The 72,089-nt window shown below is 35.7% G+C and overlaps 1 protein-coding gene, 1 long non-coding RNA gene, 13 other non-coding genes and 2 pseudogenes across 15 annotated transcripts in view; 1 reads left to right on the forward strand and 16 right to left on the reverse strand.

Moving 5' to 3' along the window:
- Positions 1-2,699: 2,699 nt before the first annotated feature.
- Positions 2,700-2,793, reverse strand: LOC131645496 (small nucleolar RNA Z101). Its single transcript, XR_009297113.1, has one exon. It is a non-coding gene; the product is annotated as a small nucleolar RNA Z101 (small nucleolar RNA).
- A 2,209-nt stretch (positions 2,794-5,002) lies between these two features.
- On the reverse strand, positions 5,003-5,096 carry LOC131645497 (small nucleolar RNA Z101). Its single transcript, XR_009297114.1, has one exon. It is a non-coding gene; the product is annotated as a small nucleolar RNA Z101 (small nucleolar RNA).
- Positions 5,097-5,181: 85 nt separating this feature from the next.
- LOC131645542 (small nucleolar RNA snoR14) lies at positions 5,182-5,266 on the reverse strand. Its single transcript, XR_009297150.1, has one exon. It is a non-coding gene; the product is annotated as a small nucleolar RNA snoR14 (small nucleolar RNA).
- Positions 5,267-13,228: 7,962 nt separating this feature from the next.
- LOC131645507 (small nucleolar RNA Z101) lies at positions 13,229-13,322 on the reverse strand. Its single transcript, XR_009297124.1, has one exon. It is a non-coding gene; the product is annotated as a small nucleolar RNA Z101 (small nucleolar RNA).
- A 110-nt stretch (positions 13,323-13,432) lies between these two features.
- Positions 13,433-13,517, reverse strand: LOC131645562 (small nucleolar RNA snoR14). Its single transcript, XR_009297164.1, has one exon. It is a non-coding gene; the product is annotated as a small nucleolar RNA snoR14 (small nucleolar RNA).
- An 8,530-nt stretch (positions 13,518-22,047) lies between these two features.
- Positions 22,048-22,141, reverse strand: LOC131645510 (small nucleolar RNA Z101). The gene has a single exon (XR_009297127.1). It is a non-coding gene; the product is annotated as a small nucleolar RNA Z101 (small nucleolar RNA).
- A 113-nt stretch (positions 22,142-22,254) lies between these two features.
- Positions 22,255-22,342, reverse strand: LOC131645561 (small nucleolar RNA snoR14). The gene has a single exon (XR_009297163.1). It is a non-coding gene; the product is annotated as a small nucleolar RNA snoR14 (small nucleolar RNA).
- Positions 22,343-25,566: 3,224 nt separating this feature from the next.
- LOC131645520 (small nucleolar RNA Z101) lies at positions 25,567-25,645 on the reverse strand (annotated as a pseudogene).
- A 1,770-nt stretch (positions 25,646-27,415) lies between these two features.
- Positions 27,416-27,509, reverse strand: LOC131645495 (small nucleolar RNA Z101). Its single transcript, XR_009297112.1, has one exon. It is a non-coding gene; the product is annotated as a small nucleolar RNA Z101 (small nucleolar RNA).
- An 85-nt stretch (positions 27,510-27,594) lies between these two features.
- Positions 27,595-27,679, reverse strand: LOC131645546 (small nucleolar RNA snoR14). The gene has a single exon (XR_009297154.1). It is a non-coding gene; the product is annotated as a small nucleolar RNA snoR14 (small nucleolar RNA).
- A 372-nt stretch (positions 27,680-28,051) lies between these two features.
- On the forward strand, positions 28,052-29,054 carry LOC131638751 (uncharacterized). Its single transcript, XR_009294757.1, has 3 exons — positions 28,052-28,386; positions 28,522-28,720; positions 28,862-29,054. It is a non-coding gene; the product is annotated as an uncharacterized LOC131638751 (long non-coding RNA).
- Positions 29,055-34,951: 5,897 nt separating this feature from the next.
- Positions 34,952-35,036, reverse strand: LOC131645539 (small nucleolar RNA snoR14). Its single transcript, XR_009297147.1, has one exon. It is a non-coding gene; the product is annotated as a small nucleolar RNA snoR14 (small nucleolar RNA).
- A 9,326-nt stretch (positions 35,037-44,362) lies between these two features.
- LOC131645505 (small nucleolar RNA Z101) lies at positions 44,363-44,456 on the reverse strand. The gene has a single exon (XR_009297122.1). It is a non-coding gene; the product is annotated as a small nucleolar RNA Z101 (small nucleolar RNA).
- A 3,966-nt stretch (positions 44,457-48,422) lies between these two features.
- Positions 48,423-48,513, reverse strand: LOC131645527 (small nucleolar RNA Z101). Its single transcript, XR_009297139.1, has one exon. It is a non-coding gene; the product is annotated as a small nucleolar RNA Z101 (small nucleolar RNA).
- A 1,756-nt stretch (positions 48,514-50,269) lies between these two features.
- Positions 50,270-50,363, reverse strand: LOC131645506 (small nucleolar RNA Z101). Its single transcript, XR_009297123.1, has one exon. It is a non-coding gene; the product is annotated as a small nucleolar RNA Z101 (small nucleolar RNA).
- Positions 50,364-50,447: 84 nt separating this feature from the next.
- LOC131645554 (small nucleolar RNA snoR14) lies at positions 50,448-50,524 on the reverse strand (annotated as a pseudogene).
- Positions 50,525-71,249: 20,725 nt separating this feature from the next.
- The window catches only part of LOC131607042 (uncharacterized), a 934-nt gene continuing 94 nt past the window's right edge, over positions 71,250-72,089 (reverse strand). Inside the window, exon 1 of the mRNA XM_058879097.1 lies at positions 71,250-72,089. This exon is cut by the window's right edge and continues 94 nt beyond it. Within this exon, the coding sequence (XP_058735080.1) occupies positions 71,552-72,089 (538 nt within the window). The 3' untranslated portion in view covers positions 71,250-71,551.

A 72,089-nucleotide genomic window follows, 5' to 3' on the forward strand; every position in this document is an offset into this window, starting at 1 on the left:
GCTTACTTATTCAAACTTTTTTATTAAAAATGTTTTCAAACTTTGATTTAGAAAATATATTTTTTTTAAGTCAACGATTTTCAAACCTCCATAATTTACCCCCTATTTTGTTTGGAGTTGATGTTCAACAGATTATCCCTTAGGCACAATCGATTATTACCTTTCGTAACGCCTTATCATCAACAATTATGGTTAATAGTAAATTAAGCAACGACTTTATTGAAAACCTTCCATTTTTAATTCGATAATCAATTATGAGATGTGCATAACGGATTAGGAGACTTAAAAAGCCCATGGATTGTTTCCGTATTTGAAACACCTTTTGTCTTATAAGTAGAGGGTTCTCTTTTTATGTCTAACAACCACGAGAACATATTTTCGATACCTCTCTGATCTCTCTCTCTCTCTCTCTCTCTCTCTCCCTTTCTCTCTCTCTCTCTCTCTAATGTTCTCACATTTTTCTTATTACTTTTGAAAGATAAATATTTATATCTATGAGGTGTTCCAGTTTGGTGTAAGGGCATTATTGTAAATTCTCTCTAGAAGAAAATTTTGAGATAATCCAGATTAAAGTGATCTTGTTTAGTTATTGAGGGAAACCAAGTAAAACCTATGTTTGATTGGAGATGTATTTGTAGCTAAAACTCTCAATTGGATCGTGAGCTTAGCTTGAGGTAAAAAGCTATTAGTTGGTTATGGAGGTCTTTGTAGTTAAAACTGTTGGACAAATGATTCAAAGCACAAGAGTGTAGAGGTGAGTTGCGGTATTTAAAATTCGTGATTAATTTTAAACCTTTTTCAATTAAGATTGTATTAGTAATTTTAATGTGAGTAATTTGCAGCAGAAATAAAATACTATAAATAAATTACAAAAAATAAAAGGATATGGTTAGAAAGATTGTATCAAAGATTTATACAAGTTTGGCCGAACATTGGCCTAGTCCTGTCCGCAAGAATTCTTCTTGAGAGTTTGACTATAAACTTTGAGCTTTTGACGGTTATACCCACGAACCATAATGCAGTTTGATATTGAGATTTTATTAGGCTTATCCCCAACCAATAACAATGTTTATCCCTAGATAAGCTAACGAACAGTTTAGAGAATTTATAGTTGATCTCAATAATTAAAATAAAACTTTTTTTCGAGCAAAGCTCAATAAACTAAGAACAGAGATTTTATGATAGGTTTTTTTCAAGAATAAAACTCAATCTCTTAAAGGTATCGCATCCTTAAGAATAAAAATGACCAGCACGACCTCTTACAAAAAATCGTCTTCACAAGTAAAGTTTCACTTAATAGCACTAAGGCAATCAGAAGTGAATAATTTTTTTTCTAAAGAGAGGGAGAGAGATAAATTCCAAACAAATATGAAAATGTAAGAAAGTGGCATGGTTTGAAGTGAGGGTGTGCCTCTCTTATATATTAGTTGGAAAAACCAAGAATAGAATAATCCATGGGCCGAATTTATTATATAATCAATTGGCTAAAAAAACTCTAACTGATTAGACAACTCTGATATAATCAATTAGAGGGCCTAAATAGGAAGATTTAGATATAGATCCATTGCAAGCCATTAACGTGATGATCTTATTGATTTTTTAATCGATTATCAGTCTTCTAATAAATTGGATAATGCTCTAATCAATTGGCTAGTTAGAAAAGTTTTGCCAATTGATTGACACGTGTTTTCAATAAATTAGATAGTTAAAAATAGTTTGAAAAAAGGTTTGGATAACTTTTTAGTCACTTGGTTCTGGCTTAGAAAATCTTTTTCATGATGGAAACATTTTGAAAGAAGTTTTAAGTGTGTGTTTGTGTGTGTGTGTGTGAGAGAGAGAGAGGGGGGGGGGGGAGGGAGAGAGATGGTTGATTCACTACATTACTTTTAAGCTACTACCTTACTTTTACAATACTTGATTCACTAAGACAGACTGGCATGCATAATTTGACGAGCTTTCACACCTTTCTCCAAGGGAGCTTCAAGACTTTTGCTAGATGGTTCTTGATTATATAGGCACTTGATCTTAAGTCCATAAGATGCGTTGGTTATATTATCATCATCAGGGTTGAGAGTTATTTCTATGTGTTGTCTTCATCAAAACCTCTGTTGCAGATCTTCATCACCTACAAGCACATAGATCCAAAAAAAACTTCATGTTTGTTGGGAATCTAGCCATTGAAAGATTCTAATCCTTGTATATGGTGGTTCATAGGAAAAGCCTATCTAAAGCTCTCATCATAGTGGAAACTCTCAAGAAGCAATTATTGGGGAGAGAAATAGGTCACTTCATTAAATCGAACCTCTATAATTCTTTGGTGTTTTTCTCTCATCCCTCAACTCTTTACTTTATAGGTATTTATTTGTGATGGATTTCTACTTTCCTATTTCTATTGCTTTTACTCTATTTGTTATATAAAAGAGTTTTAAACTTTGATTTTGCAAAAAAATATTTGTTTTGAAAATAGTATTTCAAACCTACACAATTTACACCCTTGTGTTAGGAGTCACTTGACCAACAGGTGGTATTAGAGCCATGATTATGTTCAGTGGAGGAACGGAAGTGAGATCCTAGTATCGATTAAGGCTAGTGTTATGGTTTACTCACACTCATGGGGGATCATTTTACATTAGACGAATCCAAGAAAAACAAAATCAAACTAAAATTTGATAACCTGGCAAAAATAAATATCATAGACTTTAGGGCATCAGTTCTCCAAGGTGATATTAACATCAACAAAATTCAGATGCAAATTACCCACTTACAATATTTTAGATTCATCATATGCCCAAATCTAATAATTGATAAAGTTACATTACAAAATTGAGAAACTTGAGAATTAAAAAAATAAGCAAGAGAGGGAAATATAAAAACGATCAGAATCTGTCGGGATTCTTTTCCCTCTATATTATAGTTCAACCAACTACCATAAACTCAATTTCAAAAAAAAAAATTGACTCAGACAAAAACAAATCTTGTAAGCATGTAAATGTTTTTTTTTTTAAAAGGTAAAAATTGATCCTAAATTCTTTTAGGATTGCACCATCATTGACGAGCCAAAGAATGACTTACCCCGGCACTATTTTTTTTCTTAGTTGAGATTGAAAAATAGAAATTACTGTATTGAAAACTAAATTTTCTCAATAATTTATTTTTCTGCATTCCAATCCTCCACCCCATAATAAATTTTTAAAGAGAGTTTCAGATTAGAAATAATAAATTGACAGAACTTTGAAAAAAGAAAGGAAATAAATAGATAAGGTGTATAGGAGAGATTTTAGAAGGACAATTCCACCACTAATAAATAAACGCTAGGGGTGGAAATAGGCTGGGCCGAGCTAGGCTTTGCCAAGCCTAGGCCTGTCAAAAAAATTGAAGCCTAAGCCCGACCTGTGGCCTGTCGTAGGCTTATTTTTAGGCCTGAGCCTGGCCTTTTCGAAGGTCTGGTTAGCCTGTTAGCCTACATAAAAGCCTATTTATTTTGACATACTAACTAAAATATTGTTTGAATAGACTAACTAACTAAAATACCAAGAGACTAAAAATTTATTTGCATTGACTTATTTTAACTTACCTATTAGCATAAGTTTTGGGAGACTATCTGTTTAAGATAACTTATGAAAACAATGTTTATTAGGTATTTTCATCTTATTTTCACAAGTTCTTTAAGATAACCAAGTTTTATTTATGTATTTTAATTCAAAGTACAAAACATAACATACTGATAATAAAAAAATTATTCATATTTATTTAAATAGGCCGGCCTGATAGGCTTAAAAGGCTTTTTCTTGGGCCTGAGGCCTAGCCTTTTTAACTAAATAGGCTTATAAAAAAGCCTAGGCCTTTTCTATTTATAAAAAATGTGTGGCCTGGCCTGAGCCTTTATAGGCCAGCCTGTAGGCCCCTGTTATCGGCCTGACCTATTTCCACCCCTAATAAACGCCAACAATTCCACTTGGACAATCTTCTTGGCACTGCATCAATCACCGGATATTTTATCAATATTGTGGAATATTGACTCCTTATTTTGTCAACAAGTATCATTTTTGTATATGCGAGACATGAACATCTCCTACAAAATTGATTACCATCAAAGAACTTCATCTGGACTCCTTTTGACATCAACAAGTTAAAGCCATTAACTCCTATAAAAAATAGGAAAGGCGATAGAAAATTGCCTTGCCTTAGACCTCTAAAACACTCTAAAATCCAGCCTCCACATTTAAGTTCAATCCCATTTTTTCAATCACAAAATCTAATTATTTTCAGCCCGCTAAACCATATGCTTTCTCGAGATAACTTTTTTAACCGCCACATTCACTCTAAGACTTTCTACATACTGTCAATTAAAGATATCGGTCTAAAATCATCAGGCTTCACCAAATTCTTAAAGATATCGATCCAAAAAGTGTTTGTTTAAATAAATGTGTGCAACCAAGAGTATTACACCTTGGGACACGGCACCGCCGCATCTTGATTGTTTCTCAAGAATTAGAATTGGACATTGATCTAAAAGTCCTTTATCCAAACACCATTGCAAAAAATCTGACCATTTGACTAACCATCTCTCTGAAAATATGAATCTGTCTAATTTCGACGTGATCCTTCTACCAATTAACAGTAAATCTATCAGTTCTACTTCTAATATCGCCCCTTGTTATTATTCCAACTCCTTTGCATTCCCATTGTTGAAATCTTCCACCAGCAATTAATCCAAACCAAGATCACACTTGATTAGTCTTATAAATCTCATTTTACTTAGCCAGCCATTAATTTTTTTTAACAAATTATCATATCAACTTGGAATAACCAAAAGATTTTGAAATATGTTCTACTGAATCAATCCTTGAACTAGTTCCAACTTTATCAGCGGGTCCAAGTAATGAGCGAATGATTAGAAACAGATCACAATATCTTAGTACGACCAATGAATTTAACAACAAGGGACAATAATAATATATATCTATCGCAACCAAGGGATCCCATTAAAAATCGATAGAATTTAGGGCATCAGTTCTACAAGGTGATATTAACATCAACGATATTCAGATGCAAATTACCCATTTACAAAATTTCAGATTCATCATCTGCCCAATTCTCATAACAATTCAAAAACCATAAAATAATTGATTCAACAAATCGAGAAAATCAAGAAATAAAGAAAGAGAGGGAGATATGAAAGCGATCAGAACCTGTCGGGATTCATGAATAACATCAAAGAATATCAGCGGATTGACAGACATATGAATTTCTATCATCACTTCGCTTTTTTTTTTCCTCTACGTTATAATAATTCAACTAGCTTCTATAAAATCAATTTCAACAATTTATAAACTGAAACAAAACCAAATCAAGTATGCATGTAAATAATTTTCATTAACAAAAGGTAAAAGTTGAAAGTAAATTCTTATAGGATTGCCCCATCATTGACGAGCCAAAGAATGAATCACTCCGGCACAGTTTTTTCATCATCATAGTTCTGATTAAAAAAAAACAGAAAATAAGTGCATAAATTAACGAAGGATAACTCGGCGAACAGAATTGCTCTTTTGATGAAATAGACGAACTCGGCGATAATTTATAGATACGAATTAGGGTTTTATCAATTTTCTACTCCGGATATAACCATTTGGACCGGGTATATTTCGTTGGCCCAACAGCTCATCTATCTATAACTATCAATCACGACCCCGCTTATATATTTTCAAAATGTCAATAATAACGTTTTATATTTTGCACTTCAAAAAATTTAGTTTCTTAAAATATTCCTTCTTAAAAGTTAGTTAAAAATAAAAAAAATTTAGAGTTGAGTTGTAAGTAGGGATGAAAAAAATACACATATTAGGGATATCCAAAAATACTAATTTTAAAAATACTAAGATATATATTGTAACAAATATATTACTTATAAACGTTTCTTTAATCTTAATAAAAAATATAATTTGAAATTTGGATATCTAAAAATTAATCTAAATTAAACTGCATGAAATTGGATCCATCATTCAAAATCGTACCGAACCGCGAGTAAATGTATTTTTAAATAGGATGCATTTTTACCTCAAAATCGATCCAAACCGTACCTACAACAAATGCCCCTAAATACCGCCTTTCCTCCGTCGAACCAGTGATTCCCTTCCGACTCCTCCATTGTGCGTTCCACCATAACCCACCATCACAATATCTTTCATTTGTTTTGGTTAAAATGAAATGTATGGATATTATGTTTAGATGTTATTATGTTTTTCTGAAAAGGAAGCAATTTAATGTGATGAAGTTTTGTTGTTAAATTGAGAGCAAATTGTATGGATGTTATGTAGTAATAACTTTTTATGTCTTTAAAAGAAGGTGAATTTTTTTTAAGAATAACTTTAAAAATATATATATGTTGGACTTCCACGGGAAGATCCTTTTAGCCCTCGTGGCAATTTCTATATAACAGACTTTCACAGGAATATTCTTGTCACCCTCGTGGCAATATCAATATGTTGGACTTCCACAAGAAGATCATTGCTGCCCTTCGTGGAGATATCTATAAGTTGAACTTCCACAAGAAAATCATTTATGCCCCTCACACCAATATATGTATGATGAACTTCCACAGGAAGATTCTTGTCGTCCCTCGTGGCAATATTTGTATGTTGGACTTCATGGCAAAGATCTTTTCCGCCCTCGAGTCAATCACATAGTTGGACTTCATGGCAAAGATCTTTTCCGCCCTCGAGTCAATCACATAGTTGGACTTCATGGCAAAGATCTTTTCTGCCCCTCGAGTCAATCACATAGTTGGACTTCATGGCAAAGATCTTTTCTGCCCCTCGAGTCAATCACATAGTTTGACTTCATGACAAAGATCTTTGTCACCGCTCGAGGTAATCACATAGCTTGATTTCCACGGGAAGATCCTTGCCGCCCCTCGAGGAAATTACAATATCGGACCTTCATAGGAGGATCCATGCCGCCTTCCTGGGCTATGCCAAGTTGGCCAACCTATATATTACTTCGCTTGAGGCAGTTAGAATTCTCAAGTTATTTAAACTTTCCGCTTGATGGACTCTGAATTTCCTTAGGCAGGACCAATAAATATAAATTTCACCCAAGATGCGCGATTGGAGTCTTGTCTAAGAGACTTGGTCTTAAGTCTTGTCTAAGGGCTCAACGGAAGTCCCACCCAAGATGGTCAACGTCTCTCCTGAAGGACTTATAGTTTCATCAGCCAAGCTATATATTACTTCGCCTGAGGGACTTAGAATTCTCAGAATATTTAAAATCCATGCCCGAGGGACTTAGAGTTTTCTCGGGTGGGACCAAGAAATATAAATCTCGCCCATGAGGCTCGACTAGAGTCTTGCCTAACAAACTTGGTCGTAAGTCTTGTTTGAGGATCCGATGGTAGTCCTGCCCAAGAGGTTCAATGCCTCACCTGAAGGACTTATAGTATCATCGGTCAGGCTGCACATTATTTCGCATGAATGAATTATAATTCCCAAGCCATTTAAACTCTCCGCCTAAGTGACTCAGAGTTTCCTCGGGAGGGACCAAAAAATATAAATCCTGCCCAAGAGGCGCGACTGGAGACTTGCCTAAGAGATTTTGTCTTAAGTCTTACCTGAGGTGTCGATGTTAGCTCTGCCTTGGAAGGTCAAATTCCTCACCTAAGGGACTTAGAATCTCTTCCATCAGGCTCGATATGTAATCTAGCTTGAGGTACTTAGATTCTCTTCAGTTAGGCTCAATATATAATTTCGCTTGAGGGACTGGGAGTCCGTTCGAACATGATTAACTCCCTGCTTAACGGATTTGAAGTTTCTTCGGGCAGGATCACACGTAGAGTCTCGCCTAAGAGACTCGGTATAATGCATCACCTAAGAGACTTGACAAAATATCTCGCCTAAGGGACTCGACAATAAAGTTTCGCCTAAGGGCCCGATTATTAAGTCTCACTTGAGGGACTTGCTGCAAGCCAACATCAAGAAAAAGCCATATGATACATATTCGTACAAAGAAATATTAAGAATATGACCTCTCGTACAAACCACTTCGTCCTTTACGAAGCCCTCATGCTTGAGGGATTGTGTAGTGTTCTATTTTTATCGGGCCTTGAGGAGGGGTAGCTTATGAGGAAGGCCGTTAAAGGGGGCAAGAGACGAGGCGCATAGAGACGTCTAGTGAAGCCATCGCCACCCAAAATGGGCTATGAGGCAGCCTATAATGGGCCAAATGTCGCCTAGATGTACCAATATAACCCACCTGATTAGGTGCCTGTAGTTCTAATCACGTAGTAAACGTGGATGATGACATGGGTCCACAGTGATTAACTAATAAGAGTCAGTTCTAAAGGGGAACCACTTCCTCCATGATTCTAGGAAGACTTAGTCTTCCCTTGACCACTTCCTTGGTCATGAAGGTAGGGCATAACCACCCACTAACTTTGCAACTCAGACCCAAGAGAGTCTATATAAATATCTCTCCCCAATGGGAGAAAGGGGAGAACTCTCAAGTCATTCACATTTACTACTACTCATAGAACACTTCGCTCTTAGTAGCCTTAACATCGTCAATCCAACCGCCCTCCTGCAACCTAGCAGCGCCATCCTTCCTTATGATCTCTCACCTCTCGTGAGCGAATCCCTTAAACAGATCCAAAAACCACCGTACAAGACTATTCGATCGCCGTCGTAAGCTAGCCTTCACCATCCAAACACGTAATATACTACCAGGACCTATGAGTCAACATACACCTATACTTTTTTGGACAGGACAAGTCATTTGGTCAACGACTTGTAGCTTTATTTATAAAGCCCGAACAAACCAACAGTCTATAAAAACCGACCCAATCGACATATAGGTCCAATCCAACCTAGGCGCGTCAATCGTTGACATACAAGTGAGCCCTCATCTATAAGTGTCGCACAGAAGCTCAAATATCCTTCCATTATGACTGTTGATATGTATTCAACCTTTACCTATACTTTATGTCGGACAAATCGACAGTTGTAACCGCATTGTCTATGTAAGTGTTAATTTGAGTCACACCTAAGTACAATTTAACTCATACTTGCAAAGTTTCATCTATATATCATACTGATTCGAACGTCAAAGTGACAATTTTTTTTGCAAGTGCCTTCTCCAGTCAATGAATAACTATCATCTCTTAGAAGTTGATTTGGTCGTCGTGAGCCTTTCACCATTTCGCAGTTCCTTGTATAAAATTGAAACCGATACTGTAAACATTTAAGTTGATGGATTAAGTGATTTTGAATTTCTATACCATTAGGAAGTTTCATTATTTTTCATGAAAGAGAAAGTTTAAAGAAAAGCAAAAGAAAATGAGTGAGAGTGTGTTTGATGGCTCAAAAGCACCGGAACCTGACCCATAATTTAGGATAAAGCTATGGCCTATGAGAAACCGAAGAAATCATGCAATTTAGTACCCAACAAATATAAAGAATATAAATTCCCCACTTCAAACCAAATTAAACAACTAAAATGGAAGTTGGATAGCTTTCTTCAATATCATTTACCAAATTCAAAATCAAATTTGAACGTGACAGTAGTAAACTTACAGAAAGAGGCAGCATCATATATAGAAGAATGATTTTCAAGCTGCAGCTTAAAATTCCAATCGATGCATAACTCAATTGGAATATTGGACTGCTGTGATGAAACCATAGCAGAACAATAATTAAAGAGAGAGAAAAATGAATCTTTTCTAAATGGCCTATAGCCGCCAAGCTAAAGAACAGCTTCCCAACCGATCAAGTTGTTGGGCTCATGATGGGAGGAACAAAGCAGAAGTTACTGAAAGAAGTTGGTGAGAACAAGTTCGTTTTCAGCAAATCAGGTGTCATTACCTCCTCCTCCTCCTGATCAGAGTTTTATCCATAATATTCAACTTGAAAGTACCGGTACCAGTTGTTAGAAGGAATAATGTCAATATTAGCAGTGGTTTTGGTACTATGGTCTGCGCTTTGGAGAATATTGTGATGCTCAGGCTGTGGAGGCATGAATCTTTGAAGTTTACGGGATCCACTGTGTATACTTACTCTTTTGTAGTGGTTTTGGTACTATGGTCTGCGCTTTGGAGAATATTGTGATGCTCAGGCTGTGGAGGCATGAATCTTTGAAGTTTACGGGATCCACTGTGTATACTTACTCTTTTGTTGTGATATATATTGATAGATATTTTGCAGGTGTAGGAGCAATAAACATGAAGGAAATTCCAATGTGAGAATAGAATTTTTTTAATCTATTGTCGGATAGATATTAAAAAAATGCCTCCAAATTTGTCTATGTTCTAAAGGTCAGAAACTATCTATTTATATAAAGTCAAATATGTCTATTTTTGTCACAAATTTGTATGGAGATTTAAATGTGATGATGAATTGAGTGATGAATGGAAGATTGACGAAACAAATATTAATATCAACCTTTCCGCTTCCCACTTGTTGTATGATCTGTCTTATTAAGCGAGAAATAATAGTTGAGTATGAATATATCCACGAATAGCGGTGCAACAGAGTTAGACTAGATATGATATGGTGAGAGATATTTAAAAATAGGTTGAATAATAGTTATGTAATTAAATTGAAGGAAACCGCAAACATACCCAAAACTGATGAACCGGAAAAGTTAATATCTACTTGACTTAAATACATTTTTGATATTTTTAAAGTACACCTTAGCCAATTATTCAACTGCACCCTTTGTTACTTAAGTGCACCAAGCTTTATATAGTACTGTTTTCTATTCAGCTGCAGAATTTGGAATCTGTTTTTCTTGAATCAGCTTTCTCTTTCTCATTTCACTGACATGTACTTTGCATGGAAATGCATTGTTAAAAACACAAATTATATGGTGTAAATTTGAAGCATGTTGCATGATGAATAATTTATGTTCCAAGATTTGTGCTTCCTCTGCAAGGTTGAAGTTTTTGAATCCAAATAAGCCTAATAGGAAACGCATTGTTATAATCACTACACGCCCTTATCAACACCGACATTGTTCCTAATCGAAAAATCTGAACAACCTTGCTTAACACACGAACCATGTTATATAACCTTGCTTAACACATTAAAAGCTTGCATAGCCATAACCATTTTCCGGAGTTACATGAATGGTAGAATACAATTCTCCATCAATGCCATTCATTGAATATCCACAAGGATCAAAAGCAATATCACAAATGAATGCTTCATTGTTGATTTCATTTATTTCTGTTAGCTCCGTCATTTCTTTTCCAGCTGAGTGGCCATTACCGTTCAGAAATAACGAGCATTTGTTAGTATGAAATAGACAATTATGCTTTGTAATACATGGAGTCACATTATCTTTCCATTATCTTGTAAAAAAACATAATATTTCCTGCATAAATCTTTCTCTTTTGAAGCTATGAGAAAATCATTATCTTCATCTCGAATGTGTTTAAATTCAAAATTCTGCGTAACCATTCTTTTCCTCTTTTGCTATCTAAATTCTAAATAGGCCTGAGAAATAATTAAAATCTTCATCCTTTATCTCCTAAACCCCGTAACTTTTCTTCTATTTAAGAGGCACATGTGAAAGAACTTTGAATTTGCATCATCCATCTCTAAACTATTTTGAGCGTGATTTTAGCAACGAAACATCTAGCACTTGACCTGTTTTGATTTGATCAACTCTATCAATTAACTCTATAGCAGCCTATTTCCAACAGCAATTATCATAGACTTTTGTCAACTTAGATTAGATGAATAAAAAAACAGAAAACAAAACACATAAACAAATATCATAGACTTTGATAACTATTTAATGTTTTTTCGAAATCCACTTTAAACATCGAGGCTTCTCTTTTCCTCCTATTTGCATCACCTACAAACTCATTTTTCGAAGAGTATTCCATGTACCATCTATTAGCCTTCGGCAAATTGCGAATCAGAGATAACTTTTATATCCGCCACCTTCAATCTATTTGCATATAACATTACTAAGACTTTCTAGATGCTGCCAATTAAAGATATTGGTCTAGCTTCACTAGATTCTTTATCTTTGAAATCAATACCAAAAAAACATTATTACCTCCACGCACTATTATGCCATTCGAATGAAATTCAGCAATGAATATACGAAAGTCTGCTTTAATTACATCCTAAAACTCATTAATAAAACTGAAATTTATGCTATCGGAATCAAGGCACTTTGAACTCTCGGAATCCCAACAACATTTCTTATTTCCTCCTCTCTGAGTTCTGGTATGAGAACATCATTTTCTTCATCTCTAATGCGTTTAAGTAGAAAATTCTGCATAATTGGTCTTTCCTCTTATTGTCTCTAGATAGACCTAAGAACTAATTGAAAACTTCATCCTTTATCTTCTAAACCGCTTTCTGTTTTGTTCCATATACTTCTATACAACTAATCTCGTTAACTTTTCTTCTATTTAACCAGTGAAAGAACTTCGAATTTGCTTCCCCAGCCAATTTGGGCGTGATTTGCCACAATATGCTACAATTCAGCTTCGACAGTTCAATTAATTGTGTTGATGTCTCTCTTTTGACTTTGATCACCTCTTCAAAGAATGATGTGTTTTCGCCTTTTTTCCCCCAAATAGTTTATTAAATCTCCTGCCAATACAGCTCCCTGTGGATCCATCTAATTTTGACCATGTGAATCTTCTGCGCCAATTAAGACTAAATCTATTAAGTTCTGCTTTAGATAAAAACTTCTTAAATTAGTTCTGCTTTAGATAAAAACTTCTTAAAGTAACATCTAGCTCCTTCTTGTTTCTCCAACTCCTTTACATTCCTATTCTGAACTTATCACATTGGAATCTCCCAAAAAAGAACCATCTAGCTCCTGTTTTTATTTACTACATAGAATAACCATGATCATCCCTGATTAGTCTTATAAATGTCATTTTACTTTGGCAAGCAATTTATCGTAGCCCCATAGAATAACCAAAGAAATTTTAAAAGACCAACCAACGTGTATCAGTCCTAGACCGAGATCCAACTTTGTCAGTGAGTCCAAGTAATAAGTGAATGATTAAAATTAGAACACAATATATCTTGCACAACCAATGGATTCAATGCCAATCAAGGGACAATAATAATAAATTAATTCTGTCGCAAATCAAGTGATCCAAGTAGCAATGACCAATTCAATCTAGTACGATGATAAGTTTAATGATACGGGCAATTTAGACTAGATGGATCCAAAAAAACAGAAAACAAAACACATCAACAAATAGACTTTTCGGCATCAGTTCCCCAAGGTGTTATTAACATCAATGAAATTCAGATGCAAATTACCCATTAAAACAATTCCAGATTCATCATCTGCCCAATTCTGCAAAATTCTAATAACAATTCAAAAACCATAAATAATTCATAAAGTTACATCACAAAATTAAGAAACTCAAGAAATGAAAAACATCAAGCAAGAGGGAAATATGAAAACGATCAGAACCTGTTGGGATTCATGAAATTAATCAAAGAATATCAGTGGATTCACAGACAACATCATATTGCTTTTCTTTTCCCTCTATGTACCTATCACTTGTCAACTCTGCAACATAGACAACTATAATCTCATGTCACCTTAAAATCATTCTAACATAAGCATTACCCTACACAGAACCAAATATAGATTTTAGAAAAAGAGGTTTTCAACACAATTTTCATTTTGAAAACAATAACAGAAACCTCTTTTTTTTTTTCCCTCCCCCTACCCAATAAACCCCAAAATTGAATTATGTATTATTGTAGATACATTCAGCCACCAAAAGATTGCGTACCAAACTTCCTCGCTGATTTTTGGACATTCAAAGAAAATGTGAGAAACAGTATCTTCTTTTCTCCATCCGAACGAACACGCAACTTTAGATCCATTCAAAACCCCCTCTTTACCAGGCTGTCTTTTGTAAGGACTTTATTTTTCCATATTCTCTAAACCAGTGTAAATACATTAAGCGGGATCAGATTACTCCACTCAGCTGCAAAATTCCTCATACCATCTCTTGTGCTTTCCATCAAAATTAAGGAACAAGCTTCCTTTACCGAATAAGATATTTACCCCAATTCCACTTATCTTCTGAATCTTCCTTCAGCACAATTCTTTGAGCTTCCTTTCCTCTTTATTCAAGGTTCTTTTAAACCTTATGTTCCAAGTCATGTCTTCTACATCTTTCACCACCTAAGTAAAATTTAACTCATACTTGCAGAATTTCACCTATATATCATACTGACATGAACATCAAAGTGACAATCTTTTTTGCAAGTGTCTCTTGTCCAGTCATCTAATAATTGTCACACCTCTTAGAAGTTGATTTATGATTGTCGTGAACCTTTCACCAATTCACAGTTCCATGTATAAAATAGAAACCAATACTACAAACATTTAAGTGGATGGATTCAGTGATTTTGAATTTTTATACCATTAATGTCTTTAATTATTTTTTATAAAAAAGAAAGTAAAACTGAAAAACAAAGCAAAAGATAAGAAAATAATTGAGAGTGTGTCTGATGCCTCAAAAGCACCGGAACCTGGCCCATTATTTAGGATAAAGCTATGGGAGACCGGGTAAACTTACAATCTAGTACCCAACAAATATAAAGAGTATAAACTCCCCACTTCAAACCAAATTAAACTAGTAACATGACTGTTGGATAGCATTCTGCAATATCATTTACTGAACCCAAAATCAAATTTGAATGTGACAGTAGTAAACTTACAGAAAGAGGCAGCATATACATATATAGAAGAATGGTTTTAAAGCTGCAGCTTAAAATTCCAATCGATGCATAACTCAACTGGAATACTGAGCTGCTGCGATGAAATCATAGCAGAACAATAATTAAAGAGAGAAAAAAATGAATCCTTTCTAAAGGGCCTATAGCCGCCAAGCTAAAGAACAGCTTCCCAACAGATCAAGTTGTTGAGCTCATGATGGGAGGAACAAAGCAGAAGTTACCGAAAGAAGTTGGTGAGAACAAGTTCATTTTCAGCAAATCAGGCGTCATTACCTCCTCCTCCTGATCAGAATTTTATCCAAAATATTCAGATTCAAAGTACTGGTACCGGTTGTTAGAAGGAACAGTGATAATATTTGCAGTGGTTCTGGTACTATGGTCTGCGCTTTGGAGAATATTGTGATAGTCAGGCTGTGGAGGCATGAACTGAAGTGCACAAGTGAGGGACTTAACAAGTTCTTTGAAGTTTACAGGATCCACTGTGTATACTTTGACAGGTGTTGGCACCATTGGTGCTATTGGTGCTTTCTTCATTTTCTTTTACTTGTGGCTTTCTTACTTTGATGATGAATAGAGTGATGAATGAAAGATTGACGAAACAAATATTAATATCAGCCTTGCCACTTCCCACTTGTTGTATGATCTGTCTTATTAAGCGATAAAATCGGAATAATAGCCACCCCGATACCCAGAAATGAGAAATCATTGAGTATTCATATTACACCAAATGTTCTTTCACCAGCAGGGCCAATTTGTTTAGGAATTTTGATAGTATTAGATGTCACTACCTTCTGGTTGTTCGTCCCTCTACTGCGACATTTGCTAAAACAGGCAGATCTACCAGCATCAAATTGACAACACTTGGCAGGTAGATGCTGAGATGAATAGAGACACGAGATATTTGATTTGATTTCCCCGCCATCCTGTTAGTGTCATCTTCAATTTCTTTTCGAACCATGGCAGTGCTAATTTGTCCCAACAATGTTCACAATCTTCCAAATGTAACTCTAAAATCAAAATGCATTGCAAGACAACAGAAATCGACACCACAACATATAATTAACACATACACATTGTAAGTTGAGTTATATGACATTAGATCATCAAACAAAGCATTGTAAACAAACAATAGTTAATCATACTCGGCTAATAGGATGTATGAGAAATACTTGTCTTCCAGATTATGAGAAATACTCGTCTCGACTCACCGATGTGCCCTAACCAACTTAATCATCGATATCGGCATCACGTTGGCACTATGGTTCTCATTGTGAGTCGATTTCATCCCGATCCTATCCCAATCTGGGAGCTTTGAGTGACGCAAGATGTTCACAACAGCTCTATACTGCACATTCTACAAACACTTGTCAACTTTGCAACATTAGACAATTATAATCTCATTTCACCTTAAAATACAATTGCCGCATAATTTTACAAGAAAACCAGTCAAATGAAATGAATGATTCTACATTCTCAGTTTATTCTTTGAAAAAATCCGGGTAAGGATAACTTGAAATCATTCTAACATAAGCCTTACCCAAAACAGAATCAAATTTAGATTTTAGAAAAAGAGGAGGGTTTTCAACACAATTTTCATTTTGAAAACTACAACACAAACCAGACAGCTTAAGAGCACAAGTTAAAAAGGTAAGACTTACATATCTTTCCGGCTTGTAATGAGCATGTCGATAAAATTGGAATAATAGCCACCCCGATACCCAGAAATCATTGAGTATTCATGTTACACCAACTGTTCTTTCACCAGCAGGGTCAATGTCACTACCTTCTGGTTGTCCCTCTACTGCAAACTTTGCTAAAACAGGCAGATCTACCAGTATCAAATTGACAACACTTGGCAAGTAGATGCTAAGATGAAGAGAGACAGGAGATATTTGATTTGATTTCCCAGCCATCCTGTTAGTAACTCTACTATCTTATGATTTTCTTCATATTATCACTATTGATTACACATTCAAATTACACGCTTAGGATTATAGTTTTCTTCTCGGCAGTGACATAATACAACAACTCACAAGACAACACTGTCTTACAACACACCTATTCGCAATTCACCAATACATCATCTTATATCCCAACATTTAATTCGCACTCATTATCACATATGTACCTATTACTTGTCAACTTTGCAACATTAGACAACTATAATCTTATGTCACCTTAAATACAATTTCCACATAATTTTACAAGAAAACCAGTCAAATGAAATGAATAATTCTACATTCTCAGTCTATTCTTTGGAAAAATCTGGGTAAGGATAACTTGAAATCATTCTAACATAAGCTTTACCCAAAACAGAACCAAATTTAGAAGATTTTAGAAAAAGAGGATGGTTTTCAACGCAATTTTCACTTTGAAAACAACAACACAAACCCGACAGCTTAAGAGCACAAATATTCACTTTTAACTCATTTTCTTCATCCTCTAACCACCCAAACCATATCCAATCATATTCTAACATACTCAAACATTTCATACCATAATTTCATCATCATACAAGGATATATAGATAACTATGTTTTCATCACTTCCTAACCTCATTAATTTTTAACCATAACAACCAAACTCGTGTAATCAACATGTCATAACAACAAGAAACAACAACCACAACATAGTTTCATCACATGTTCACACAACAACAACAAAACATTAACACAACATCAACTTCATGGGTTACTAACAATATGAATATTCCACTTGAACAATCTTCCTGGCACTCCATTCACCAATTTCCAGAACTCCTTTCTTCTATGATTACAACCAACATGAATAATTCCATCCTTACAATTTAACATATTTGCTGCTTCATCTAACTAATATTGTGGAATATTTACTCCAACGAAAAGACTTTTATGAAAGTTTATTTTAAGAACATATATTAACTCAAATAACTATAGATTTGCCTTCATGGCCCTCGTGTTTGGCCAATTTTCCCAACAATTAAAGTATCATTTGTGTATTGCATATGCGGGAAGTGAACACCTCCCTCTATGAACTAATAACACTCAAAATAGGAAAAAGTCGATAGAGGATCGCCTTACCTAGAACTTTACCTACTCGAATATTTATGCGAGGGCTTACATTGATCAACACTAAAATAGTTGATGTTTGAAGACACTCTGAAATCCAGCCCCTCCATTTAATGCTGAATCCCATCCAAGTCCAAATATTTATGGTCCACAAAATCATATGTTTTTTCAAAATTCCCCTTTAAACATCAACGCTTCTTTTTTCCTCCTATTTGCATCATTTACTAACTCTTTTGCTATGAGTATTCCATCTCCCATCTGTCGGTCCTCTAAGAACGCAAATTGCAAATCAGAGATGACTTTTTTAGCCACATGCTGCTAATTAAAGATATCGACCTAAAATAGTTTAGCTTCACCGAATTCTCAATCTTTGGAATCAATGCTAAAAAAGCATTATTAGCTCCATACAATATCGAATGAAATTCAGCAATGAATATGTGAAAGTACGCTTTAATCATATCCCAAAACTAATTAATAAACTGAAATTTATGTTATTCGGGTATTCGGGTCAGAATTTTTCGAATCCTCGCAATTCCAACCAACAACTCTCCAATCCCAACCCACAACTCTCGCAATCCCAACCAACTTCGAATTCTTTTGTGAGACTTCTATTGACCAACACTGAAATATTTGAAGTTCAAATACACTCTTAAATCTAGCCTCTCCATTTAACGTTGAATCCCATTTTTTCAATCATAAAGTCCAAAAATTACCACTTTAAACATCAATGCTTCTTTTTTCCTCCTATTTGTATCATCTGCTAATTTATTTGCTATAAGTATTCCATCTACCATCAATCAACCTTCTAAGAACAAGAATTGCAAATCAAAGATAACTTTTTTAGCCGCCAACTTCAATCAATTTGCAAATAACATTACTAAGACTTAACAAAATTTGTTAAAATATCGGGATAATATCATCCAACTTCACTAAATTCTTTATCTCTGGAATCGATACTAAAAAGCATTATTAGCTCCACGCACTATTTTGCCAACCAAATGAAACTCATCAATAAATCTATGAAAGAACCAAAATTTATGCTATCCAGGCCAAGGCTTTTCAAACTCTTGTTGTGTCCAAATAGGCCTAAAATATAATTGAAAACTTCATCTATTATCGCCTAAAACCATGTCTATTTTGTTCCATCTACTTCTATAAAATTAATCTCATTAACTATGCGTATGTGCGGCCAATGGTGTGGTGAATACTTGGGTCTTGAGGGTAATCCTACTAGGTACAAATTGTTTATAATCGCCGAAGTCATCGAGGTCCATGTTTCTCGAATATGCCGGCTACAGGTTTCATCGTGGGCGAACTTTCCAGCTCGGTTACGACTCCTGGAAATCTACTACTATTTGCGATAGCAACTGAACTGAAGCTATTGTAATTGGTACACGTGATTCACCTCAACCACCTTAACTTCCAAGTCCGGTTTGGAACATAGGATGCCACACTTCCATTCATATTCGAGAAGCAAAAACAAAAGAAACGCCGACCTGTCATTGTTATTTTCAATCCGACTCTTTTACGATGACATTAGAGCTTAACGTGTCATCTCTAATCATTGCAATCTTGATTTCTCCTCCCATGAGACTTGATATGTAGTTGTTGTCATACAAATAGCGTATCAGTTCACCCAAATGACCCACTATCCTGATAGAAACAACCTGCAACATATAATGTGACAAAACAACAGGAACCAAGGAAGAATCTAGTGTGATTATTATCAACCAACTCTTGAGTAAGCCCCTAAACAACTATAATCTCCATTATACTCGTACATTAATAGCTTATTTATCTTGTCTATAAAGATAAGCATTCATGGACACTTTAGTTAATAGACGGTAGTCGACTGTGATTTTAGGAAGTTAAAAAGGTAAGAGTTACTTATCTTTCCGGATTGTAATGATCATGTCGATAAAATCGAAATAATAGCCACCCGGATACCCAGAAATCATTGAGTATTCATGTTACACCAACTGTTCTTTCACCAGCAGGCCCAATTTGTTTAGGAATTTTGATAGCAGTAGATGTCACTACCTTCTGGTTGTCCCTCTACTGCGACCTTTGCTCAAATAGGCAGATCTACCAGCATCAAATTGACAACACTTGGCAAGTAGATGCTGAGATGAATAGAGACAGGAGATATTTTATTTGATTTCCCAGCCATCCTGTTAATGTCATCCTCAATTTCTTTTTGAATCATAGCAGTGCTAATTTGTCCCAACAATTTTCACAATCTTCCAAAGGTAACTCTAAAATCAAAATGCATTGCAAGACATACAGAAATCGACACCACAACATATAGATAACACATACACATTGTAAGTTTAGTTATATGACATTAGATCATCAACCAAAGAGTTGTAAACAAACAATAGTTAATCATACTTGGTCAATAGAATGTGTGAGAAATACTTATCTTCTAAATGGCGGTATAAGCAGTATTATTATGGTGATTCATGTCTCACCTCCACTCACCGATCTGCCCTTACAAACTTTATCATCAACATCGAGAGATCACATTGGCACTATGGTTCTCATTGTGAGCCGATTTCATCCCAATCTGGAAGCTTTGAGTGACGCAAGACATTCACAGCAGCTCTATGCAACTGCACATTCTACAAACACAGAATTTTGTCCATCCATTTCATCTATAATAATCAGACCCCCTATGTACAGGAACACTACTCGATAAGAATTCGCAAACCGACTAAATTATACGATGCAAATTCTACGCCTGATAAGTGAAACTTTGACAGATTTCTCCCAAAAGCTGTTTCAACATAATACGTGAACCAAATTCATATAATATCCATCTTCTCTACCATTATTCACATGTTCAGGTAACCATGACAAAATCAAAATCCATTACAAACAACAAAAATAATCAAGTGATCCATGTAGCAATGACAAATTCAGTACAATGATAAGTTTAATGATACGATCAATTTAGATTAGATGAATAAAAAAACAGAAAACAAAACACATAAACAAATATCATAGACTTATGGGACTATTTAATGCTTTTTCAAAATCCACTTTAAACATCGAGGCTTCTCTTTTCCTCCTATTTGCATCATCTACAAACTCATTTTCAACGAGTATTCCATGTACCATCTATTGGCCTCCGGCGAATTGCAAATCATAGATAACTTTTATATCCTCCACCTTTAATCTATTTGCATATAACATTACTAAGACTTTCTAGATGCTGCCAATTAAAGATATTGGTCTAGCTTCACTGGATTCTTTATCTTTGGAATCAATACTAAAAAAACATTATTACCCCCACACACTATTACGCCATTCGAATGAAATTCAGCAATGAATATACGACAGTCTGTTTAATTACATCCTAAAACTCATTAATAAAAATTGAAATTTATGCTATCCGAATCAAAGCACTTCAACATTTCTTATTTCCTCCTCTCTAAGTTCAGCTATGAGAACATAATTTTCTTCATCTCTAATGCGTTTAAGTAGAAAATTCTGCATAATTGGTCTTTCCTCTTTTTGTCTCTAGATAGACCTAAGAACTAATTGAAAACTTCATCCTTTATCTTCTAAACCACTTTTTGTTTTGTTCCATCTACTTCTATACAACTAATCTCGTTAACTTTTCTTATATTTATCCAGTGCAATATTTTTCATGGACAATGATCTAAGAGTCCTTCATCCAAACACCATTGCAAACATTCTGGCCATTTGACTGATTAAATCTCCTGCCAATACAGCTCCCTGTGGATCCATCTAATTTTGACCATGTGAATTCTGCCCATTAAGATTAAATCTATTAGTTCTACTTTAGATAAAAAACTTCTTAAAGTAACATCTAGCCCCTTCTTGTTACTCCAACTCCTTTTTATTCCTAAATTTATCATATTGGAATCTCCCATAACGAACCATCTAGCTCCTGTTTTTCTTTACTACATAGCAGCCTTTTTCCACCTGCAATTAATGCAAATCAATTAATCCAAACCATGATCAATCCTGATTAGTCTTATAAATGTCATTTTACTTTGGCAGCAATTTACCAACGTGAATCAATCCTAGACCGAGATCCAACTTTGTCAGTGAGTTCAAATAATAAGTGAATGGATTCAATGCCAATGAAGGGACAATAATAATAATAATTTAATTCTATCACAAATCAAGTGATCCAGGTAGCAGTGACCAATTCAATCTAGTACGATGATAAGTTTAATGATAGTCAATTTATACTAGATGGATCCAAAAAAACAGAAAACAAAATACATCAACAAATATAGACTTTTCGGCAACAGTTCTCCAAGGTGTTATTAACATCAATGAAATTCAGATGCAAATTATCCATTAAAACAATTTTAGATTCATCATCTACCCAATTCTGCAAAATTTTGTTAACTTAAAAACCATAAATAATTTATAAAGTTACATCACAAAATTAAGAAACTCAAGAAATAAAAAAAATCAAGCAAGAGGGAAATATGAAAACAATCAGAATCAGAACCTGTCGGAATTCATGAATTACATCAAAGAATATCAATGGATTCACAAACGACAACATATTGCTTTTCTTTTCCCTCTATGTACCTATCACTTGACAACTCTGCAACATAGACAGCTATAATCTCATGTCACCTTAAAATCATTCTAACATAAGCATTACCCTAAACAGAACCAAATATAGATTTTAAAAAAAGAGGTTTTCAACACAATTTTCATTTTGAAAACAATAACAGAAACCTCTCTTTTTTTCCCCTTCCGCTATCCAATAAACCCCAAAATTGAATTATGTATTAATGTAGATACATTCAGCCAACGAAAGATTGCATACCGAACTTCCTCGCTGATTTTTAGACAATCAAAGAAAATGTGAGAAACAGTATCTTCTTTTCTGCATCCGAACGAAGACGCAACTTTAGATCCATTCAAAAACCCCTCTTTACCAGGCTGTTTTATGTAGGGACTTTATTTTGCCCTATTCTCTAAACCAGTGTAAATACATTAAGCAGGATCAGATTACTCCACGCAGCTGCAAAATTCCTCATACCATCTCTTGTGCTTTCCATCAAAATTGAGGAACAAGCTTCCTTTACCGAATAAGATATTTACCCCAATTCCACTTATCTTCTGAATCTTCCTTCAGCACAATTCTTTGAGCTTCTTTTCCTCTTTATTCAAGATTCTTTTCAACCTTATGTTCTATGTCATGTCTTCTACATCTTTCACTACATGAAGCCTTTTTGTTCTCGATTAAACCAAACAGTCCAACATACCTGTTCTTCTAGATTATTCCTTTTATCAAAGAATCGGTCCAAAAATGCGATTCAGTTCCACTTCCTAATTTCATTCACAACCTTTCAAAGAACAAAGATAATTTAATGTCCCACAACTCACTTTCTATTTTTTTTTTATGTCCTGCCACCAAGCCAACCCCATTCTCTCAATTTTACTCACTCTACAAATGATTTCACCAAATTTACCTTTTAAAACCTTAACCCACAAACTTTGTTTCTTTGTAAGTAATCTCCAATGAACCCTTTTTTCAATGAACCCAACTCATTTTTCTGAGTTCCAATCTTCAAACACATAAGACTTGCTGGGAAAGTATATTTGTTGAATTGCTTCCCAGTCTGTATGATATTCCAATATCCCTAAGACTAGTAATCTTGCTTTCATATGATCTTTTTAGTTTTGTAGTCGCCCAAAACAGTACCATAATCGCCGAAGCCATCCAGGTCCATGTTTCTCGAATATACCGGCTTGTTTCATCATGGGGGAACTTTCCTGCTCGGTTACGACTCCTGGAAATCTGCTACTATTTGCGAGAGCAACTGAACTGAAACTATTGTAACTGGTACACATGATTCACCTCAGCCACCTTAACTTCCACGTCTGGTTTGGAACATAGGATGGCACGCTTCTATTTATATTCGAGAAACAGAAGCAAAAGAAACGCTGACCTGTCATTGTTACTTTCAATCCGACGCTTTTACGATGACATTAAAGCTTGACTTGTCATCTCCGATCATTTCAATATTGATTTCTCATCCCATGAGACTCGACATGTAGTCGTTGTCATCACGTATGCTTACTGCAAACATTTAAAAGTAGTAATCAAACATCATAACCACGTCATACAATTAGCGTTTTAGTTCACCCAAATGAACCACTATCCTGGTTGAAACAACCTACAATATATAATGTGACGAAACAACGGAACCAAGGATGAATCTAGTGTGATTATTATCAACCAACTGTAGAGTAAGCCCCTAAACAACTATAATCTCCATTATATTCGTACATTAATAGTTTATTTATCTTGTCTACAAAGTTAAGCATTCGTGGACACTTTAGTTAATAGACAGTAGTCTGCTGTGATTTTAGGAAGTTAAAAAGGTAAGAGTTCCTTATCGTTCCGACTTGTAATGAGCATGTCGATAAAATCGGATTAATGGCCACCCCGATACCAAGAAATGAGAAATCATTGAGTTTTCATGTTACACCAAATGTTCTTTCACCAGCAGGGCCAATTTGTTTAGGAACTTTGATAGCATTAGATGTCACTACCTTTTGGTTGTCCGTCCCTCTACTGCGACATTTGCTAAAACAGGCAGATCTACCAGCATCAAATTGACAACACTTGGCAGGTAGATGCTGAAATGAATAGAGACAAGAGATATTTGATTTGATTTCCCCGCCATCCTGTTAGTTTCATCTTCAATTTCTTTTCGAACCATAGCAGTGTTAATTTGTCCCAACAATTTTCACAATCTTCCAAATGCAACTCTAAAATCAAAATGCATTGCAAGACACAGAAATCGACACCACAACATATAGATAACACATACACATTGTAAGTTGAGTTATATGACATTAGAACATCAAATAAAGCGTTATAAATAAACAATAGTTAATCATACTCGGCCAATAGAATGTGTGAGAAATACTTATCTTCCAAATGGCGGTATCAGCAGAATTAACATGGTGATTCACGTCTCATCCGGACTCACCGATCTGCCCTAACAAACTTGATCGTCGACATCAGCATCACATTGGCACTATGGTTCTCAATGTGAGCCAATTTCATCCCGATCTGGGAGCTTTGAGTGACGCAAGACGTTCACAGCAGCTCTATGCAACTGCAAATTCTACAAACACAGAATTTTTTCCATGCAATTCATCTATAACAACCTCTGTCCAGGAACACTACTCGATAAGAATTCCCAAACCGACTAAATTATACGATGCAAATTCTTTGCCAGATAAGTGAAACTTTGCCGTAGATTTCTCCCAAAAGTTGTTTCAAAATACTCAATAAGTGAACCAAATTCATTTAATATCCATCTTCTCTACCATTATTCACATGTGCAGGTAACCATGGCAAAATCAAAACCCATTACAAACAGCAAAAATATGTTTCTACAACTCTTTGGCATTCTCATTCTAACTTAATCGCATAAATCCCCTATTATGCACCATCTAGCACATAATTTTATTCGGTCAACTCCATCAATATACTCGATAACAACCTTTTTCCACCCGCAATTAATCCAAACCATGATCAGCCTGATTAGTCTTGCACAACCAATAATCATTTAGAGTCCAAATAATAAGTGAATGATTAAAATTATAACACAATATCTTGCACAACCAATGGATTTAATGCCAATGATGAGACAATAATATAATTCTATCGCAAATCAAATAAAATTCATGTAGCAACGACAAATTCATTATAGTACGATGATAATTTTAACGCTGCGGTAATTTAAGATTAGATGGATCTAAAAAAAATAGAAAACACTTAGGGGCATCAGTTCTCCAAGGAGATATTAACATCAATGAAATTCATATGCAAATTACCCATTAACACAACTGCCCATTCTCATATTTAATAATAATTCAAAAACCATAAATAATTGATAAAATTACCTCCAAAATTGAGAAACTCAAGAAATGGAAAAAATAGGAACACCTCCTCTGGCAACTTTTTCCCACAATTAAAATATAATTCACGTTCGTAAAACATATGCAAGAAATGAATATCTCCTCTACCAACTTTTTCCCACAATTAGAGTATCTTTCGCGTACAGCATATGCGACAAGCGAACATCTCGTATGCCAACTTTTTCCCACAATTAAAATATCATTCCACAATTAAAGTATCATTCAAGTTCAGTATATGCAACAAGTGAACATCTCGTATGCCAACTTTATCCCACAATTAAAACATCATTCCACAATTAAAGAATCATTCACATAAAGCATGTGAAGAAGTGAACATCTCTTTTGACAACTTTTTCCCACAATTAAAGTATCATTCCACAATTGAAATATCATTCGCGTACAACATATGCAACAAGTGAAGATCTCGTATGCCAACTTTTTCCCACAATTAAAACATCAATCCACAATTAAAGTATCATTTGCGTAGAGCATATGCGACAAGTTAACATCTCCTCTGCCTACTTTTTCCCACATTTAAAGTATCAATATGCGACAAGTGAACATCTTGTATGCCAAATTTTTCCCATAATTAAAATATCATCCCACAGTTAAAATATCATTCGCGGACGGCATATGCAACAAGTGAACATCTCGCATGCCAACTTCTTCCCACAATTAAAATATCATTCCACAAAACTACGCTTTAATCACATCCCAAAACTAATTAAACTTGAAATTATTCGGGCCAGGATTCTTTGAACTCTTGCAATCACAACCAACCTTTCTTATTTCCTCCTTTATAAATTCAACTATGAAAATATCATTAATGTCAGTGAAGGGTTATTTCCTCCTCTATAAATTCAAATGAAAATATCATTAATGTCAGTAAAGGGACAATAATAATATAATTCTATCGCAACTTGAGTGATCCATCCATGTAGCAATGACCAATTCATTCTATACGATGATAATTTTAATGCTATAGTCAATATAGATTAGATGGATCCAAAAAAAAACAGAGAATTATATTATTATTTTACCAATAGAATGAAATTCAGCAATGAATATGTGAAATTAGGCCTTAATCACATTCCAAAACTACTCAATAAACTTGAAACTCACACAATCCCAACTCTCTAAATTCAACTATGAGAATGTCATCATCTCATCTTGGATGCGTTTTATAAATCTCTTTTGACTTTGGCTTTTATCCAAACACCATTGCAAACATTCTGGCCATTTGACTAACCATCTCTAATTTGGACCATGTGAATGTTTTGCAAATTAACAAGAAATCTATCAGTTCTGCTTCTGATAAAAACTTCTCAGAGTCTAACATATAGACCCTTCTCCAAGTCCTGTGCATTCCCATTCTAACATCTGTTTTTCAATCAGATCCAAGATCCATCAATTTACTCAATAGCAGACATTTTCAACCAACAATTAATCCAAACCACAATCATCCTTGATTAGTCTTAAAAACCTCATTTACTTTGGCCAGCTATTTAACTTTAATAACAAATTATAATATCCAATTGAAATAACCAAAAAGATTATAAAAAATCAAGAATCAAACCTAAACCAACCGAGATCCACCTTTGTCCGATAGTCAATAAGTGAATGTTTAAAATTATAGAACACAATATCTTGCACAACCAATGGATTTAATGCCAAAGAAGGGACAATAATAAACAAATATCATAGAATTTAGGGCATCAGTTCTCCAAGGTGATATTAACATCAATGAAATTCAGATGCAAATTACTCATTTACACTATTTCAGATTCATCATCTGCCCAATTCTGATAACAATTCAAAAACCATAAAATAATTGATTCAACAAATCGAGAAACTCAAGAAATCAAGAAAGAGAGGGAGATATGAAAGCGATCAGAACCTGTCGGGATTCATGAATAACATCAAAGAATATCAGCGGATTGATAGACAAATGGATTTCTATCATCACTTCGCTTTTATTTTCCCTCTACATTATAATAATTCAACTAACTGCCGTTAAATCAATCTCAACAATTTATGGTTTTCATAAAAAAAAAAACATAAATTGAAATTCAGCCGAAAAAGATTATTCGATCTAACACTTTTTTCCGGAGGGATTATTTATAGTTACACATTGGGTCGGATTAGGGGTGGACAAGATTTCATGAACCGACCGAAAACCGAAGAACCCGTTCTTCCGAAACGCTCTCGGACGGTTTTGATCGGTTTATCGGTTTTGTCGGATGCCTAAAATGGATGTAGACGGACATCAATGGTCGGGTTCGGTTGATAATTTTGTAACCGTCGGTGTCCGAATCCGACCGAATAACCATGGAATAGGTATGTTAGGCCCAATACTTTTGGCCCAATACTCTTGTTATTTGAAGATCCAAACCCAGTTTTTAAGTTGTCATCAGCAATTCTCTATATATGTTCCCCCTTCTTAACCCTAGCCGCAACAACCTCACTCTCATCTCTCTCAAATCTTAAGAGCAACGGCGCTAATTTTTTGAAGAAAATTTTCTTCTGAATTTTCTTCTGAGTTTTCGTCTCTCACAGCCCACCCTTCTTCATCTTCACCGTCGTCTGTCCTTCATTCATTGTTTTATTTTTATTTATTGAATCTGTTTAATGTTACAAGATGTTGTTCTAGCATTTTGAAGACATGAAAATCTACAAAGGTAAAGTCTTGGCTTCTTTTTAGGGATTATTATTTACTGTTTGAGTTATTACTGTGTTAGCTAACTATGATTTAAGGGTTTTCATTCACTTAGTGTTGTTTGGTTTTCATTTTAGGGTTTTCATTTCACTTGCAGGTTTCTAGATCTGAAAACGTTGCAAGTTGAAGATGGAAATGATTTAGAAAGGAGGTTTAGTGGAGATGTAATTCATTTTAGATGGATGTGGTTTAGAGTTTCACTGCAGTTGGCTTCCTCCCCTTTTACGTTCTGTTTTGATATGTTTAAATAGATAGATGCAGTGAAAAGTTTATTGAGTTTTTGTTTGTTTGTAAGGGTATGTTTTGTTTGTAAATAACTTAAGTAAAATAGTTTTAAAACCATTATAATATTTTAGGGAAGCTAGAAACAATTTATTCAAAATTGTATTTATAAGTGAGTAACCATTGATCTTTTGTTTTATGTTTCTGTCTTTCAGGTCAGCTGTTGCAATTGTTTTGTTTTATGTTTCAGGTGTTGCAAGTATATCAGATGAGGATTGGTTATCAATATTCTTGGACAAACCATAAATTTATGTTGGGCTGTATTTACATATGAATTTTATTTGAATTAATCTTCTATTTTTGTATTATTAATGTATTTTAATTTATGGACTTGAATAGTTGTTTTAATTGCATTTGATGAATTTTAATATGAATCAAATATTTATATTTTGCACTAAAGCAGTCTAATATGAAATCACCAAAAAAAGCCTAATTTTTCTATTAAAAAAATCTAATTTTGGAGGCTAAAAAATTGATCTATATTTTAATTAATCTTTTGAATAATAAAACTAATTTTAATTAAATATAACTTAATTATTAGCACAATTTAATGGAATATATATTTTGGCTTAATACTTAATAGACGTAATTTTCTAACTTGTCATTCTAAATATGTTTAGTGGCCCAAGTAATAAAAATTTAAAAAGAAGGAATCTAATAAAATTTTAAAAAAAAGGAATAAAATAAATTTATACTTAGTCCGGTCCAATCCGAATTAAACCGGTTTTAATACCCGGTCCGGTTTAATCCGAACCGAAAAAACCCGAAGGCTAATAGGGTCGAAATTAGGGTCCAGCTATTACACCCGAGGGTTGGTTCGGTTCACTGGTTTGGGCCCGAACCCGAACCGTTGTCGACCCCTAGGTCGGATATAAACAAGGGAATGCCAGTTGGATCGGTATATTTCATGGGACCGACAACTCATCTATTTATCCACTCTCAATATTAATCTAGACACTTCCAGGCTGTCTACAATTTTAATATGATATCTTTAAATCAATATAATCTATTTTGATTTTAATATGATATCTTTAAATCAATAAAATCTATTTTCATCGGATATTTTTAACTAATTGGTGTTTGTTCGGATATTTGATTCAAAATATTGAACTTTTACAAAAAGAAATAAAAAAACCTTATTTATCCATCAATTTTGAATTTTATCAAACTTTTTTCTTTAAAATATTTTTTTAGATAATCTATAAAATTTTAACGGAATTTTATCAATACTAATTGCTTATATCATATTTTTTTAAAAAAATATATGGTATAAACTTATTGTTTGGTTATATTTCTACCGTAGTTTCTTGTTTGGTTATATTTCTACCGCAGTTTCTCATAAGTTTAGTACACTGTACATAGGGCTGGAAATGAGTCGAGTCGAGTCGAACTCACCTCAGCTCAGTTTGACTCATTAAGAATTGGCCGAGTTCGAGTTCGAGTTCGAGTTGATGACGAATTTTTTTTCCAGCTCAAACTCGACTCGTTAAGGATTGGCCGAGTTTGAGTTCGAGTTCGAGTTTATCTCTAACTTTTTTTTTAGGTCAAACTCGACTTGTTAGAAATTCACGAACATCTCGATTCAGCTCGTTAGGTTTATCTTGTTAGGTTCAACTCGCTTATTTCACGGACTTAAAAGTAATTTTTTAAAGTCTAGTTTTTTACATATACATTTGACATTTTAAATTAATATTTTTTAAATCAAAAATATAGAAATAAAATAAAAGTTATAAGATTGGAATTTATATGTTGTTTATTTGTATAATTATTTGTATAAATACTTTGCTCACTAGAGAATATAAATTATCAATTAAAATCGTTAGATTAAAATAAAATATGATACTAAGATTTAGAGCAAATATTTAAACCTACTCTTAAAGATAATATAATCTATCTCATATATAATCGAGTTGACTCATGAACTTAACGAGTCGAACTATGTATAGTTCAAGCTCAGCTCATTTAGTTAACGAACTTAGTTTTTAGCTCATACTCAGCTCATTTGGTTCATGAACCTAGTTCATCGATTTAATTTTCGAATCGAGTTTCAAACTATTTTCGAGTTAGTGTGGTTCATTGCCAGCCTGTACATAAGTGTATAAGATATTTAAAAAATCCGACAAAATTTTCAATTTGAATATCAGATATATTAAAATGTTTGATATAAATATAGTTTTATCCTTTTTTTTTTAATTCATAGTTAGGTGTACTTTTTTAAAAACTTCTTTAACTATGTTTTTGACACTGTTAACATCATCATACTATAATATAAACATAATTTAAGATATTTTAACATGCCTTATCATAAACACGACTAATATAACATGACTTCAAATATAAAATTGTCGGTACAATCACAATCCAATAAAATATATTCATATAATTAGGGGTATAAGCAGATCAGAAAAAAAAGTCAATTAAATCGACAATCCAAATCAAACCAAATAGAAATGAAACCGAATGTTTTTTATTCGATTCTACTAAACCGAACCAATGAAAATCGATGTGGTTTGGTTCGGTTCTCAGTTTTAGTTTTTAGGAACCGTCAAACCGATGAACCGAACCAATAGAAATAATTACGCTCTAAAAATTTTATTTCACTCATTATTAAGCTCAAATTGTGTATTGGTCCTACCATTCTCCATCTTTGTTTACATTTCCCTCCTATCAACAAAACACTCATCTAGAACCAAACTCCAAAACTTAAAAAATAGAAACCATAAGTCACAAAAATATGCTCTCATTGAACTTCTACTTTCGCTGCCTGCCACAACTATTTCTCTATTGTTATTATGGTCGTATTCTTTATGTTCAAGTTCTTTTCCTTAATTTTTTTTTTACCTTTTTTGTTTCTTCTTCTTCAACAAAATTCTTTTTAGTCTTGTTACAAAATAGTTTCGATGCGTGTTTGAGGTGTGAAACATATTAATTGATATGTGCTTTGTTGTGTTATATTTGTTAAGATTATAAATCTCTTTCTAACCTTCAAATGTCAAGTGTAACTTTTATATATGATTGTGAACTTATTTCATTGTGCAATGGAAAATCATGTCATTGTTTCATATGTATCAAGAGAAACTTGTAATTTGTTTGAAAAAATAGAGCATGAAATAAATAGCATGAAATATATTATTTTAAAAATTAATAGCATAAAATACACCGAAAAACATGACTATGGAAAATACACTGATTAGTAAAATGTTTGGAAAAACAACTTTGTACACCGATCAACCGAACCAAACCAAATCGATTAGGTTGGTCGGTTCCATTTTTGAAAAAGATTAAAAACCAAACTAAACCAAACCAATGGAGATATCATCGGTTCGGACTTTTTTTTGACCAAAAGCCAGTCAAAATCGATCTGATTACACCCTTACATATAATTGTATCTATATAAGAATATCAATACAAAAAAAAAATTGTTGACTTCCTGACTTCTTTTATGTCTTGTATATGTTGTTTCTCATGCTCTTGCACCTTCATTATAGTTTAGTCTCCAACTGTCGGTGACATGATGCAATGGACAATCAGGTTTCAACTTCACTTGATCCCAATGGTTGTTGCTAACAAACCCAATTATAATCATTTTATGTCTACTCGCAAACATTAATGGAGAAAAAACAAGTGGGAAGAATGTAATGTTAAGGTTGATGCATTTTGGACAACGAGACCAAGTTTTAACAAAACTATTAACCTCTAAGGCTTACACTAACAACACCAAAGCTTTATATATCATTGGTGTCATCTCTATACCCTTATCTCTTTTATTTTCTTCTTAATTTCCTTACTTTTAATTTTTGTTGCTTACTTATTCAAACTTTTTTATTAAAAATGTTTTCAAACTTTGATTTAGAAAATATTTTTGTTTTAAGTCAATGATTTTCAAACCTCCATAATTTACCCCCTATTTTATTTGGAGTCGATGTTCAACAGATTATCCCTTAGGCACAATCGATTATTACCTTTCGTAACGCCTTATCATCAACAATTATGGTTAATAGTAAATTAAGCAACAACTTTATTGAAAATCTTCCATTTTTAATTCGATAATCAATTATGAGATGTGCATAACGGAGTAGGAGACTTAAAAAGCCCATGGATTGTTTCCGTATTTGAAACACCTTTTGTCTTATAAGTAGAGGGTTCTCTTTTCATGTCTAACAACCACGAGAACATATTTTTGATACCTCTCTGATCTCTCTCTCTCTCTATCTCTCTCTCTCCCTTTCTCTTTCTCTTTCTATCTCTCTCAAATGTTCTCACATTTTTCTTAGTACTTTTGAAAGATAAATATTTATATCTATGAGGTGTTCCAGTTTGGTGTAAGGGCATTATTGTAAATTCTCTCTAGAAGAAAATTTTGAGATAAACCAGATTAAAATGATCTTGTTTGGTTATTGAGGTAAACCAAGTAAAACCTATGTTTGGTTGGAGATGTATTTGTAGCTAAAACTCTCAATTGGATCGTGAGCTTAGCTTGAGGTAAAAAGCTATTAGTTGGTTATGGAAGTCTTTGTAGTTAAAATTGTTGGACAAATGATTCAAAGCACAAGAGTGTAGAGGTGAGTTGCGGTATTTAAAATTCGTGATTAATTTTAAACCTTTTTCAATTAAGATTGTATTAGTAATTTTTATGTGAGTAATTTGGAGCAGAAATAAAATACTGTAAATAAATTACAAAAAATAAAAGGATATGGTTAGAAAGATTGTATCAAAGATTTATACAAGTTTGGCCGAACATTGGTCTAGTCCTGTCCGCAAGAATTCTTCTTCAGAGTTTGACTATAAACTTTGAGCTTTTGACGGTTATACCCACGAACCATAATACAATCTGATGTTGAGATTTTATTAGGCTTATCCCCAACCAATAACAATGTTTATCCCTAGATAAGCTAACGAACAGTTTAGAGAATTTATAGTTGATCTCAATAATTAAAATAAAACTTTTTTTCGAGCAAAGCTCAATAAACTAAGAACGGAGATTTTATGATAGGTTTTTTTCAAGAATAAAACTCAATCTCTTAAAGGTATCGCATCCTTAAGAATAAAAATGACCAGCACGACCTCTTACACAAATTCGTCTTCACAAGTAAAGCTTCACTTACTAGCACTAAGGCAATCATAAGTGAATAAACTTTTTTCTAAAGAGAGGGAGAGAGATAAATTCCAAACAAATATGAAAATGTAAGAAAGTGGAATGGTTTAAAGTGAGGGTGTGCCTCTCTTATATATTAGTTGGAAAAAACAAGAATGGAATAATTCATGGACCGAATTTATCATCTAATCAATTGGCTAAAAAACTCTAATTGATTAGACAACTCAGATATAATCAATTAGAGGGCCTAAATAGGAAGATTTGTATATAGATCCATTGCAAGCCATTAACGTGATGATCTTATTGATTTTTTAATCGATTATCAGTCTTCTAATAAATTTTACAATACTTGGTTCACTAAGACACCACCGCATCTTGGTTGTTTCTCAAGAATTAGAATTGGACATTGATCTAAAAGTCCTTTATCCAAACACCATTGCAAAACTTATAACCATTTGACAAACCATCTCTCTCTGTCTAATGTCGGCGTGATTCTTCTGCCAATTAACAGTAAATCTATCAGTTCTACTTCTGATATCGCCCTTTATTATTTTTCCCATTCTTACTTTATGCCTTGAAATCTTCCATCATACAGCATCTAGCGCCGGTTTGAGTCAATCAGCTCCCTCAATTTACTACTTAGCAGCCTTTTTCCACCAGCAATTAATCCAAACAAAGATCACCCTTGATTAGTCTAATAAATCTCATTTTACTTTAGCAAGCCATTTAACTTTTTTAACAAATTATCATATCACATTGGAATAATCAAAAGATTTTGAAATATGTTTTAAAAAATCAATCTACCTGAATCAATCCTTAATCTAGTTCCAACGTTATCAGCGGGTCCAAGTAATGAGTGAATGACTAGAAGTAGATCACAATATCTTAGCACAACCAATGAATTTAACAACAATGAAGGGACAATAATAATATAAAAATCAAGTGATCCAGGGAAGCAATAAAAATCGATAGAATTTAGGGCATCAGTTCTCTCCAAAGTGATATTAACATCAACGAAATTCAGATGCAAATTACCCATTTACACAAATTCAAATTCAAATTCTGATAACAATTCAAAATCCATAAATAATTGATTCAACAATTCAAAATCCATAAATAACAATTCAAAATCCATAAAATCAATACAAAAGCGATCAGAACCTGTCGGGATTCATGAATAACATCATAGAATATCAGAGGATTGACAGACAAATGAATTTCTATCATCACTTCGCTTTTCTTTTCCCTCTACATTACAATAATTCAACTACCTTCTATAAAATCAATTTCAACAATTTATAAACTGAAACAAAACCAAATCAGGTATGCATGTAAATATTTTTCATTAACAAAAGGTAAAAATTGAATGTAAATTCTTATAGGATTGACCCATCATTGATGAGCCAAAGAATGAATCGCTCCGGCACAGTTTTTTCATCATCATAGTTCTGATTAAAAAAAAACAGAAAATAAGTGCATAAATTAACGAAGGATAACTCGGCGAACAGAATTGCTCTTTTGATGAAATAGACGAACTCGGCGATAATTTATAGATACGAATTAGGGTTTTATCAATTTTCTACTCCGGATATAACCATTTGGACCGGGTATATTTCGTTGGCCCAACAACTCATCTATCTATAACTATTTTAAGTGATTTATATCAGACACCTCTACTATCAATCACAATACCGCTTATATATTTTCAAAATGTCAATAATGACCTTTTTATATTTTGCACTTCAAAAAATCTAGTTTCTTAAAAATATTCCTTCTTATAAGTCAGTCAAAAATAAAAAGATTTATAGTTGTAAGTAGGGATGAAGAAAAATACACATACTAGGATATCCAAAAATACTAATTTTAAAAATACTATAAAATATATATTATATCAAATCTAAAATCTATTCTTTACTAGTCTTTCTATAATTTTAATAAAAAATATAATTTGAAATTTGGATATCCAAAAACTGTTCTTAATTAAACTGTATGAAATTAGATCCAATCGGATTTTTTTAATCAATCATCCAAAATCGTATCGAACCACGAGTAAATTTATTTTTGAATAGGATGCATTTTTACCTCAAAATCGATCCAAACTGTACCGCAAACACTCTTAAGTATCACCTTTCCTCTGTCGAACCAGTGATTCCCTTCCGACTCCTCCATCGCGCGTTCTTCCACCATAACCCAGCATCACAATATCTTTCACTTGTTTTGGTTAAAATGAAATGTATGGATATTATGTTTAGATGTTATTATGTTTTTGTGAAAAGGAAGCAATTTAATTTGATGAAGTTTAGCTGTTAAATTGAGAGAAAATTGTATGGATGTTATGTGGTAATAACTTTTTATGTCTTTAAAAGAAGTTGAATTTTTTTAAAAGTAACTTTAAAAAAAACTATATGTTGGACTTCTAGAGGAAGATCCTTTTCGCCCTCGTGGCAATTTCTATATAACAGACTTTCACAGGAAGATTCTTGCCGCCCTCGTGGCAATATCAATATGTTGGACTTCCACAAGAAGATCATTGTCGCCCCTCGTGGAGATATCTATAAGTTGAATTTCTCAAGAAGATCATTTATGCTCCTCGCACCAATATAAGTATGATGAACTTTCACGGGAAGATCCTTGTCGTCCCTCGTGGCAATATTTATATGTTGGACTTCATGGCAAAGATTTTTTCCACCCCTCGAGTCAATATCATAGTTGGACTTCATGGCAAATATTTTTCTGCCCCTCCAGTCAATCACATAGTTGAACTTCATGGCAAAGATCTTTGTCACTGCTCGAGGTAATCACATAGTTGGATTTCCACGGGAATATCCTAGCTGCCCCTCGAGGAAATCACAATGTCGGACCTTCATAGGAGGATCCATGCCGCCCTCCTGGGCTATGCCAAGTTGGCCAACCTACATATTACTTCTCCTGAGGCACTTCGAATTCTCAAGCTATTTAAACTTTCCGCCTGATGGACTCTGAATTTCCTCGAGCAGGACCAATAAATATAAATTTCACCCAAGATGCACGACTGGAGTCTTGTCTAAGAGACTTGGTCTTAAGTTTTGTCTAAGGTCTCGACGGAAGTCCCACCCAAGATGGTCAATGTCTCTCCTGAAGGACTTACAGTTTCATTAGCCAAGCTATATATTACTTCGCTTGAGGGACTTAGAATTCTCAAACTATTTAATCTCCCTACCCGAGGGACTTAGAGTTTTCTCGGGTGGGACCAAGAAATATAAATCTCGCCCGTGAGGCTTGACTAGAGTCTTGCCTAACAAACTTGGTCGTAAGTCTTGTTTGAGGATGCGATGGTAGTCCTGCCCAAGAGGTTCAATGCCTTGCTTGGAAGACTTATAGTATCATCGGCCAGGCTACACATTACTTCGCATGAATGAATTAGAATTCCCAAGCCATTTAAACTCTTCGCCTAAGTGACTCAGAGTGTCCTCGGGAGGGACCAAAAAATATAAATCCTGCCCAAGAGGCGCGACTGGAGACTTGTCTAAGAGATTTTTTTCTTAAGTCTTGCCTGAGGTGTCGATGCAAGCTCTGCCTTAGAAGGTTAAATGCCTTTCCTGAGGGACTGGGAGTCCGTTCGAACATGATTAACTCCCTGCTTGACAGATTTGAATTTTCCCCATGCAGGATCACACGTAGAGTCTCGCCTAAGAGACTCGGTATAATGCATCACCGAAGAGACTCGACAAAATATCTCGCCTAAGGGACTCGACAATAAAGTTTCCCCTAAGGGCCCAACTATTAAGTCTCACTTGAGGGACTTGTTGCAAGCCAACATCAAGAAAAAGCCATATGATACATATTCATACAAAGAAGTCTTAAGAATATGACCTCTCGTACAAACCACTTCGTCCTTTACGAAGCCCTCTGTTGAAAGACTATCGTGGTACTTTTAGATTATCGTTTCCTCAGGGATTGGTGCGATATAATCGCCATTCTATAGTTTATGTTGCCTTGAGTTAATGTTACTTTAGTTTTGGGTTTGCAAAAGATCATTCAATCACTTTAGTAGCAAAGAGTAAATTAATGAAAGTTCTAAGTGTTAAAGAGAAGTATCAAGACTTGATTTCATCAACCTATAGTTTGTATGTCTTCCTAAGATCATGCGTATGAAGTAGTTATCAATCAATATCTCACGTATCGTACGTCTATACTGTTCGTTTCCGCAACGTTATAGCAAGATTTACTGGATTGTTCAACCAATGATTTCTCAATCGATTGAACAACACAAATAACATTTAAAAACCGATACAAAGTGACTATCAACCATTAGTTCCATGTCTAGACCTAATGTTTGATAGATGATATAGTTAGGTCAAGATTCAAACATTGTATTTCACAAACATTTTAACCATAGAAAGTTAAGATAAAGCAAACTACATCCTCTATATTGATTAACAACTTGTTCATACACAATATTTATAAGGAAAACATACAAAAAGTAAGGAAGATTACATCAAAGCCTTGACACAAAAGTGTTTAGCTATCCATTGACATGGTAGCTTGCACAAGAAGGAATGAAGTAAGGATAGCAAGCATCAACGGTAATTTCTCGACGATCAATGCTTCGATTCTTCGATTATAAGTCAAAATACTGAAATTAGGGTTCTTGGCTCTCCAAAAAATGGTCTCTGGTACACAAGGACAGAACTGAACTATAAATAGAAAAACCAGAATCTACGCAGCGCGCGTCGCGCGCTCTTTCTCGCGGCGCGCGCTCTTTCTCGCGGCGCGCGCTCTTCATTAAATGATCAAACCGCCCAAGCGCGCATCGCGCGCTCTTCACCTCGCGACGCGCGGATGCTACTGACTTTGAGCTCCAAACATTCCTTTACAGCGCGCGACGCGCGCTCTTAGCTCGCGACGCGCCCTAGAGCAGATGTTGAAATTTTTCCTTTGCAATAGGCTTAGTACTTCAATCCTCAAGATTCCCACCTAAAGAAAGAAAACCTGCACTATAAACACTTAAAAACAACGATTAAAAGAAAACAAAAGCTTAATAACTAAACTACTATTAGTTATTCCAAAAGAAGACGGGGTTTCATGAATATGCGATAAAAAATAGTCGAAAGGTACCAAATATAAAAGCAAATATTAACACAATTTGGTACCTAACACCCTCATGCTTGAGGGATTGTGTAGTGTTATATTTTTATCGGGCCCTAAGGAGGGGTAGCTTATGAGGAAGGCCATTAAAGGGGGCGAGAGACGAGGCACCTAGAGACGTCTAGTGAAGCCATCGCCACCCAAAATAGGCTATAAGGCAGCCTATAATGGGCCAAGATGTCGCCTAGATGTAGCAATATAACCCACCTGATTAGGTTCCTGTAGTTCTAATCACGTAGTAAACGTGGATGATGACATGGGTCCACAATGATTAACTAATGAGAGTCAGTTCTAAGGGGGAACCACTTCCTCCAAGACTCTAGGAAGACTTAGTCTTCCCTTGACCACTTCCTTGGTCATGAAGGTACGGCATAACCATCCACTAACTTTACAACTCAGACCCAAGAGAGTCTATATAAACATCTCCCCACAATGGGAGAAAGGGGAGAACTCTCAAGTCATACACATTTACTACTACTCATAGAACACTTTGCTTTTAGTAGCCTTAACACCGTCAATCCAACCGCCGGCCTGCAGCCTAGCAGCGCCATCCTTCCTTAGGATCTCTCACCTCTCGTGAGCGAATCCCTTAAACAGCCCCAAAACCATGATACAAGACTATTCGCCGTCGTAAGCTAGCCTTCACCATCCAAACACGTAATATACCTAATAGGATCTATGAGTCAGCATACACCTATACTTTTTTTGGACAGGACAAGTCATTTGGTCAACGACTTGTAGTTTTTTTTTTATAAAGCCCAAACTTGCCAACCGTATATAAAAACCGACCCAATCGACATATAGGTCTAATCCAACCAAGGTACGTCAATCGTTGACATACAAGTGGGCCCTCATCTATAAGTGTCGCACATAAGCTCACGTATCCTTCCATTATGACTGTTGATATGTATTCAACCTTTACCTATACTTTATGTCAGACAAATCGGGGACAGTTGTAACCGCATTGTCTATGTAAGTGTTAATTTGAGTCACACCTAAGTACAATTTAACTCATACTTGCAAAGTTTCATCTATGTGTCATACTGATTCGAATGTCAAAGTGACAATCTTTTTTGCAAGTGCCTTCTCCAGTCAACAAATAACTATCCCTCTTAGAAGTTGATTTACGATCGTCGTGAGCCTTTCACCAATTCGCAGTTCCTTGTATAAAATACAAACCAATACTATAAGCATTTAAGTTGATGGATTAAGTGACTTTGAATTTCTATACCATTAGGAAGTTTCATTATTTTTTATGCAAGAGAAAGTTTAAAAAAAGCAAAAGAAAATGAGTGAGAGTGTGTTTGATGGCTCAAAAGCACCGGATCCTGGTCCATAATCTAGGATAAAGCTATGGCCTGTGAGAAACGGAGGGAATCATGCAATTTAGTACCCAACAAATATAAAGAATATAAATTCCCCACTTCTAACCAAATTAAACGAGTAACATGGCTGTTGGATAGCGTTCTGCAATATCATTTACCAAATTCAAAATCAAATTTGAATGTGACAGTAGTAAACTTACAGAAAGGGGCAGCATCATATATAGAAGAATGATTTTCAAGCTGCAGCTTAAAATTCCAATCGATGCATAACTCAATTGGAATATTGGGCTGGTGTGATGAAACCATAGCAGAACAATAATTAAAGAGAGAGAAAAATGAATCTTTTCTAAATGGCCTATAGCCGCCAAGCTAAAGAACAGCTTCCCAACAGATCAAGTTGTTGGGCTCATGATGGGAGGAACAAAGCAGAAGTTACTGAAAGAAGTTGGTGAGAACAAGTTCGTTTTCAGCAAATCAGGTGTCATTACCTCCTCCTCTTGATCAGAGTTTTATCCATAATATTCAGCTTGAAAGTACCTGTACCAGTTGTTAGAAGGAATAATGTCAATATTAGCAGTGGTAATTTTGGTACTATGGTCTGCGCTTTGGAGAATATTGTGATGCTCAGGCTGTGGAGGCATGAAACTTTGAAGTTTACGGGATCCACTGTGTATACTTTGACTTTCTTACATGTCTTTGCTGGTGACTTTCTTACTGAGTGAAGCCAAGAATGTTTCATTGATTCATTGGGTTTTTTAGTGTTTCGGGATATGTACGAAGATTTATTAGACGAAGAATATGACTCCATTTAGTTTCAGGTTTGTAATGAAAATAGGATGTTATACTTATCAGTATGTGTAGGTGAGTTTGAAGAAGTTATTATGATTCAAGAGACTAGATAGTTACTTACCCTTTTGTTGTGATATACATCAAGGAAATATATTTATAGATATTTTGCTGGTGTAGGAGCAATAAACATGAGGGAAATATGAGTAATAATTAATGCACGTTGAAGTGAATTGTGTGAATGAGGCAGCAGAAATTTCCAAAGTGGATTTTGTCTTTACCGTCGGCGGGTCGATGCATTATGTAACGTAAGTAGTGACATTAACATATATAAAAATGTTGGAATAGAATTTTCTTAATCTATTGTTGGATAGATATTAAAAAAATGCCTCCAAATTTGTCTATGTTCTAAAGGCCAGAAACATCTATTTATATAAAGTCAAATATGTCTATTTTTGTCACAAATTTGTATGGAGATTTGAATGTGATGATGAATTGAATGATAAATGGAAGATTGACGAAACAAATATTAATATCAGCCTTTCCGCTTCCCACTTGTTGTATGATCTGTCTTATTAAGCGAGAAATAATAGTTGAGTATGAATATATCCACGAATAGCGGTGCAACAGAGTTAGACTAGATCTTACAAATAGGTTGAATATTAGTTATGTAATTAAATTGAAGGAAACCGCAAACATGCCCAAAACTGATGAACCGGAAAAGTTAATATTTACTTGACTTAAATACATTTTTGATATTTTTAACGTACACCTTAGCCAATTATTCAACTGCACCCTTTGTTACTTAAGTGCACCAAGCTTTATATAGTACTGTTTTCTATTCGATTGCAGAATTTGGAATATGTTTTTCTTGAATCAGCTTTCTTTTTCTCATTTCGCTGACATGTACTTTGCATGGAAATGCATTGTTAAAAATACAAATTATATGGTGTAAATTTGAAGCATGTTGCATGATGAATAATTTATGTTCCAAGATTTGTGCTTCCTCTGCAAGGTTGAAGTTTTTGAATCCAAATAAGCCTAATAGGAAACGCATTGTTATAATCACTACACGCCCTTATCAACACCTACATTGTTCCTAATCGAAAAATCTGAACAACCTTGCTTAACACACGAACCATGTTATATAACCTTGCTTAACACATTAAAAGCTTGCATAGCCATAACCATTTTCCGGAGTTACATGAATGGTAGAATACAATTCTCCATCAATGCCATTCATTGAATATCCACAAGGATCAAAAGCAATATCACAAATGAATGCTTCATTGTTGATTTCATTTATTTCTGTTAGCTCCGTCATTTCTTTTCCAGCTGAGTGGCCATTACCGTTCAGAAATAACGAGTATTTGCTAGTATGAAATAGACAATTATGCTTTGTAATACATGGAGTCACATTATCTTTCCATTATCTTGTAAAAAAACATAATATTTCCTGCATAAATCTTTCTCTTTTTAAGCTATGAGAAAATCATTATCTTCATCTCGAATGTGTTTAAATTCAAAATTCTGCGTAACCATTCTTTTCCTCTTTTGCTATCTAAATTCTAAATAGGCCTGAGAAATAATTAGAATCTTCATCCTTTATCTCCTAAACCCCGTAACTTTTCTTCTATTTAAGAGGCACATGTGAAAGAACTTTGAATTTGCATCATCCATCTCTAAACTATTTTGAGCGTGATTTTAGCAACGAAACATCTAGCACTTGACCTGTTTTGATTTGATCAACTCTATCAATTAACTCTATAGCAGCCTATTTCCAACAGCAATTATCATAGACTTTTGTCAACTTAGATTAGATGAATAAAAAAACAGAAAACAAAACACATAAACAAATATCATAGACTTTGATAACTATTTAATGTTTTTTCGAAATCCACTTTAAACATCGAGGCTTCTCTTTTCCTCCTATTTGCATCACCTACAAACTCATTTTTCGAAGAGTATTCCATGTACCATCTATTAGCCTTCGGCAAATTGCGAATCAGAGATAACTTTTATATCCGCCACCTTCAATCTATTTGCATATAACATTACTAAGACTTTCTAGATGCTGCCAATTAAAGATATTGGTCTAGCTTCACTAGATTCTTTATCTTTGAAATCAATACTAAAAAAACATTATTACCTCCACGCACTATTATGCCATTCGAATGAAATTCAGCAATGAATATACGAAAGTCTGCTTTAATTACATCCTAAAACTCATTAATAAAACTGAAATTTATGCTATCGGAATCAAGGCACTTTGAACTCTCGGAATCCCAACAACATTTCTTATTTCCTCCTCTCTGAGTTCTGGTATGAGAACATCATTTTCTTCATCTCTAATGCGTTTAAGTAGAAAATTCTGCATAATTGGTCTTTCCTCTTATTGTCTCTAGATAGACCTAAGAACTAATTGAAAACTTCATCCTTTATCTTCTAAACCGCTTTCTGTTTTGTTCCATCTACTTCTATACAACTAATCTCGTTAACTTTTCTTCTATTCAACCAGTGAAAGAACTTCAAATTTGCTTCCCCAGCCAATTTGGGCGTGATTTGCCACAATATGCTACAATTCAGCTTCGACAGTTCAATTAATTGTGTTGATGTCTCTCTTTTGACTTTGATCACCTCTTCAAAGAATGATGTGTTTTCGCCTTTTTTTCCCCAAATAGTTGATTAAATCTCCTGCCAATACAGCTCCCTGTGGATCCATCTAATTTTGACCATGTGAATCTTCTGCGCCAATTAAGACTAAATCTATTAAGTTCTGCTTTAGATAAAAACTTCTTAAATTAGTTCTGCTTTAGATAAAAACTTCTTAAAGTAACATCTAGCTCCTTCTTGTTTCTCCAACTCCTTTACATTCCTATTCTGAACTTATCACATTGGAATCTCCCAAAAAAGAACCATCTAGCTCCTGTTTTTATTTACTACATAGAATAACCATGATCATCCCTGATTAGTCTTATAAATGTCATTTTACTTTGGCAAGCAATTTATCGTAGCCCCATAGAATAACCAAAGAAATTTTAAAAGACCAACCAACGTGAATCAGTCCTAGACCGAGATCCAACTTTGTCAGTGAGTCCAAGTAATAAGTGAATGATTAAAATTAGAACACAATATATCTTGCACAACCAATGGATTCAATGCCAATCAAGGGACAATAATAATAAATTAATTCTGTCGCAAATCAAGTGATCCAAGTAGCAATGACCAATTCAATCTAGTACGATGATAAGTTTAATGATACGGTCAATTTAGACTAGATGGATCCAAAAAAACAGAAAACAAAACACATCAACAAATAGACTTTTCGGCATCAGTTCCCCAAGGTGTTATTAACATCAATGAAATTCAGATGCAAATTACCCATTAAAACAATTTCAGATTCATCGTCTGCCCAATTCTGCAAAATTCTAATAACAATTCAAAAACCACAAATAATTCATAAAGTAGTTGTAGATACATTCAGCCACCAAAAGATTGCGTACCAAACTTCCTCGCTGATTTTTGGACATTCAAAAAAATGTGAGAAACAGTATCTTCTTTTCTCCATCCGAACGAACACGCAACTTTAGATCCATTCAAAACCCCCTCTTTACCAGGCTGTCTTTTGTAAGGACTTTATTTTGCCATATTCTCTAAACCAGTGTAAATACATTAAGCGGGATCAGATTACTCCACTCAGCTGCAAAATTCCTCATACCATCTCTTGTGCTTTCCATCAAAATTAAGGAACAAGCTTCCTTTACCGAATAAGATATTTACCCCAATTCCACTTATCTTCTGAATCTTCCTTCAGCACAATTCTTTGAGCTTCCTTTCCTCTTTATTCAAGGTTCTTTTAAACCTTATGTTCCAAGTCATGTCTTCTACATCTTTCACCACCTAAGTAAAATTTAACTCATACTTGCAGAATTTCACCTATATATCATACTGACATGAACGTCAAAGTGACAATCTTTTTTGCAAGTGTCTCTTGTCCAGTCAACTAATAATTGTCACACCTCTTAGAAGTTGATTTATGATTGTCGTGAACCTTTCGCCAATTCACAGTTCCATGTATAAAATAGAAACCAATACTACAAACATTTAAGTGGATGGATTCAGTGACTTTGAATTTTTATACCATTAATGACTTTAATTATTTTTTATAAAAAAGAAAGTAAAACAGAAAAACAAAGCAAAAGATAAGAAAATGATTGAGAGTGTTGGATAGCATTCTGCAATATCATTTACTGAACCCAAAATCAAATTTGAATGTGACAGTAGTAAACTTACAGAAAGAGGCAGCATATACATATATAGAAGAATGGTTTTCAAGCTGCAGCTTAAAATTCCAATCGATGCATAACTCAACTGGAATATCGAGCTGCTGAGATGAAATCATAGCAGAACAATAATTAAAGAGAGAAAAAAGTGAATCCTTTCTAAATGGCCTATAGCCGCCAAGCTAAAGAACAGCTTCCCAACAGATCAAGTTGTTGGGCTCATGATGGGAGGAACAAAGCAGAAGTTACCGAAAGAAGTTGGTGAGAACAAATTCATTTTCTGCAAATCCGGTGTCATTACCTCCTCCTCCTGATCAGAATTTTATCCAAAATATTCAGCTTCAAAGTACCGGTACCAGTTGTTAGAAGGTATAGTGTCAATATTAGCAGTGGTTCTGGTACTATGGTCTGCGCTTTGGAGAATATTGTGATAGTCAGGCTGTGGAGGCATGAACTGAGGTTCACAAGTGAGGGACTGAACAAGTTCTTTGAAGTTTACAGGATCCACTGTGTATACTTTACTTTGACAGGTGTTGGCACCATTGTGCTATTGGTGCTTTCTTCATTTTCTTTACTTGTGGCTTTCTTACTTTGATGATGAACCGAGTGATGAATGAAAGATTGACGAAACAAATATTAATATCAGCCTTGCCACTTCCCACTTGTTGTATGATCTGTCTTATTAAGCGATAAAATCGGAATAATAGCCACCCCGAAGCCCAGAAATGAGAAATCATTGAGTATTCATGTTACACCAAATGTTCTTTCACCAGCAAGGCCAATTTGTTTAGGAATTTTGATAGCATTAGATGGCACTACCTTCTGGTTGTCCGTCCCTCTACCAGCATCACATTGACAACATTTGGCTTCTGGTTGTCAGTCCCTCTACCAGCATCACATTGACAACATTTGGCAGGTAGATGCTGAGATGAATAGACACGAGATATTTGATTTGATTTCCCCGCCATCCTGTTAGTGTCATCTTCAATTTCTTTTCGAACCATCGCAGTGCTAATTTGTCCCAACAATTTTCACAATCTTCCAAATGTAACTCTAAAACCAAAATGCATTGCAAGACACAGAAATCGACACCACAACATATAGATAACACATACACATTGTAAGTTGAGTTATATGACATTAGATCATCAAACAAAGCATTGCAAACAAACAATAGCTAATCATACTCGGCCAATAGAATGTGCGAGAAATACCTGTCTTCCAGATGGTGGTATCATTAGTATTAACATGGTGATTCATGTCTCATCTCGACTCACCGATCTGCCCTAACCAACTTTATCGTCGACATCGGCATCACGTTGGCACTATGGTTCTCATTGTGAGCCGATTTCATCCCGATCCTATCCCAATCTTGGAGCTTTGAGTGACGCAAGATGTTCACAACAGCTCTATACTACACATTCTACAAACACTAAACAACTTTGAAACATTAGACAATTATAATCTCATTTCACCTTAAAATACAATTGCCGCATAATTTTACAAGAAGACCAGTCAAATGAAATGAATGATTCTACATTCTCAGTTTATTCTTTGAAAAAATCCAGGTAAGGATAACTTGAAATCATTCTAACATAAGTCTTACCCAAAACAACCAAATTTAGATTTTGAAAATTACAACCAGACAGCTTAAGAGCACAAATACTCACTTTTAACCCATTTTCTTCAACCTCTAACCACACAAACTATATCCAATCATATTCTAACATACTCAAACATTTCATACCATAAATTTCATCATCATACAAGGATATATAGACAACTATGTTTTTATCACTTCCTAACCTCATTAATTTCTAACCATAACAACCAAACTCATATAATCAACATGCCATGACAACAAGAAGCATCAAATTGACAACACTTGGCAGGTAGATGCTGAGATGAATAGAGACACGAGATATTTGATTTGATTTCCCCGCCATCCTGTTAGTTTCATCTTCAATTTCTTTTCGAACCATAGCAGTGCTAATTTGTCCCAACAATTTTCACAATCTTCCAAATGCAACTCTAAAATCAAAATGCATTCCAAGACACAGAAATCGACACAACATATAGATAACACATACACATTGTAAGTTGAGTTATATGACATTAGATCATCAAATAAAGTGTTGTAAACAAACAATAGTTAATCAAACTCTGCCAATAGAATGTGTGAGAAATACTTATCTTCCAAATGGCGGTATCAGCAGAATTAACTTGGTGATTCACGTCTCATCTGGACTCACCGATCTGCCCTAACAAACTTGATCGTCGACATCAGCATCACATTGGCACTATGGTTCTCATTGTGAGCCAATTTCATCCCGATCTGGGAGCTTTAAGTGACGCAAGACGTTCACAGCATCTCTATGCAACTGCACATTCTACAAACACAGAATTTTTTCCATGCAATTCATCTATAATAATCAGAACCCCTCTGTCCAGGAACACTACTCGATAAGAATTCGCGAACCGACTAAATTATACGATGCAAATTCTATGCCAGATAAGTGAAACTTTGACGTAGATTTCCCCCAAAAGCTGTTTCAAAATACTCAATAAGTGAACCAAATTCATTTAATATCCATCTTCTCTACCATTATTCACATGTGCAGGTAACCATGGCAAAATCAAAACCCATTACAAACAACAAAAATAATCACATTATGCTTGAGATAAAAACCTCACAAAGTCTAACATCTAACCGTTCTTGTTTCTACAACTCCTTTGCATTCTCATTCTAACTTAATCGCATAAATCCCCTATTATGCACCATCTAGCAAAATTTTTTATTCGATCAACTCCATCAATATAATCGATAACAACCTTTTTCCACCCGCAATTAATCCAAACCATGATCAACCTGATTAGTCTTGCACAACCAATAATCATTTAGAGTCCAAATAATAAGTGAATGATTAAAATTATAACACAATATCTTGCACAACCAATGGATTTAATGCCAATGATGAGACAATAATATAATTCTATCGTAAATCAAATAATCCATGTAGCAACGACAAATTCATTATAGTACGATGATAATTGTAACGCTACGGTAATTTAAGATTAGATGGATCTAAAAAAAAACTATTAGGGGCATCAGTTCTCCAAGGAGATATTAACATCAATGAAATTCATATGCAAATTACCCATTAACACAATTGCTCATTCTCATATCTAATAACAATTCAAAAACCATAAATAATTGATAAAATTACCTCCAAAATTGAGAAACTCAAGAAATGGAAAAAATAGGAACACCTCCTCTGGCAACTTTTTCCCACAATTAAAATATACTTCACGTTCGTAAAACATATGCAAGAAACGAACATCTCCTCTGCCAACTTTTTCCCACAATTAGAGTATATTTCGCGTACAGCATATGCGACAAGTGAACATCTCGTATGCCATCTTTTTCCCACAATTAAAATATCATTCCACAATTGAAGTATCATTCGCGTACAGTATATGCGACAAGTGAACATCTCGTATGCCAACTTTTTCCCACAATTAAAATATCATTCCACAATTAAAGTATCATTCACGTAAAGCATGTGAAGAAGTGAACATCTCTGTTGCCAACTTTTTCCCACAATTAAAGTATCATTCCACAATTGAAGTATCATTCGCGTACAACATATGCGACAAGTGAAGATCTCGTATGCCAACTTTTTCCCACAATCAAAACATCAATCCACAATTAAAGTATCATTCGCGTACAACATATGCGACAAGTGAAGATCTCGTATGCCAACTTTTTCCCACATTTAAAGTATCAATATGCGACAAGTGAACATCTTGTATGCCAAATTTTTCCCATAATTAAAATATCATCCTACAGTTAAAATATCATTCGCGGACGGCATATGCGACAAGTGAACATCTCGTATGCCAACTTTTTCCCACAATTGAAATATCATTCCACAAAACTACGCTTTAATCACATCCCAAAACTAATTAAACTTGAAATTATTCGGGTCAGGATTCTTTGAACTCTTGCAACCACAACCAACCTTTCTTATTTCCTCCTCTATAAATTCAACTATGAAAATATCATTAATGTCAGTGAAGGGTTATTTCCTCCTCTATAAATTCAACTATGAAAATATCATTAATGTCAGTAAAGGGACTATAATAATATAATTCTATCGCAACTTGAGTGATCCATCCATGTAGCAATGACCAATTCATTCTATACGATGATAATTTTAATGCTACAGTCAATATATATTAGATGGATCCAAAAAAAAATAGAGAATTATATTATTATTTTACCAATAGAATGAAATTCAGCAATGAATATGTGAAATTAGGCCTTAATCACATTCCAAAACTACTCAATAAACTTGAAACTCACACAATCCCAACTCTCTAAATTCAACTATGAGAATGTCATCATCTCATCTTGGATGCGTTTTATAAATCTCTTTTGACTTTGGCTTTTATCCAAACACCATTGCAAACATTCTGGCCATTTGACTAACCATCTCTAATTTGGACCATGTGAATGTTTTGCAAATTAACAAGAAATCTATCAGTTCTGCTTCTGATAAAAACTTCTCAGAGTCTAACACATAGACCCTTCTCCAAGTCCTGTGCATTCCCATTCTAACCTCTGTTTTTCAATCAGATCCATCAATTACTCAATAACAGACATTTTCAACCAACAATTAATCCACACCACAATCATCCTTGATTAGTCTTAAAAACCTCATTTACTTTGGCCAGCTATTTAACTTTATTAACAAATTATAATATCCAATTAAATAACCAAAAAGATTATAAAAAATCAAGAATCAAACCTAAACCAACCGAGATCCACCTTTGTCCGATAGTCCAAATAATAAGTGAATGTTTAAAATTATAGAACAGAATATCTTGCACAACCAATGGATTTAATGCCAAAGAAGGGACAGTAATAAACAAATATCATAGAATTTAGGGCATCAGTTCTACAAGGTGATATTAACATCAACGGTATTCAGATGCAAATTACCCATTTACACAATTTCAGATTCATCATCTGCCCAATTCTGATAACAATTCAAAAACCATAAATAATTGATTCAACAAATCGAGAAACTCAAGAAATCAAGAAAGAGAGGGAGATATGAAAGCGATCAGAACCTGTCGGGATTCATGAATAACATCAAAGAATATCAACGGATTGACAGAAAAATGAATTCACTTCGCTTTTCTTTTTCCTCTACATTATAATAATTCAACTAGCTTCTATAAAATCAATTTCAACAATTTATGGTTTTTATAGAAAAAAAAACATAAGTTGAAATTCAGCCGAAAAGATTATTCGATCTAGCACTTTTTCCATTGAAACCCAGATAGAAAAATAGAAAGTACTGTGTTGTAAAGTAAATTGCCTGAAGAACTTGCCAAATAGTTCATCCCAAAACCGAAAACCAAACGCAAAGACGAAGTGACTATAAAAGAACAAAACATTAGACAAATCTACAAAGAAGCGAAGAGTAATTGTGAAGTTTCCGGCACCAGAATTGCTCTTAATTTAATGAATAGAACAAACTTGGGGATTATTTATAGGGTTTTATCAATTTGGGTCGGTATATTTCATGGGCCCTACAACTCATCTATTTACCCACTGTCTACAATTTTAATATGATATCTTAAGATATTTTAACATGACTTTACATATAAAATTGTTGGTACAATCACAATCCAATAAAAAATATATTCATATCATTAGGGGTGTAAGCGTATAAGAAAAAAAATTAATTAAATCGACAATTTAAACAAAACCAAACAGAAATGAAACCGAATGTTTTTGGTTTGGTTCTAAAACCGAACCGAACCAATGAAAATCGATGTGGTTTGGTTCGGTTCTCAGTTTTAGATTTTAGGAACCGTCAAACCGATGAACCGAACCAATATAAATAATTACGCTCTAAATATTTTATTTCACTCATTATTAAGCTTAAATTTTGTATCGGTCCAACCATTCTCCATCTTTGTTTACATTTCCCTCCTATCAACAAAACACTCATCTAGAACTAAACTCCAAAACTTAAAAAATAGAAATCATAAGTCACAAAAATATGTTTACACTGAACTTCTACTCTCGCTGTCTGTCACAACTTTGTGTTCAAGTTCTTTTTCTTAATTTTACATTTTTTTTTACCTTTTTTATTTCTTGTTACAAAATAGTTTTGATGTGTGTTTGAGATGTGAAACATGTTAATTGATGTGTGTTTTGTTGTGTTGTATTTGTTAAGATTTTAAATCTCTTATAACCTTCAAATGTCAAGTGTCAACTTTTATATATGATTGTGAACTTATTTCATGATGCAATGGAAAATCATGTCATTGTTTTACATGGATCAAGAGAAATTTGTAATTTGTTTGAAAAAATAGAGCATAAAATAAATTACATGAAATATTATATTTTAAAAATTAATAGCATAAAATACACCGAAAAATATGATTATGGAAAATACACTGATTTGCAAAATGTTTGGAAAAACAACTTTGTACACCATCAACCGAACCAAACCAAACCGATTAGGTTGGTTCGGTTCCAATTTTGAAAAAGATTAAAAACCAAACTTGACCAAACCAATGGAGATTTCATCAGTTCGGACCTTTTTTTGACCAAAAACCGGTAGAAACCGATCTGATTACACCCCTACATATAATTGAATCTATATAACAATATCAATACAAAACAATTTTTGTTGACTTCCTGATTTCTTATATGTCTTGTATATGTTATTTCTCATGCTCTTGCACCTTCATTACAGTTTAGTCTCCAACAGTCTGTGACATGATGCAATGGACAACCAGGTTTCAACTTCACCCGATCCCAATGGTTGTTACTAACAAAACCAATTATAATCATTTATGTCTACTCGCAAACATTAATGGAGAAACAACAAGTGGGAAGAATGTAATGTTAAGGTTGATGCATTTTGGACAACGAGACCAAGTTTTAATAAAACTATTAACCTCTAAGGCTTGCACTAACAAGCCCAAACCTTTATAAATCATTGGTGTCATCTCTTTACCCTTATCTCTTTTATTTTCTGCTTAATTTCCTTACTTTGAATTTTTGTTGTTTACTTATTCAAAAAAATTTATTAAAAATGTTTTCAAACTTTGATTTAGAAAATGATTTTGTTTTAAGTCAATGATTTTCAAACCTCCATAATTTACCCCCTATTGTGTTTGGAGTCAATGTTCAACAAATTATCCCTTAGGCATAATCGATTATTACCTTTTGTGACGCCTTATTATCAACAATTATGGTTATTAGTAAATTAAGCAACGACTCTATTGAAAACCTTATGTTTTTAATCCGATAAACAATTATGACATGTGCATAATCGATTAGGAGGCTTAAAAAGCCCATGGATCTCTCTCTCTCTCTCCTCTTTCTATTATGTTCTCACATTTTTCTTACTACTTTTGAAAGATAAATATTTATATCTATGAGGTGTTCCAGTTTAGTGAGGGAATTATTGTAAATTCTCTCTAGGAGAAATTTTTATTTTGGTTGTGAGATAAACCAGATTAAAATGATCTTGTTTGGTTATTGAGGTAAACCAAGTTAAACCTATGTTTGGTTGGAGATGTATTCGTAGCTAAAACTCTCAATTGGATCTTGAGCTTAGCTTGAGGTAAAAAGCTATTAGTAATCTACTTGGAGCTGCTACTCTCCAACTTTATCTACTTTCAGCTTCCACTCTCCAAATTCATCTAATTTCAGCTTCCTTTTTCCCACCGTATCAACATGCTACACTCAATTTGGAAAAGAGCGCTGAAGATTTAAGTATTTATATATCACTGTGTTGTGTGTCTATGTTCCTCCCCCTTCTTCCATTGTTTTCTTCATTATCTCCTCTCTAACCTAACTATATTTCCGTCAAACTGAGAGATCGTGTCGAAAAAAGAGGATGTGAAGTGTAAACTATTGGTGGAGTTACGTTTATGCATGTAGATTCATGGTGATTGTGTGTACTGATGATGAGGGCGGCGCGGGTGAAGATGGCAAAGTTTTCAGATATTTCAAGTAATTTCATATGCTTTGTTGTTTATTGTAATATTTTTCAAGTAACTTCCTTCTTTGGATTGATGTTTGATGTTTGTAAAAGTTTTTCCATTTTCATCTGTTCATAGTTTAGGTATTATTTTCTTAGATCTGATTTCAAGTTTATGATGAGGATGTGTTCACGAGTTATGTTGATACATCAAAATCAAACAAATGACGAAGGTTGATACTCTACGGCAATAATACAAACGAAAGGCAAGATCACAACACTCTCTTTTTTCCCTCCAATCTCATCTTCTTCTTCTTCTCTCTTCCTATTATTTCTTCAGCCTATTCTTATGCTCTTTTAATTCTTTCTTCCAATATGGTTTGCGAAAATGATTTAGGCGGTGTGTTGTTATTGCAATGGTAGATATGTGGCGGTGATAAATTGTTTCTGGCGGTGAGTATGGTGGTAGTCAGATTCGAAATGGTTGTTTTGTTTAAATGGTTTATTGTTCATATATGTAATTTCGTTATTCGTTTGTGAATGTCCATATCTTAATTGGTTCCATGCAGAGTTGGTAAGCAGCGGTTGCGAGAAGCTATAACTCAATTGCAGTATGTAAGTTTCATCTTAATTTCTTAGTGCTTATTTGGTGTCTAAATATATTTTGTTTCTAAGTTTCTATTTTCAAATTTTGGTTACAAAATATTCATCTTACTTTGAATATGCTTTCTCAAGCCAAATTAACCCTTAGTATTCATAATGTCTTTATTTTCAACACTCGTTTCCAATATTACTGCTCTGAGATCATTTTCATTGGAAAAGTTGCATTACATTGTTCTACTATGTTTGGCGTACTGTGTCACTCAATATGTTTTAACAATGAAAATACGATGATATCAAAATAGAGCATTTGTCAATATGTTATAAAGTTATAGATTTTGTCAATAGTATCACAATCTGTTATTTTTCGTCAATTTTTTTTAGAGGATATTCACATGGATAATTTTGTTTCTTCTTTAGGATAAGGATTTACCATGGGCCAAGAGGTTGTCAAAACAATGGCAACAAAAAAATATGTGCTGAGTAAAGATGCATTTGTGATGGAAAAAACCATTTGGACGGAAAGGACATAGGTGCTCCTTTTTTAACACTTAAAGGGATTGATTTGAACTTTTTAAAAGTTTAGGAACCATAATGAACCCTAAGGCAAAGTTAAGGAACGAAAAAAAAGTATTTTTCCCATTTTAATACTTTCCTTTTTATGTCAAATGCACCTGTAATCCAATACCTCAAGTTATCTATATATTTTATTTTTTTCTCTAATTAATAATTTGTACAGACAACTTTCTTAGAGTAACTTATTTTTTTAAAGAAATTTTGTTTTAACGGTCATTCTCACAGTTTAAAATAATATTAATTATAATTTTTTAATATTATCTTTAATTATTTATTATAAAATATAATAAACTAATAAATAATCAAAATTCAGACAACCATATTAAATAATATTAAAATAAGACAATTTCTCAATTAATCGCATAGATCTCTTATACACCGCGTGAAATTCCATTTTTGCCTCCAGCTTTCGTTGACGCCCTTCCGGAAGCATCTCATTTCTTAAAAAAAATGATTTCTTCCGTAGATGCAGCTACGGAAGTAAAATAAACTAGTATATATTGGAAAAAATATAAATAAAATCAGTTCTGAGATTATTCCGTAAGTGCATCTACGAAATCGTTTGGCGCTAAGCCGTTCTGTAGAAGCACCTACGGAAGTGTTTGATATAGTTTGAACTAGCATGATCACTCCCCCATTGTTTCATTTCTTCAAACTCTCCATATTCCATACTCTAAAAACCCTACATGATCAATATCATTTTCTACTCCAAAGTTTCAACTTTTTGGTGCAACTTATTTGTGGTTTGCATAACGGAACAGAGAAATCTATGACCATTTTGTGGATATATCTACGAAAAGTTCTGTGACAGACATTGTGTGGTCCATAATCACCCAGGGCTTCTATAAATTTGGGGTTTCTAGGGTTGTATTATTACACACAAACACAAACACAAACCCTAAACACAAACACAAAAATGTCTCACATAAGGCCTTGTTCATGGCAGCGAACATCATCCAAGCGTCCCGATCCTGAACCGGTTTATCGCAGAAGGGGTAAGCATGCTATTTTCTCTTTCGTAAACCTTCCATGCCAGTTAAATTTTGGAACATCCATTCCTTCGACCAACTCAAGAGGACTCTGATGTCTTTTTTAGAGGGGGAGTACAAACTTGGGGAAGTCATCAGAAGGATCCAGAGGCTTAGAACAAGAACCTCGTCTGAGACCGAGAAAAGAAACGTTGATGGGATGAAATGGAAGACGATATTGATTCCATTCTAATGATGCATGGGTCTGATGAGATTGTTTTAACTGTTGTAGTTTCTTAGTTTTCTTAATTTTCTGTTGGAAATTTCGATGTATTTTTTAATCAATGTTGATTTTACTCAATGAATGGATGTCTTATCGTTACAAATGTTGTTGTTATGGTTTTATAGATTTTGTTTACTTCCGTATATTCATCTACGAAAATCTTTTGTATGTGCGTCTACGGAACAAAACAACGTTAAGATAAAAAATGTGCTTCCAGAGATGCATCTACGGAAGCACGAGAGCATTTTGATCAATTCGGTGTTACGTAAAAAGGTTATGGGGTGGGATTAGAAATCCAATAAAATAATAAGCACAGATATTTATTGGTGTTAGATAAATAAAAAATTATGTATGTATTTATTGGTTTTGATGCAAAATTAAATAAAATCAAATTTTGAATCTTGTAAGAGTAATTGACAAATCAATTTTCTTAATTATAAAAATCAATTAATCAATTGAAATCGCAAATATGAGACATTAATAATAGTTTTAAGAAATCATTAATATATTAAAATATCTAAAAATTCATATTGAAAATGGTTGATGGTTTGGATTAAAGTAAAAAAAATTATTGGCGTTAATACAAAATTAAATAAAATCAAAATTTGAATCTTGTCAGAGTAGTTGACAAATCAATTTTTTATTTATGAAAATCAATTAATCAAATGAAATTACGAGTATGAAAAATTAATAATAGTTTTAAGAAATCAATTAATATTTTAAAAGTTCTAAAAAATCATATTAAAAATGGTTAATGGTTTGATATAAAGTAAAAATATTATTATTTTTTTAAAGTTTAATTTGTGAGTAAAAATATTTAATCAAAGATGATTAATTGTTGTGATTAAGAAATTTAATTGTAAGAGCTTCACAATTTTAAATGTGAAATTACTTCGCATTTACTAACTTAGTTATTAATAAATGAATTTATTGATTTTTTTTAAATGAGTAGTTATTAAATAAATCAAAACTCTTTGTTTTATCAAATTATTTTTATGAACAATGGCAAAACTAAAATAATTTTTATATACAGAAAAAAATTTATGGTTGATCAAAATATTATTTCTAACATTTGTCTTTTATCAATAAGTTACACTATAGTTTGCAAAACAAAATCACGTTCAAAACCATATTCCACCTACAACCAGGGGCGGATTCACATTGTTGGGATTGGGGGCTCTTGCCCCCACAAGAATCATAGCTAGCTTATTAATTTTATATATTTATCTCTTCTTTTTTATCAATTACAATTAAGTTGCACCCACTAGCTATAAGGAGAGAGACAATCTATTACACTTCTTTTTAAACTCACTTTAACATTTGTTTTTTTACAAAATTTATTTTAGATACAAGAATCTATTGTTTATTTTAGATTTTCCTTTTAGATATATTTTATAGCTTTATATTTTGTAATATCTTAAATTTAAATATATTTTATTATGAAATATTAATTGAAAAAATGGATCAAAGTGTTAAGATCATTCATGCAAAAGAAAGAAGATCATTAAAATATTATTTAAAAAATATATTAGTTGATGCCAAAGAGAAGAATAAATATTATGTTATCCAAAAAAAATATTTATAAAAATATATTGTTAATCAAGAGAGTATGATATTTCTCCAAATATATTTTTAATTCTAATTACTTTACAAAAACTGATAATTAGTTAAATTTTACATGTATAAAATGTATGTATTTTGTTCATATACAAAAAAGATATATTATATAATATTGATAATATAAAATATTACATTTACACTAAAAAAAAAAAGCATAAATAACAACTATAATTCATTAAAATTACTTTTTTTTGTGCTATCATTTAATTTTTCTTATTAATCTTTTTTTTCCCACCTTATAAATATTCTAGATCCGCCACTAGCTACAACGTATCTCGTGCAAACGCACGGGTAACACACCAATACACATGTAAATAGGGGTGTTCGCGGTGCGGTTTGGACGGTTTTGACAAAAAAAAAATCCGAACCGCAAGAGAAAAAATGGTGCGGTTTGGTTTGGTTCGGTTGGCTTTTTAAAAAAATCCGAACCAAACTAAACTAATGCGGTTTGGTTCGGTTCGGTTGGTTCGGTTCGGTTTTTTACAAATATTTTATTGAGTCATACATACATATAGAGGACAACATAATTTTGTATCTAGACATTCATACACTATCAAATAACAACAAAACTCGTCATATTTTGACAACAATTATCTATTTAATATGTAAAAATTAAATTATAAAAAAGTGGAATATTAAATATAAAATAATAGCATAAAACAATATAAAAATTATTATAATGAAAAAAATAGAAGAGACGAGAGATTAGTGAAGGTGAAAAAGAAAAAAAAGCTGAGAGATTAGAGAAGAAGATGTGCGATAAAAACGAAATTGAAATACGGAACGTTTACATAAAAATGAGAAGGTGAAAAAGAAAGAATATAAGAGAGTAGAGATTATAGAAGAAGAGAGAAGATGTATGTGGCAAAGAAGGTGCGATAATGTTATTAGAGATTTGAGAAGATCGGGACTGAAATTATATGTGTAAGGATGAGAAAATTGTTTGTAATCATAAGGCTAAGGTATAGTAGGTTTAAGTTTGGGTTGGATGTGAGTTAAGTAAAAGTTAGGTTGTAACATAATGCGGTTTGATTCAGTTTGGTTCGGTTTACAAAATACAAACCGCAAATCGAACCGAACCATGCGGTTTTGTTAAAAAATGACCCAAACTAATCCAAACCAAATACGGTTTTTTGCGGTTTCGGTTTGGTTTGGTTTGGTTTGCGGTTTTCTATTGGGTTGGTTTGGTTTTGAACACCCCTACATGTAAACGCACGGGTAACCAAATCAAAATATATGCGAACGCACAAGTTATATATTTTTTTTTACAATTCAAGAAAATAAAAGTAAATATAAATAAAATAACGTATGAATCCAAACACATAAAAAATATGTATTTTTTAAATTATTTATGTTAGTAATATTATTATTTTAAAATTATTTTTAATTTAAGATACAATATTTTTTAAGGTAATACATTAAAAGTGAGCTATTTATATAAGAATATTAATTTTTTTTAAAATGAGAATGTGTTTCTTTATCCAAATATTTTTATAAATAATCACAAAACAAGTATAATGTTACATACTAGAAAATATACCGTTCATTCAAATATTTTTATATATGAAAAAAATATGTTTATGATCCATATATATATATATATATATATATATATATATAACCCTTTTAGTTAAGAAATTTTGTCTTTTTTTATTGTAATTTTACTATATTTTGAAAACAAATGCGTACACCAGACCAGTACCTGTGCGTACACATGAGTATCCTACTAGTTTATAATAAACATTCAATCAAATTCATATTGTTTAGCAATATTATTTTGGATGAAATTAATTTAGAGATCCAAAGGAGAAAAGCGCATAATGCATTTGTTTTTGTGCCCCCCGACGGAGATTTCGAGCCCCCTGACGGAGATTTCGAGCTGATAGCCCTCGGCGACAACCCGACCAGAGGAGTCAAGATCGGGACAGACCTTCCCTAACTGGCCAGGAGACAACTCAAAGCCTGCCTCAGGGAGAACGCCGACCTGTTCGCCTGGAGTGCAGCCGAAATGCCCGGTCTCGATCCGAAAGTAGCATGCCATCACCTGACGATCGACCCCGCGTGCAAGGTCGTCGCCCAAAGGAGAAGAAAGCAGTCCCCAGAGAAAATGGCTGCGGCCGAATTAGCTGTTAGGGACCTCTTAGAGGCTAAATTCATATCGGAAGCCAAGTACACTACTTGGCTCTCCAATGTTGTACTAGTAAAGAAATCTAATGAAAAGTGGCGCATGTGCATTGACTATACCGATCTTAATAGGGCTTGCCCTAAAGACGCTTATCCTCTACCTAGCATAGATAAATTAGTCGATAATTATGCAGGTTTCAAACTTTTATCGTTTATGGACACGTATTCTGGGTACAACCAAATACCCATGTCTAAAACGGACAAAAAATACACGACTTTCATGACTGAATCGGACAACTACTATTATAACGTAATGCCCTTCGGTCTGAAAAACGCTGGAGCAACATACCAGCGAATGATGAACAAAGTGTTCCGGGTAGAGATCGGCGATATGCTCGAAGTCTATATGGACGACATGGTCGTCAAATCCCAAGAGGTGACTGATCATGCCGTCCACCTCAAAAAAGTCTTCGAACAGGCCCGAAAATGCAAGATGAGGTTTAATCTCGAAAAATGCACCTTCGGAGTCCAAGCGGGCAAATTCCTCGATTTTTTCCTAACAGAAAGAGGAATCGAAGCAAACCCGGACAAATGCAGAGCCTTTTCAAATTTCTCAACGCCGAACTCTAAGAAATCCATCCAATCCCTAAACGGCATGCTCACGTCACTATCTAGGTTCGTGGCCAAATCAGCCCAACATGCCCTCCCACTCTTCAAACTCCTCCGAAAGGAAACCACTTTCGAATGGACGGACGAATGCGAGCGCGCCCTCTCCCATCTCAAGCAAGCCCTCTCGTGCCCACCTGTACTCTCGAGGCCTGAGACCGGGGAAATCCTCTATCTCTATCTTGCAGTCACCACCGAGGCCGTCAGCGCCGCGCTCATCAAAGAAACCCCGGAGGGCCAAAGGCCCATCTATTTCACAAGAAAAGTGCTCCAGGGCCCCGAGGTTAGGTACCAGCAGATCGAGAAAGTCGCGCTCGCACTAATCATAATGCCCAAAAGACTAAGACACTACTTCTTAGCGCACACCATAGTCGTGCGCACCGAATAACCCATAAAACAGTTACTCGAACGCCCCGACATGGTCGGAAGGATGCTCCGCTGGTCCCTAGAACTCTCAGAATTCGACATAAAGTATGAAGGAATGAAGGCACTTGAAGCACAGGTCCTAGCGGACTTCGTAGCCGAGATGGCCTTCCCCGAAAAAATGACCTGCAACACTCGAAGATCAACCTTATACGTAGACGGGGCTTCCAACTCGTCCGGAAGCGGGGCAGGCATCATCTTGGAGAACGGAGAAGGAACACTAAAAGAAGTATCACTATCGCTCTCTTTCCTAACCTCCAACAACCAAGCATAATACGAAGCGCTGCTCGCAGGACTACGTCTCGCCAACGACCTAGAGGCCGAAGAGATCGAAGTGTTCACCGATTCCCAACTGGTAGCGTTGCACGTTTCGGGTGAATACCAAGTTAAAAGCGACCACCTTGCCGAGTACCTGAACCTCGTGTGCGAAAGAATGGCCCGGTTCAAAAACGCCAAGGTAAGGCATATCCCGAGAGAACATAATTCCCGGGAAGACGTTCTGTCAAAACTAGCAAGCACAAGGAAAAAGGGGGCAATAAGTCCGTGATCCAAGAGATACTGCCCAGACCCAGCACCGAACCTTCGATCGGGCTAACACACGTAAGCGCGATCGGAGACGCGTCCTGCTAGATGACCCCCGTGTACAACTACCTGACGAGCGATATTCTGCCGAACGAACCTAAAGAAGCCTCCGTAATTAGGAGAAGAGCCTGCTCGTACGTCCTGGTCGAAAATCGACTCTACCGACGAGGGTTCTCCATTCCCCTCCTCAAATGCGTCGACGAGGGTACAACCCCCAAAATACTCCGGGAAATATAAGAGGGAATCAACTCCCAACACCTAGGAGGAAGATCCCTCGCCAGGAAAGCGCTCCGAGCAGGGTACTACTAGCCCACCATGCAGCACGACGCGAAAGAATACGTAAAGAAATGTGACAAGTCGGGGACATGCACCTCGCACCCCTCAACGAACTCAAATCCCTATCTTCTCCCTGGCCGTTCGCGTGGTGGGGCATGGACCTTCTTGGTCCGTTCGTGACCGGTAGCAACTAGAATAAATACCTCACAGTCGCGGTCGACTACTTCACCAAATGGATCGAGGCCGAGCCATTGGCCAAAATCACGTCCTTGAACGTAATGCGTTTTTACAAAAGAAACATTCTCGCCCGGTTCGGAGTGCCCTTGGCCATCATCACCGACAACGGCACCCAGTTCACTGACAGACGTTTCCAAGAATTCGTCACAAAACTGGGAACTAAACAACACTTCGCGTTCGTCGAACACCCCCAGACAAACGGCAAGCCGAAGCCGCTAACAGAGTAATCTTGAGGGGCCTCAAAAGAAGGTTGGACGAAATCAAAAAAGGATGGGTCGAGGAACTACACATCGTCCTCTGCGCCTACCGCACCACCCCACATTCTACTACTAGGGAAACTCCCTTTCGGCTTACATACGGGACGGAAGCCGTAATCCCCGTCGAGGTACACGTGCCCACCAGGCGCATCGAGGAGCCCTTCGAGACAGAGGGCAACCTTGAGGCCATTAGAGAAGAGCTAGACCTGGTCGAAGAAATCCGGACGGGAGCCGCTCTGCGCGAAGCTTCACTCAAACAAAAAATCGCCCTAAGACATGACGCGAAGGTCATCAAACGGGAATTCGAGATAGACAGCTTAGTGCTCAAGAGAAACCACAAAGATTCCCGCGAGGGCAAAATGGCCGCGAATTGGGAAGACCCCTACCGTGTCCGAGCAAAGACCAAAAACGGGGCATACTACTTAGAAAACTTACAAGGAGAAGAACTCGCTCGACCATGGAACGCTGAAAAACTCAAGCAGTATTATAGCTGAACGCAGGCGTTGCCCGGGTACACGTCGAACACCTCATAATGAAATAAAATGATAGAAGTCTGCTCTCTTAATCGAGCGGACTCCTTGTTCTTCGGGGGGGCACGAATACCGAGCATTCCCGTCGTAAGCAAGTACCATGACGGCAGAACACCCCGCTCGCGAGGGGACCGTTCACGCCATGAGACTCATAACTCAACAAAACGAGGCCTGACACTCACCCTCGCCAGACACTTGTCCCCGACCATCGACCAAAGTTCCACACACTTGGCGATCGATACATTATAATCGAGCAAACCTCCTAACTAAGCAAAAACTACAACAACAACAACGACATTTTATTTATTGTCAACGAAAGTTACAAAATACAAACATTAAACAAAGAAAAACACATCATTCTGCCCGACGGGCGAACTCCTCCGAATGAAGGTACTGATACCAGTCCTTATCCCACTCCATCTCAGAACCATCAGCGTTGGTCACAACCCTCACGCCTGAAGACTGAGCCTGCACGTCCAGACTGCGAGCCCCTTGAGAGCGAGAAGCGGGTCCAGTCGAAACCTTCTTCTTCTTCTCCTTCACCTCCTTGACTCCACGAGAGCATGAGGTTGTAGAAACATTCTTCCCCTTAGCACCACCCATTCTTGCGTAAAAATGAAGAAAGAGAGGCCCATAAGACCTCCTTTTATAGGAAAAAGGAAAGGAAACAGAAACGCCTGGGAAACGGAAAAAGCATTAAAAGACAAAATCGTTAGAAACCAGCGACACGCCGCCCAAGGAGTCAAAATGCATACACACAGACGTCGAAAAGAGAACAAAACAATTAAAAGCGTTAAAAATAACGTACAATCAAATTAAAGGACGAGTAGGAAGCCCGAAATTGTGCCCGACTAGCAGCCATGAAGGCTGAGCCGGTTATATCCTTACAAGCCAAAACGGGGGGCATTCCCCCCGGCACATCACAACAAAATAACAAAATGGCATGAGGCCAAAAAATTAAACATAATAAGACTTCATACACCTTCTTCCATCCGGGCCTCCTCGGTCTCCTGGGTCACTGGCTCTTCCCTGAAATTTGGAGAAAGGATCTGGTCACCTTCCACACGATAGTAAGGCCCGGTGCCCTCAGTCACCAAATCCACCCCGGGATTCTTCAATTTAAGTTGGGCCACAGTGGAGTTATAGGTGTCCTCGGCAGCAGCAACACAGTCGCCTCCCAAGACTCGTATGTACTGAATCAAATCCGCCCGGGTCAAGAGGGTTTTCTCCTCGTCCGTCTCATCCTCAGTAGGAGCCTGAGATCGGCGAAGAGAAGTCTCCTTCACCGAGGAAGACAGCATCACTCCATACAGAGTTCGGTAGAGAAAAGTATACCGGCCTTGCATGCCTTCCAGAGCATCTTCTTTAGCACTCAACCAAGCCTTCACGGCCGCCAGCTCCTCACCCTGCTCCTTCAGTTCCTGATCTCGTTCCTCTAGAGCAGACGCCTTAACCTTGACATCATCCTCAAGCCTCCTCGCAGCTTCCACGGACAAAGGCGTCGAACGGGCGTACAGGGCGGCAAGCTCGAGAACCCTGACCACGGTGGAAGCGTCCTGCACCAGGAACCTCTGGCGAAGAGATGGCTCCAGACCTTCAATATGGAGAGACTCTACTCGAGGAATAGTCAGAGAAGACCCTCCCTCAAAAAAACTGGGGCTGAAGAAAACACGAAGGCAGAGTAAAGATATCACCATTTCTTCCCTGGTCAAATCCACAGCCTCAACCCTCTACCGTTTGTGACGAACCAACGCATCCGGATCCGGCTGCTGACCGGCCTCAGGGATTCACCCTGGTCAGAAGCCTACAGCGGAGATCCGACAGCCAACGGGGAGGAAGAGGAAGTACCCGAGCCAGTCGCCGGGGACCTCTGCACAGCAGCTAGTTGAGGGCCTGCATTCTTCTTCATGGCCGCTTTAGCTTTGCTCTCCTGTTTGAGCATCCTATCTTGGCACGCCCTGTCCATTGATTTTGAAAAAAGAAAAGAAAACACAAAACACGTTAAGAGTCAGCTCGTCATAAATCATTACTATAGAGGAGGACTTAGACACAAAACCAGAAAGAAAGAAGGGGACAGATACCCAAATAGGCCGCTGCACCCTCGTCGGTCCCACTGGCCAACAAGTCTTTTATATTTATTACACCCGGCTTCGTGATGGGAGCCCCACTATCATCAACCACGGGTCTTCCCGAGCGATCCAGTTTCGCGACCGGTGGAAGACCCTGCACAAACTTCTGGAGGATGGCATAATCCGCCCGAGCATCCTCGTCCAGATCTGACACCTTGGTAATATATTGATCAGTCCCGTACGCAAAATGGTCCCGTGACCAACAGAATCTAAACTTCTGCCTTTGGGCAGTAACGGGATCCCCGATATCATTGAGAACCGGGCGACCATGGACGTCTAAGGTCGGTACCCAAGCAAATACACTTTCGCGGGCCTCCCGGGACTGAGGGCATATGAGAAAGAAACGCGGCTTATAGTTTTTCAGAGAATCCGAATAAGACTTGAAGATCTTCTTGGACTGTTTCAGGGACACCCACCCGAAACGATCGTCAGCTACTTTCCGCTGCACGTAGAAGATATAAAAGAACAAGGGGATAGTCGCCACTATCTTCAAATGTGAGCAAGTCAGCTCAAAAGCCCGGATAAACGTAATCGCGTTAGAGTGGAGCTGCCTAGGAGCCACCTCCAGGTGATTGAAAACGGCCATCTGAAACTCAATGAAGGGCACGCGAAACCCCATATCCCGGAAAACCACCTCGTACATCGGGATCAAGTCAGGGGCATACACGTCGCAGATACGATCCTCCTCGTCGGAGATAAGAACCGACCACCCGTTCCTGGTCGCATCCCCGACAGGATCCACGTGACCCCCAATTTCCAAGAAAATATCCGAACTATCCTCCACAAAATGGCTCTCGATGTCGAGCGCCTCCTGAAGCACCCATGCCGATAGAGGCACCCCCTACTGATCTGGGGGAGTCGTGGATGACGAGCCCAACGTAGATGGACGCCCTGGATCGGCCATGTTCACCAGAAAACAGGGGAGAATAGTGAATTCGACAGTACGATCAAATCCATCCTTCCACCACCGCTCAAAGTGAAAGGGCGCACCCACAGTCCGGGGAACGAGGAACGCTCACCATATCCTTCCCGAGGAAACGACCGTCGAGCAAAAGATGACTCGCGCTAAAGGGAAGATTGAATATCCATGCTACGTCACAGTAACACACTTTCAAGGGAAAACCTAAAAACGCAATAAAGGGTAATCGAAACCCCCAACAACAGTCAAATAAGAAGATGACTCAAAACGAATAACCTAGTCGCATACAGCCGTCAGCGGCGGAGAAGCTAGCCATCTCCACCGTCTACCACCAACAAACATCCAAACCCTCCTCAAAATCATTCCTAAAAGCCTACCCTAAACACATGCAATCGATTTCTTAGACAAACAAAGCATGAAAAACTGGAAAGAGAAGGAAAAGGGAACTTACAAGCAAGGATTCTGGAGGGAACAACAAATATTGACGGTGAAACTGGCGGCGGAGCACTCAATCGGCGATGGAGGGAGAGAAGAGAAGGAAACGAGTTTGAATTTTTTTTGGGGAAATGACAACCCTGAGTATTTATAAACACCTGAAAACACTACGTGCAACGCACATGAACCATGGGAACAGAATGGCCATCATTAACCCTAATGGCCTAGGGGTAGCCTAGCCATCATCACACATTAAATGCGATACATCCCCCAACTGACAACCCTGAAGCAACACGCTTCCTAGCTTCTGGTCTAACCTTTCTCCTCCTCGTAGCACCGGGCCACTCTCCTCGCGAAGCATCAGGCCCACGCCCTCGGCAGGGTCCCTCTGTCCGTTATCCTTAAAGTCGCTCCTCCCACGAGCGGAAGCAACGACTTGGGGGGCTCCTGTTCGGCACCGGCCCAAACTATCTAATTTGGGTAAACACCAGACCTGATCGAGCACGCGGACGCCTCGTGCTCGGTAACGGCTAGCTCGCGTATTTCCAGCCTGACGCCTCGCACGGGTCTTCATAAGATGGAACCTTTCTCTTATAGGACACTCCTATAAATAGCCCTCTAGCCCTAGAGGTCAAGGTAACCTTTTTCTTACCCAAAACCTCTCACTTTGTTGTACCTTGTTGTCCAAACACTTACTTTGGCATCCGAGTGCCTTGCAGGTACAACCATTTTCCCCCTCTCAACCGCTCAAGAGTTCAAGCCTTCACCGTTGCTGGCCATCTGATCTGCTCGGTAAGATCAACATTGCTATTTAAGGAGACTTAATTCTCATGTTTGAGACAAGTTTTATGAGCTAGGATTAAGTTCTTTATGCTAAGGTTTTTTAGTCTTTTGTTTCTTGTATTCCATGCTAATTCTATTACTCATCTCATAAGTATTATTGTTGGATATTGTTTGTTGTACACCACATTATTTCTCCAGAAACTTGGGATAGTTGCTTGTTTGTATTAGTTGAGTTGTAAATTCAACAATTATTGTGTTAATGGTTAAGGTGATCACTTAGGATTAATGATTTAGAAAAAGTGAGATAGATCCTCATATTTAGGGGGAGTCCTAAATAGAAAGTCACTATGATTAGGAAGATACATTGAACATCATGGGGATTGATGTTCCTAGAAAAATAATTGTACTAATTTGAAGTAGTGAATTTACTTTCTTGGGTGCAACCTACCAAAGGATGATGAGCAAGGTCTTTCAAGAGGAGATATGCGAGATGTGAGAGGTGTACATGGACGACATGATTGTGAAGTCCGGTCAAGAATAAACACATGACCGGCATCTCATTCAGGTATTCAAGAGGGTTTGATAATACAACATGAGGCTCAATTTGGAGAAATGCACCTTTGAGGCAAGAGCCGGTAAATTTATAGGGTTTTACCTTACAAAGAGAGGGACATAGGCTAACCTCGACAAACGAGAAGATGTAATTCGAATGAACACGCCGACTATGAAGAAGGAAGTCATAAAATTTTAACATGATGTTCACCGTTTTGAACAGCTTTTTTGTCAAAGTCCATCGAACATGCATTGTCGTTCTATAGGTTTTTGAGGAAGGAAAATCGGAGTTTGAATGGATGATTGATATTATTCATTTCAAAGTCTCTAGTCAGACCGAAAACATGCTATCAAAAGATAGAAAAGGAAGTTCTAGCATTGATGATTGCATCGAGGAAGCTCCGAAGATATTTCCTTGCATATTCTATAGTAGTTTGAGCTGACTTGCCTTTGAAACAGGTACTCTATCGATCGGACTTGGATGGGTGCCTAAAGAATGATCCATTGAATTATTTAAGTTTGAGGTGACTTTCGAAGCAAGGAAAATGTTAAAAACCAAGTTGTTCGCTGACTTTCTATAAGAAATGACTCCCTACCCACCCAAACCAGCCCACACTTGGATGATATTCACATATGGATCTTCTAATAACTAGGGCAGCGGTGCTGGCGTAATTTAGGAAAATGGAGCCGACCTTGTGGTTGAAGTTTCCATGCACTTTGAATTTTCCACCATAAATAACCATGGTAGTTATGAAGTAGTCATTATCGGGATTGCCTTGGCGGCAAAGATAGGGAAAGATAACATTAAAGTGAGGACAAACTCTCAGCTAGTTGTTTCTCAAGTCAAGGGGGAAGCACATGATAATGATTCGCTGCAACAACAATATTTGAGGCTAGCCAATGGGAGTTTGGCAACGGCTAATGTAGGTTGGCTCTTCTGGTATTCACACAAATAATGGAAAACCTTTGCATATCACAACTAACTGAATACAATTGAGAATGGGATATAATCATGGTGATTAAGAACATCAACCTTGAAGGCAATGAAATGTAGTGTGGTCTGCATTCAAGATATGAAAATTCATACATAGGGAGAAAACATACCTCGAGATGGCTACAAATTCATATGTCACTTTCAAGGACAATCACTTTCCAAGATAAGGAAGACCTTATGTCCTTGGAGTTGTAGAAGAACCGGCTTCCCAAGATCTCATAGTTCACATAGAAATAGTCTTTAGCACTCATCAACAAGTTCTAGATTCGACGATGACACCTTCTGCACCAAATATTATTCATAATTCAAAGACAAAAAACGATGACCATGGGTAATGCATCACTTCCATTCCTCTAACCACCATTTCATTTGCTTAACACTAAACTTGTGTTTGAATTAACAACATTCTAGACTCCTAACAAACCTCAGTATATTAGGGACACCCATAATATTTTTAAGGGTTAAATATACGATGCCCCCTGCCATTAGGGCGAGATTCACAACGTCCAGTCAGCCAAACAAGGGATAGGGATTCTGAAAACAGAATTTGTGTTTTATAGGGGACGGATTACAAAAAAAAACTTCAGGGGAGCAAAACCGAATCTCGCCCTAATGACAGGGGCCATCGTATATTTAAACCTATTTTTAACAATACAGGGGCTAGTATATTTGACTTCTCCAAAATAAAATCATACTCCGACCTAGTTCATATCAATACGAGTGGGAAATTGTTCCCTATTATTGAAGTTGATTACTATCGGTTTAGTGGAAGAAACAACATCACTAAACTCTATAAAGGGACTTCTATATATGGGTTTTCTAGGTTCTCCATGTGAAAACGCAAATAAAAACTCAAAAAATTAAAAGGGATTAAAATCTTTATGTTAAACGGATTCTTTTTAAGAAATTGAATGAGAAACATATTGATTGAGTAAAACATGAAATTTGAAACCTCTGCTAGCAAAGATGAAGAAAATGAAAGCTCTCTCTAAATAAAAGGAAAGTTCCCACTTTCTATGCAAACTAGGCGCTAGGTTTAACAACAAATATCCATTAGAAGCTTACAAGTTCCATCCAACAAGTCAGATGATGTCTCAATTTAGTAGATGCACTTTGGTGCGCCTAAGTGTGTTGTCTTCATCATCTATGCGTGTGAAACATGTGAAAGTCGTTGTTGTAGAAACATTTCCTCAATCTAATGTGCATTTAATGCACATGTTCCTTATGCAACTGCTCCTACTCGGCTAGGAAGCTCCTTTTCACGTACAAGGTCACTAAGCTTCAGATTCTTGCGCTGACCTCATTTATTTCTAATTTAATAATCCTTACTACCCTAATCATATAAAGGACCCGAGGAACTAATATTCTAGACTGGCTAATGGCCCAGAAAGACCAACCTAATCCACATAGGGAAAATTTTCCTCAAGGACTTACCTTACCCTCGTAGAGATAGACATGCGTCACATGGGGCTTCACAGAAGTACTCATGTTCTTTGATCAGTTCCATTTCCAACGGCCACTCGTGCTCCATGTCGGACAACTCAGAGACGGTTACAAATACCTCTCTTTCAAAGTGTGAACCTGAGTCATACCCATATATGATTCAACTCATAGTTTCAAAGTTCTACCTCAATCTCATACTAATGAGTATGAGGCTGCTAACACTTTTGCAGGTACCCTCTCCGTTCACCCACTACAAGAAAAACAGTATATAGCTAGGGGTTTCCCCCCTCACAACTACAAAAATCACCTCACAAAATTAAAATTTTCGAGGGGACAGGGCACCTAGCAAAACAGCTAGTCGCAAATTATTTGCTTGGGGCTACACCCCTCACTAATTAGCTTGGGGCATAACCCCTCGCAAAATTCAAAAACAAAATTTGTGGCTTCTGACGTACATACTAGGCGCATTGTAGGTGTTGCAGGTGTAGGCACAGTGTGTCAGATAATTAGTGAGGGGAAAAGCCCCTAGCAAAATGTCTTGCTTTTTCTATTTGTGAGGGGATATCCTCCTCGCAAATTGGCTGAAAGAAATAAAAAAATTAGTAAAACATTATAACCCCTCTCTCACACGTTAGAAATACTGATCCTGCATTTTTTTTGTTGCTTTAAAGACTTTTTATGTAGCTCCATGGTATACCACTCTCTCACATACACTTAGTCCAATTCTCACCATTTTTTCTCTCCTGTAATCGTTAAATCCTCATACCTTCATCACCATAAAAAGATTACATACCATGTTGATTTAAGGGCACATGAATTAATATAACTCTCATTATCCTCCGCATCCAATTTCCAATAACCCATATCTCCCACCTAACACAGTAACTTCCACGAACCAACAACCTGCAAAAATAAATCATAGACAATATTCCTATAAACTATAGTATATAAATTAGACAAAAAAAAGAAATATAAAATAAGAAAATTACCTTCAAGAGATGATATCTTGAATTGTATAAAATATGAAGGTTTGGAATTTTTAGAGAAAATTTGAAAGACTTAGAGAGATGAATGAGAAAGAAATGTTGAAGAGCTTAGAAGAGAAATGGATAGATCTGTGAGAAATGAGATAGAAGTTGTTTTACATATAACAACTAGTGAGCGGACTCCCCACACTGTAAACGAAGCAATTGGATGGGACATTTGTTCAGACTTTTGCTTGGGGCAGCCCCTCACAACTTGCTTTTTAAAATTTAGTGATGTTAAGCCCCTCGTAAATTGTAAAGTGGTAAACATTTCAAAATTTAAAAATCCCTCCTATTTCATTTGCGAGGGGGCATCCCTACATTAATTGTTTTATAAATTTTTTGTTTTGTTTTGTGCTTTGCGAGGGGTTTAACCCCAAGCAACGTCAAAATTTAGTGAGGGGCATTTCACCTCATTAATACCCCTAACTAATCAAGTTTTTTTTTTTTTTTGTAGTGACAAAAAAAGTAAGAACCTTCAGAAGCATCTTTGCGGTGATCTTCATCAATATATCAATACTTTTCTATTCCAGTAAGTAACACTAGATTTAATAAATTAAAAGGAAGAGAAAGAATATAATATATATTGTATCATATATGTTTTTAAAGTGTATATTCACAATGATACACGAGAGGGAGAAACGGGGTGACGGGCATGACCCTGCCCCCCTGCCATACATAAAAGAATACATATTTTGCTGCTAGTATGAAAGCATAATAGAGCAATAATTAACAGAAAAAATTATTCAATCCATTCTAAAAGGCCTAGATACACAACAGCTTCAAAACAGTTCAAACTGTTGGGCTCATGATAGGAGGAACAAAGCACCAGTTACCAAAAGACGTCGGCGAGAGCAGATTCATGTCCAACAAACCAGGAGTCGTTACCCGATCATTCTTACAATTCTTTTCAAAATATTCAGCTTGAAAGTAGTGATACCAGTTGTTAGGAGTACTCACTGCCACTGGCACCAATGGAGGGGACACTTCCACTTCCACAGTATTGACCCTGCTGTCTGAAAAAAGTTGTATTGGGAGAGAAGGAACACTGTCATGGGCAATGGTATGATTTGTGTTTTGAATAGGGTTGTGATGATCAAGCTGTGAAGGTATGAACTGAGTTGAACGAGTGAGAGATTGAACAAGTTCTTTGAAGTTTATAGGATCTACTTTGTATACTGTGACAGGTGTTGGTGGCATTGGTGCTATTGGTGCTTTCTTCATTTTTTTTACTGGTGACTTTCTTACTGAATGAAGCCAAGAGTATTTAGATTGAGAAGGATATTGATTACGTTTCATTGATCCATTAAGTTTCTTGGTGTTTTGGGAT

Source organism: Vicia villosa, linkage group LG1 (genome assembly GCF_029867415.1).
Source record: "Vicia villosa cultivar HV-30 ecotype Madison, WI linkage group LG1, Vvil1.0, whole genome shotgun sequence".
Classification (NCBI taxonomy): Eukaryota; Viridiplantae; Streptophyta; class Magnoliopsida; order Fabales; family Fabaceae; genus Vicia; species Vicia villosa.